General features: G+C 37.9%; 2 protein-coding genes, 1 long non-coding RNA gene and 1 pseudogene across 3 annotated transcripts in view; 2 read left to right on the top strand and 2 right to left on the bottom strand.

Annotated features, from left to right (window-relative positions):
* Positions 1-5421: 5421 nt before the first annotated feature.
* On the top strand, positions 5422-22448 carry ANKRD10 (ankyrin repeat domain 10). The gene is made up of 6 exons (XM_072412051.1): positions 5422-5700; positions 7273-7425; positions 9914-10005; positions 17028-17263; positions 17886-17969; positions 19595-22448. Exons 1-6 carry the CDS (start codon positions 5470-5472, stop codon positions 20029-20031), a joined length of 1233 nt encoding a protein of 410 aa, XP_072268152.1. The 5' UTR covers positions 5422-5469; the 3' UTR covers positions 20032-22448.
* A 19013-nt stretch (positions 22449-41461) lies between these two features.
* LOC140321926 (U2 spliceosomal RNA) lies at positions 41462-41574 on the bottom strand (annotated as a pseudogene).
* A 9514-nt stretch (positions 41575-51088) lies between these two features.
* On the bottom strand, positions 51089-58675 carry ING1 (inhibitor of growth family member 1). Its single transcript, XM_072412029.1, has 2 exons — positions 58167-58675; positions 51089-52676 (listed from the first exon to the last, which is right to left on the bottom strand). Exons 1-2 carry the CDS (start codon positions 58300-58302, stop codon positions 51973-51975), a joined length of 840 nt encoding a protein of 279 aa, XP_072268130.1. The 5' UTR covers positions 58303-58675; the 3' UTR covers positions 51089-51972.
* A 602-nt stretch (positions 58676-59277) lies between these two features.
* LOC140331215 (uncharacterized) overlaps positions 59278-60948 on the top strand; it is a 6186-nt gene continuing 4515 nt past the window's right edge. Inside the window, exon 1 of the long non-coding RNA XR_011920892.1 lies at positions 59278-60457. This is a non-coding gene — a long non-coding RNA (uncharacterized lncRNA). The remainder of the gene's footprint in view (positions 60458-60948) is intronic.

The raw sequence follows: 60948 nt of genomic DNA, 5'->3' as shown, positions 1-60948 counted from the left end.
GCTTACATTTTTGGAACACTGGCATACACATACTTTTGTATACAACAAATATGCACATTGTAATTATAGATTCCTTGTAGTTCACAGGCTCAGTAGTCAACTAGCATTAATCAGAGTGTCAATGTATCTCCATTTACTCAGCCACAGAAAAGATAACTCAGAGTAGCAAGCATGTTCTGTAGCTCCAGGATGCACAATTGTAATTTAAATTCTTTATACCTTGCTGGTGGACACCTTGCTTGGCCTTGAAGAAGAGAAAGCTAAAGAGCAAAAAGGTGCTTTTTTTCTTTTTGATAAACAATACATTTTCAGTGGGCTGCCCTTAGGTAAAAGTTGCTTTTTAAGGTGGCTTAATACAATACAATCTAATTGTATAAATATATTTTAAATTTGCCAACACCTATGTAGTGTATAGGAAAATTATACAATTGGATTGTAAAGTATGTATCAAAGTTAATGACAACACACTTGATAATCTTGTGAATGCCAAAATATTGTTTAACTGTATTCATTGCTGCATAAAAGCAAAAGAAATGGGGTAGGCAAGAGGGAAATGATCAAACCCCACTCAATCTCATTCAGAAAGGTATTTCCATCACAATATTTATTATGGGTTTACTTGAAACCAGTTTACATTTTAGAAGGTTGAAAAGAACAAAGAACATTTGCTTATTTAGTCTGAGTTTAATTGAGCAACACCATGTTAAATAGACTGAAATGTTATTTTCGTCTTACCTCAAACACTAAACTTGTCATTTTTAAAGATTATGTTTACCAATAAACGGTATCACCTGCAGTGTACCTGAACGCAGAACTTTGTAAATAAAAGGTATATGTATGCATTTGCCTGAAGCAGGTTTATTTATAAACATCCCTTTTAGTTGTCCCTATTTTGAGAATTGTTTTAATTAAGTTGGAATTGACAAACCAGATTCATGATAAGATTCAACAATTCAAATTCATTAAAACTCTAAAAGGGAAGCCACAGCGCAGATCATGGCACATGTGCAGGGACATGATTGACCACCCTGTCATCCAGCCACAGTAGAAGGAAAGATGATGGCTCCTTCTCCATGGATTCATTGTTTTTGTTTTTTTTGAGTGGTCAGCAAATGCATCACCAGATGCTCCATTAAGTCTTGAAATTTCGGGTAAGTATGTGGGATGTAACAAATATTTTATTGTTTTACTTTTTCTTTAAAACCAAAAGTATGTCCACCTTTTGGGCTTGGTCACATTACCTTTAATTGTTAGTATTTACCAAGGTGTGCCCTACATTTGATGAGGAAGAAGAAAAGTTTATGGCTGCCCTCTCATTCACCCCTCATATTCAGAACATTTACAGGTCCTGTCACTTTCACCTGCGCAACATCTCCAAAATCCGCCCCTACCTGTCCCCTGAGACCACCAAACTCCTTGTACATGCTCTTATCATTTCTCGTCTGGACTACTGTCCCATCCTTCTCGCTGGTATTCCACGAACCCGACTCTCTCCTCTACAATCTATCATGAATGCTGCAGCCAGACTTATTCATCCTTCCCACCGCTCCTCTTCTGCTGCATCTCTTTATATTTCCCTCCATTGGCTTCCATTTCACCTTAGAATCAAATTCAAGCTCCTGTGCTTTGCCTCCACAGCTCTTGTCCAACCTACCTTTCTGACCTGACCTAGCCTGAAAAATACTCCCCTAGCCACTCTCTTTGCTCCTCCAATGACCTACTAATGACTTCCTCACTCATAACCTCATCACACGCACAACTTCAAGGCTTTTCTAGAGCTGCCCCGACTCTCCGGAATGGTCTTCCTCATCCTATTTGGCTTGCTCCTACCTTCTGCTCATTTAAAGGAGCACTCAAATACACTTTTTCAGAGTTGCCTACTCGTCTTCTTCTGTCTCCTAAAACCCTTACTACTTTCCATCACTCCATATCTCCTCTCCTATTGTGTAAAACTTCCCTCACCCTCATAGATTGTAAGCTCTTCGGGGCAGGGTCCTCTTCTCCTCCTGTGTCACTGTCTGTAACTGTCTGTCATTTGCTACCCCTATTTAATGTACAGCGCTGCATAATATGTTGGCGCCATATAAATCCTGTTTATTAATAATATTACAATGATAATGGCTGGCCTACATAAACTGCCCTGCATATACCTAAATATAAACAAAATGGTACTTACTTTTACCTGGAAAAAACATGAAAACTACATTAACTCAAGTAAAGACCTAGGGCAAAAAATGTGACTGTGTCTGCTTATGATCAAAACTGTAATGAACAGAAATGCTAAAAGAATTTATGTGAATAAATACATCCATAGAGTGTTACTTTTAAAACATTTATTTAAAAAAGGGAAACAATTAAAATCACATGGGCTCAGTCTGTTTATTTTTCCCCCTTTTTTACAGTATTGAGGATCTTTTGTGCATTATTGTTGTTCACCAGTAGATGCTGATGTGGTCTCATGTAAAGTGAATAACAAACCCTAATAATGTCCCAAATGGCAGAGTTTATCACTTTACATGAGGACACAGTGCCATCTAGTGGTGTGATCCAATTATGAAGCAAAATTATTTTTTTCTGATCTACCGGTACTGTATTTTGAACTTGAATGAATATGATTGTGATCCATGTATGTGAGTATATGAAGATGAAATGGGTATGAAAGGAGTTTCTTTTTTTAATCTATTTTGAACTTGAATGAATATGTCAACGTGTAAACAGGGCCACAGTTCTTTAAGTCTGCTATGTACATTCAAAGTTTTTTTAGACATTAGTATGGATCCAAGCACACAGCTGTCCTCACAGTAATAGTTTTCTGCTAATAATATCTTCAGAGTAATTTCCCTTAAGCTGTGCTAAATGCTTCATAGATCAGTGTCATGTATGCAGAGGCTGAATGTAGGTAGTTATACAGTAAATTGGCCTTAGTGTATGTTGGTAATGCAGAAAAAATGTTGTATTTGTTCTGTACCTGCAGAGTTAGTTTGTGTAACTTTATATCCAGGGTTACCACAACATGGGATTGGCGTGGGTGCGGATCTGTAGATAGCAAACTATTTTAAGAGTTTCCTCATTGCTTTGATAAGTACACATTGTTACAATAAGTTAGTTTTGTTTTGTTCCATTTTCATGAAAAGTGCTAACACATTGAAAACCCCAGCATTTATTAACCTCCTTGCAGTTAAGCTCGACCTTCGCTCGGGCAAAAAAAAATTGCAAGGATGGTTAAGCCCGAGATTTTTCACTTACCTGGTCCCCCTGTGCTCATCCAGCGTCGTCCTCCATCGGTCATCGTCCGCCGATCTCTCCAGCGTCGGGTGCCTTCGTCGGGTGCCAGCGGGACCGATAAGAAGCCGGCCGGCATCTTGTGTTCCGCCGGCGGGCATCCTGTGATCCGCCGGGCCAGCAGATCACAAGATGCCGGCCGGCGGAACACAAGATGCCGGCCGGCTTCTTACCTGGTCCCGCTGATCGTCCGACGTCCTGCTCGTTCCAGCGCCGGATGATCTCTGCAGGGAGAAGCCGTCCGGCGGAGAAAAAAAAAAACGGACGGCTTCTCCCTGCGTGCGTGATGACGTCGGCGCGTGTGCGGGAAATTCAAACTGAAACTCATTCAAACATTTTGTATTGGATTCAATACAAACTCCTGTATCCAATCCAATACAAAATAATTCAAATAATTACAAAGTATATACCTGGTAAATTCAAACTGTCATTTTGTATTGGATTGGATACAAACTTGCGTATCCAATCCAATACAAAAAATAAAAAAAAAATAAAAGTAAATACCTTGGAAATTCAAACTTATATTTTGTATTTGATTGGATACAAACTTGCGTATCCAATCCAATACAAAATAATTCAAATAATTACAAAGTATATACCTGGTAAATTCAAACACTCATTTTGTATTGGATTGGATACAAACTCCAGCATCCAATCCAATACAAAAAAATAAAAAAAAAATAAAATAAAAGTAAATAACTTGGAAATTCAAATTCTTATTTTGTATTGGATTGGATACAAACTCCCGTATCCAATCAAATACAAAATAATTCAAATAATTACCCAATACACAATCAAAGTTTTAAAAATTGCCACACTAGGGAGGTGTTTTAGAATAATATAGTACTTTACAATATACAGAGTTATTGCTTTTTCAGTATTTTCAGTATTTATGATTTGTTTACATTGCTGATTTTTGTGCTGATTTTATTAAAAGTAATTTTTTTTTTACATGATTGTGTGTTTCAAACATTTTTTATATTCATATTATCTACTAGAACCCCTGTTCGGACATATTTCTGTAAGTTACAGGTCTACAATTTAAAAAAAAATTTCATGAAAAACAGTGGATCACTTTTGGTACAGAAATCTAGACCTCAGTGTAACGCTTAGGTGGTTAAAGTATAATTCTCTGTACTTTTGTTTTGTATTAGTTAAGAGACACTGCATGGTTTTTACAGCTGGGTGTACCTTTGTTGTGAATATTTACCCTGGCTTTCTATCCCCTAAACAACAGAAAGTCAGAGGAAATCTAACCCTAGGATGGGGAAGTCACACCTGTATGAGCTGTACTGAGAAAAATGTGTTTTCATTGGAACTTTATCACCATTTTTTTTTTGATGGTTGTAAAATGTTTACATCATTCCTGTGGCAGTTTTATGTTACATCATAAACCATCCAAAACCTACATTTGTAACACCAATTCTAAAAATGGTGTGAATAAATATATATTTGATATATTTCTATATATAAATATATAAAATATAAAGAATTGTTTGGTCTATAAGTGGTAATGAGTGTATTGGGACTGTGTAAGGTCTACAGGCAGGAATAAGTATACTGGGAGAGTGTAGTCCCTGCCATGGCAGTGTAAAGTCTATAGACATAAATGAGTATACTGGGACAGTGCAATTCCTGCCATGGTACTGTAAAGAATAGGGTGTCACTCAAAGGGAGAGAAACCTCCCCCATAGTGACGTCATGATGCAATAACCCCGCCCACTCCCCCATCGCAGATCTGAGCCTGGGATGGGAGAGTGGGCGGGTCCAGAGACAAGGCCCGCCCACTTCCCCAAGTCCGGAATATGTACGGGGGACGTGGTCCGCGGCTGTGGCCGGTGCGTACCGCCAGTGGGGTCCTTCTCCTGACCCCGCTCGGAGTGGGGCACCGACCAAAACCGCGGTCCACCGGTTCGCGACCGCTAGTAGAGAATATATAGGCGGTAATAACTATACTGAGAGTGTAGTCCGTGCCATGGCACAGAGTAAGGTCAATAGGCGGGAATAAGTATACTGGGATAGTGCAGTGCCTGCCATGGCACAGAGTAAGGTCAAAAGGCGGGAAGCAGCGTACGGTAGCAGTGTGTATACATTGCCATGCTGGGTGCGTCCCCGCCCCGGCAGTGAGCCAATAGGAGGCGGGCAAACCATAGCTCCGCCCCCAGCCCCGGTGTGTATGTGTGTTGTATGAGTGCGTGCTCGGCGCTTGTAGTCATGTCAGTGTGCTCGGAGCCCGGTTTCTCCAGCGAGGAGTTGCTCAATCTGCGCTTCCCTCTGCACCGAGCCTGCCGGGATGGAGACCTTCACTGCCTCCGCTCCCTACTGCAAGGCCCGCCAGGAGACACCGCTCAACAGCTCGGCACAGAAGACTCCTGTTACGGCTGGACGCCCATACACTGGGCGGCACACTTCGGAAAGGTGACCTAACGGGGCAGACGGGCGGCGGATCTGAGTACTTAGGGTCCTGGCACATCAATGAAGAGATGGAAAAGTGGGCGGAGCTGGCGCCATTTTATTCGGTTGCTGCACGATAGTGGACAGGGCGGGGCGAGCAGCTGTAGGATCAGAGACAAAGACAAGGGGCGGGGTATGCAAATTGCTAAGGAAGAAGGCGGGGCTTACATGCGCTTTGGCGAACAGGAGAGGTTGGGACGGACATGCTAATAACTGAGGGAGCGGCCGGGGTATGCAAATATTCGGGGAGGAGCTAGCATGAGCAACAGCTGCGGCGAGACTGGAGAACAAAGATGGCAAGAGCCATGCAGAGTTTATAGGAACTCCTGGGAGCCCAGTCAGCGCTTTATTTATAATACAGTGACTGGGCAGGACTGAGTAATGGAGTCTAGTCATAGGGACTTCCCATACCTGTGTCTGGGGATCTCACTTTTAGTCTCACAGGGATTGCAGTGACAGCCCTGTGTGATTGTTCCTTTGTGTGACGTCCAGAAGAGAATTTTGTATTTCATATTTTATCCTCAGACATCGAGACTGTGTAATGTCCATCACACCATAGAAATATCAGCAGAATATAATGTGTCAGCTTGTCTGAGAGGCCATGTATATAACACAAGCAGATGCACAGTAGTTCTGTCATATATTAGTGAATCATTATTTTTTTTGTTCATAGACCCCAATAGAACTACTGTGACCTGGTCGATGTGTCTCCTGTAGTTCTTTGTAAGTCAACACTCAGAGGAGGGCAGCTGTGGGAGCCAATCACAAATGCTTCATGTACTGAGAAATAAAAAAAGTGATAGGAGCAAAGATGGCAAGTGGGTGTGGTGTGTTCTTCCTCTGTCCAATCAGAAGAATGGGGGTGGAGCGCGGGCTCCCTCCATATCTCAGATGATAAGTGTGTCCTCCTCCTGGCAATGTGTGAAGCATAACCAGGAATGGATGAACAGAAATATAACATTTGTATGACTTTCTATTTTATGTACCCTTTCAATCTATTCTGGAAGTGTTGAGCTCCTGACTGAGAACATTCCCTTGCCAAAAGTTCATCTTTCTTATTCTGTGTTTTTGTATCAATTACAAAAGATAGGCAACAATGCAAACTGACGAGCAAATGAAGATGCACATGAAGGGGAATGTCATAGAAATAGAAAGAGTTTTACTATATGTTACATAAATGACTAACTTTTATTTGTGAAAGGTCCGAAAAACTAGTAATAAAACACTCGCAATACACAAAGGTGTTTCTTCAGCAGTTTTTTCTATTTATCTCACATTTTGCCAGTTTTATTCATTTTTTTTTTTTTTTTTTTTTTTTTAACAATTGGCTGTATATTTTTAAATCCAAATCGCGTAACTCAGCGTTGTGTATAAGTTCTTGTTAATTGCCATAAAACAAAATCCGTACAATCTCGGTGCACGCAGTCAGTGTAAAGTCTGTTTGAGCTTTGGCTTATGTCACAACAAACTTTTTTCTCCTGTAGCTTAGTGAAGTCAGGTTTCTTTGTGAATTAATGATGCTCTTTGTTTTCACAGTTGGATTGTCTCGTCCAGCTGGTTGGAGCAGGATGCTCTGTTAATGCCAGCACAACTCGGTTTGCTCAAACCCCAGTGCACATTGCTGCATTCGGAGGACATCCTCATTGCCTTGTGTGGCTTATTCAAGCAGGGGCTAATGTAAATAAACAGGTAAGACTATATGTGGTGTTTAGATTTTAAAAGTTTGCTCATTTGTTGGAAATACCCTTTCATGTATAAGTTTGTATGGAATGCCCAGTGCTCCTATGGCGACTGTCCTAGGTGTAATAGGATGATTTACATAACTATTTACATTCTAGTGATTTTTTTTTTTTATTAAAATCTGTGGAAATAATTTGTCAAGCTTCTGTAATGTGAACAGTAATTTAAAAAATAAAACTGATTTTTGTATTCTTACTCATATGATTTATTCTAGAAACAGGTTCTTTGCTTTTTCTGATATCTTAAGAGCTTGTGTGGCTCTAATCTGCAGCTTCATCCACTGACTTCCTCGGTTTCCTGCTTGCTTTACGATTACATGTAATTACATGTACTGCTGCCCTTTAGTATTTCTTGTACTGTATTTCCACTGGGTCACGTAACAGGACAACGATACACCATGTCTTACACTGTTTTGTTGAGTTTAGGGAATCAAGTCTGCCTGTGTGGTAGTGACATTGGTAACATCGGAATCCAGACAGATACCAACTAGATAACAGGCCGTGCTTTCTGAGAGATGGAAATGATCTGGCGCTGTCTATTATGGCTGTGTTTTCCAGCCTTCTCTTCTCACCGCTTTTTCTTTTTTGTGTTTTTCCCACTTTATTAGGAGATGAGAAGGGGCGGACTGGAACATGGCCCTTGAAGCTACAATGTTAGATAAGGATGAGGAACTGACCTCATCCATGTGTTGCTGCTCCTACTATGCCCAGACTGTCAGGGGGTTGGTAGTTGACCTAGGTGTGTTTACCTGCAGCAGAGCAAAGTCAGACCACCAGACCGAGAGGGCTATGTACATCTCAAGACAGGGTGGGCAGAATTGCAAATTCTTTAGCTACTAAGTCGACAACCATATATATGGCTATGTGTTTCTTAATTTTATTTTCATAGAAAAAAAAAACAACCTCTTAGGTTTGCAAAGCTGCATCTTAGCAAACCATAAGACTTCTGGAATAATGTTCTTTGGGCGGACAAGACCAAAGTGGAGATATCTGGCCTTAGTGCACTTTAAATGAAAACCAAACGCCTCATAACAACTGTCAAGCACCGTGGTAGAAGGGAGATGATTTAGTCTTGTTTTGAAGCCGCTGGACCTGGGCACCTTACAGTAATTGAGTTGGCCATAAACTCTTCTGTATTCCAGAGTCAAATGTGAGGCCATCTGTGTGACGCCTTAAGCTTGGCCAGAACTGGGTCATGTAATAGGACAATGATCTCAACCTTAGCAGCAAATTTGCTGAAAAGAAGGTGATAAAATGACCCTGTCGCCAGTCTCTACCTCAAGCCGATCAAAATGCTATGGTGGGACTTGAAGGGGGCTGTGCATAAACTATTGCCTGCAACCCTTAATGAATTTAAGCAATAATGTAAAGAAGAGCGAGGCAAAGTTCCTCCATGTCAACCAGAATGATAAAGTCCTACAAAAACTACATTAGTTTATTGCAGACGGTGGTTCTACGGACGATTGAATTGTGCGATATACTTAGTGTTTCACACATTTCTGATCCGTTTTGGCTATTTTTTATTTAAATAATAACAGTGGATTATGCCCCTGTTGTAGACTTGAGGTTAGCTTTAAATGTAAATGAAGGGAAAGAGTTCTAGAAATTGTCCAATCACCAGCACAGAATTGGAAAACATTTGTACCACAATAGGGAAAGATTTGTAAGTTCCTCCATTATTCCAATGTAGTCTTTTCTGAAACCTTACTTTAATTGTGTGGGCTGTAGGTGTAGGAATTAGAGAAGTCTTTCTCAACCTTGTTAACATGAGGGAACTCTTCAAAAAACCTTCATGTCTTCAGGGAACCCCTTCTGTAATTACTACCGTATATCTACAGCTCACGTTACATTAGCGTGGTAGTCAGTGAAAGGAATGCCTCTTACAATTGCTGGACATTGGGAAGGATGTGAATCTTACAGATAGCCAAACAATTCATTGGTGTTTCTTAACCTGACCTGAGTGGCACAAATTGCTCAAGAGACCCCTAGTTGACAAATGCTGAATTAGCGATTTAGCCACTTGCAGTAGATTGGTTAATATCACGGACTTGTATTGGCCAATAACAATGCTGTTTTATGAAATCTATTTGACTTAGAATGAAAATGAAGGGCTCACTCCCACGGGTGCGTTACACTTAAGGCATGTTATTCCATGTTGAATTATGCATTATTAAAACACACACTGCATGTCCCGTTGGGATGGGTTGACATTCATAAGCACCCCAGCAAACTTCTGACCTGTTTTTATGATCTGTAAAACAACAATTAGCTTTTTTTCCAGGATGGTAGGGGGAGAACTAGTGTAAGTTTGCACATGTCTTACCTCATCACTGGATTTAAAATGAAAATGTTTCTTTTGTACTTTATTATTTTGCCATTTTACAAAAGTAAATATTGACACTCAATACTGCTGGTGACATCTTCTGTTTGCTTTCTAGGACTACGTAGGTGAAACCCCTGTACACAAAGCAGCAAGGGCTGGTAGTATGGACTGCCTTAAGGCCCTTGTGTCAAGTGGAGCACAAATAGAGTATGTCAATTTTTTTGTTTTCTGTTGTGTCTTGCATAAAGCAGCTAAACATTTTTTTGTCACACACACAAATGAGAGGTCTCATAATGGAATATCCTAAGTCTAATTGACCTACACACACGCCTCACCTACACACACACCTTTATTTTATGCAGGATCCTTCTAACATTACCTATAAGAGGCACACATAGTATTTTATGCCAAGCAGTATTCGGTGACCTACACGCACACACAGCTAAACAGTGCACATACATTGTTTTGTCACACACACACACAAACAAATACAAATGAGAGCTCTCATAATAGAATATCTTAAGTCTAAACACACACACACACTTATTAAATAATGCATGATGCTTCTAATATTACCTATAAGAGGCACACATAGTCTTTTATGCCAAGCAATATTCAGTAACATATTGCTGTTTTTGTATACTCTGTGTAATATGTATAATCTGTTACAATCTGTTTAACCATTTTGTCTTAAAGGTTCAGAAAAAGTATTTTCTCTCTTCATACAATCTAAAACGTTGAAATTATAATTGAAAATTCATGTTTTCATTCTACCTAAGGCTGCAAAACATACAAATGAGAATGTAATGAGGATAGCTTCTGTTTGACCGTTTCAACAAAAACCCAATCTGTTATGAAGTGTAATGCACCTGACTGTGCCACACTCCCCTCCCAGACACTGCAGCTCACAGTCGGAAGGTTTAGTAACAAAGGGAATGTTGTAAAATCTGTAGGTGTGCTTGGGTGCTGAATGACAGTTGGCAGCAATGTCAATACTGATAGCCTTGATGCTTGCAACATTTGTTTATCCCTTTATAGTGCAAACAGAAACAGGTTACATGAGCGGCAGCTCTGTTCCAAATTCGGTATTGGTTCAGCATTATTGCCATTCCATCGCAAGTTTGCAGAACACTGAAAAATTTAAAGTGCAGATAAACCTATAATTATTTTCTGCTGCTCGTTTTAATTTAAAATTCTGCTTAATTTCTGCTTTTCTTTTAATTTAGGGCCATAGTTCTCTTTTTATACTACATATCACCATCTATTAAGTAAAGACCTATTAAGCACTGTTTTGTATTGTGTAAACCAGTTCCAATTTGAATACAACCATTGAATGCACATTTCTTCACATTTCTTCTGTGTAAAATTACAGCAAGAATGTGTTTTAAATGTCCAAAATTAAAATTAAATCCAAAATACCCAGGGCTCAGTGCTTTTTTGAGGTTAGTGGGAGCTACCATAGAAAGAATGCCTTTGTGACAAATTAGTCATCTGCATCTAGAGCCACTGGTTTATAACACAAAATGTAGCTGTCCAAAGGGTTGCAGTGAGTCAGTACTTGTGCTGCCGCTCTAGATAAACAGACAAAAGCACAGAGCTAGTTATCCAGTGTATGATTTTTTGCTCCTGCCTAACACAAATTGTTTAAAATGCAGGGCCATTTATTTACCAGTGTTTTGAAATTTATTAAAAAATGAAACATTTCACCTTGTATTACTGGTGAAGCATTGCAAAGAAATTATAGCTAAGTTTGCATTAAAATGAAAGTGATAAAATTACAGTATAGCATTGGCAATAATTACCATTTGTTTTTTTTTTTAGCTAAGGGAATTCTTTTAAAGCATTGGTCCTATTACCAACAGTTCCTAGGTCCCTCCCCTGCAAATAATATAAATAAAATATGTAGATTACTGATTATAATGTCAGTGATTGGTGCAACGGATAATTGCAGAGAAACTTGTTGAAAGAAGCATTGTTTGGCACCAATATTTCTCCCTCTAAAGCTTGCTGTAAATTTAAAATGTGAAAAACGGACACACATTTTAGTGTGTTTTGTGTTTCAGCAGTACCAAATACTCTGCATACCATTATATGCTCCACTCAATGCTCAATTTTTAGCAGGTGGATTAATACTATTCATTTTAAGCTCATTTTGGGAGCAGGGCTTACCTCCCTGACATTTACCTTGTACATATTGGTGCCTCATAGCTAAAAAAAAAAAAAAATTGCCATCTAATGAATACCCTACAGTCTGAGCCTTAAAGTTAAAGCCAGCATGTTAAATTCATTTTGAATCTTTCTGTCACACACTGTAGAGCAGAGAGGAAGGTTGATAAGCACATGTATGTGCTTTATTATATGAAGCCTAATAACCTCAGGTGAACACTTTCTGTCGGTAGCAGTTTAAGACCATTTGTAGATTGTGATATTTATCGTTGTGCTGAACTGCACGACTGTATAATAATAACCAATATGTAGTACAGCCAAAGAGCCCCTATTAGGTCATCCGTACATAGGGTTTTGAGGATTTGTGCTATGGCTGAACTTTAAAGTGTATAACCCTACCTAAATGCTGACTGACATTAAAAGCACCAGTACCTCCTCAACAGAAAGTATTATTTGGGGAAAAGGTATTTTTCACATTATCATTCTCCAGCAGTCCTCTCTACTTTTTTTTTTCAAGTTTGTCTTTTATAGACATATTTATATGTCCACTTATAGTTATAAGATACAGCTGGTCATCTTCCTTTATGCACCTGAGGAAAGTGCCTGCTTAAGTATTCTTATCAAGCACAGTTTTAGGCTAAGACGTGCTAAATAATAATGTTTCCCCATCTTCATTGTCCTCCATTAGGCAGATTGGAGTTCAAGACTACCATGGTTTATACTCGTACTCTACTCTACAATGTTCAATGATTTTGAACTTTGGCTGATATGCCTGTACATAACACTAGTTAGCAATAATCATCCATGTCCATGTGCTTGTCAATCGCACTAATCTTTTGTCCAGTTTCTAATCTTCTGTTAGATACGAGTCTGACCTCTTTTAGATGCTATCTTTGTTTCATTATTTTTGAAATCCTGTTTTATATAGGCTCTAATGTAATTGGAGCTTATCCCATTTCTGAAACAATTCTATTGTTTCCATCCAAGCTCCACTAAAGGGTTTCCTATTTCATATTGCCAATGCTATAGTGCATTGAGTTGTCTTTGATTCCCATGGAATTAATCTCTTTTTTAGTCTGGATATTGCTACATTTTCAAACATCTATTTTTCTTCAAAGTTTAGTGTTTATAAAAACTTCATAGATATTCAGTGTCCTAGGAATATAGTGACAGACATTGTATGATTTGCAGCATTGAATAGAATGAAAACATGTTCTCACGTGTGAAACTGATCGGCTCTCATACATACTGTATTCTGACAATGTGATTTATCTTCTTACAGTTACTTCTTGTTTCAGTTGCCATGCTCTACCCATTCCCTTTTAAAGATCATGTAAACATAGCTGATAGACAATTCTTCTGGAGCCAAGAGCCCTGTATTAAGGGTTATTAAACTAAACTTTGATACCAGTCCATTGACTTTAATATATATATATATTTATCATATAAGACATTTGGGCTCCAGCACACTTTTTGGGTGTATGTAGATGTAACTGAAATTTAATATGTTGGCTGTAAATATGTGATCCCTGATACATGATCAAGTTACCTGTTTATTTTTCTGTAATTTGCCATGTCCCTCTTTAAATTAATTAGACGTATTTTTAAAACTGTAAAAACTACACATGTCAATGTTTTACAGCTACGTAATTCGATTTGACTTGATTTTTTCAAGTAATCCTAGAAAGGGGAGCATCCCAAATAGAAACTGCTGAAACTGCCACAGGTGCTTCTCCGAAAACCTTACAGTTGTGGCAATGAGTGTTCAGTATCGCTTCCTTTCTGCACACAAGGCATACTGTTGAGGTATTTGTTGCGGTGATTGGTTTTAATGCTAATTTAGGAATTCAGTTATAGATTTTTGTTTTTTTAGATTTGCATGCATATGTTACCCTAATATAAAGACTCTGTGCCATACTTTTAACTAACAATAATAGCTAGGAGAAGGCTAGTTAATGTGTAAAAGGAGAGGTGTAGGATGTGACATTTAACAAGTTAAATTGTCTAGTGGCATTGTATATTATATTTGCAATGGTTTAACTATTCAATAAAGCTAAATCAGGGATCCAATTGTTCAATGCTTTTATTTTCCTTTTAATTTAAACTGTGATTTTCTGTTTAAAATGGGATGTTTAATTTTGCATTAAAAGCCGATTATGGGGAGTGCTCTTGTTAGAATAGTTAGTTCCCCTTATTATGTAATCCTACTGGCTTCATTCTTATCACAATTCCATCCACACAAGTCAGTTTGTTTCATTAGCACACTCTGTCACCTTATTTCTTTGTAGTTTTCGGCACTGTTGTCCATATCTTAGTCCCCGTCACCTTTTGCAGGATGCTCGTTTTTATTTTGCTTTCTTTTCGAGTGCTGCTTAAGACTGCAGTACAATTTGGGCACTTGTCTAATTCCTAATATATTTATACCATTTAGGCTTTAACACAATAATGTTTGACAGACAACAGCAGCGGTTTTTCTTTTCTCGTGGTTTTCAGAATTTATACCAAAAATAATTCCATGCCAGCTAAGTGCAGTTTACCTTGAGACATCAGGTGGTCATCAGATATAACATTCCACCTGTTGATCCCAGCATTGTTCCAAACTGTGCGGCCCACTATGAATACCAATTTATATTGGTCTGTAACCCATTTTCTTTTTCCAAAAGATTAAAAAAAAGTTAGCCTTTAAAAAGCTGTTAAAATGTTATAATAATCTGAGCCCAGTTCTTCACCACTATATTATTCAGAGTTTAAAACTTTTATTCCTGTCTCAAAAGTAGTACTACAATGCTTGGGGATAAATTGCACAAAAAGTTTGATGAATATGTTTGTCTAGTGACTGGAAAGGTTTTAAATTATTTTAAATTAGAACTTAATTTTTTGCAATATAGCACTTTTTTTTTTCATCTCCTGAACAGAGCTTATGTTTTGTTTTTTTTTTTGTTTTTTACTGAATTATTGCTGAGCACTGAAATCATATAGCATATAGCTTGTTCTGAAAAACTGTTTTATAAGCATTTGATACCCAGTTAAAATTTTTAGTATATAGAGATTACTAGCTTCCCCTAATGAAGTGGCCTACATGGAAGCTGAGGCAAGTGTAGCAAGATTCTCTGATTCCTTGTTCTTGACACTCCACATATCTGGTTTTGCACATAATTTGTTTTGAATGGAGACCTAGTGTTTAAGAACCTTTACAAAGTTCACAGATATCTACATCAGAAATCTCTTGTATCAGCAGCTTCCGATAAACCCCATCTCTCACATCAGTAGGAGACTTGTCCCTTTTTACAGAGTCTTGGTATAGGAGCCCATTTATAGTAAATTTAAGGAAGATATCATGTTCATTCATTCATAATCAATGTATAAATAGACAAAGTATTTGGTACATTCCTGAGCAGTCGTTTTGTTTTAACTGCATGTCATGTAAACCTACAAAATGCCATGGTCTTTATATGTTAGGAAACCATGTCATGCTTTTGTTGGGTAAAGCTAAATGATTTCATTGTCGTCAAGCTTCTAAATTGCTTTTTAAACAAAAATATCTATAAAATTCTTTATTCATGCAACTGGTAAGACTTAGAAGATGGTTGATAGGGTTTTTTTTCACAGCGATAGACATGTAAATCACTGCATTAGAGCATTTGATGGGAAGCTTTTTAGTCGTTAGGTATTACAAAAATAGTTTAAGGAAATAGAACCTGCAATAGGGTCATGCATGGGCTTGGATGTAAATGGCACATTGATGCCTATAGCGGATACAACTGTTCGCCTGTCTGGTCTGATCCCACAGGGATAGGGTTGTGCAATGCTATCTATTCTTTAAAACCGCCTTTCTCAGGATATTATCACAGGGAACCCCTTTAAAGACCTTTAAAAATTAATCAAAATTATTTCAAATAATTAATGCAATAGTCTTGGAGATAAATGTCCCCCTTACAGATAGCAAAAAGATTATTGGTGTCACTTAAACTGACCTGAGAGCCACAAATTGATCAAGGAACCCCTAGCAACCTCTGGAGGAAGGTTCCAGGTTAGGAAACCCTACTTTAGAACATTTACAAAAAACTTTAGCTTTCCATGGGGTCATGCTGACTTACAGGTTCTGCTACTTGCTTCTTGGAGCCAGATATTACACTACAGTACACTTTCCGGCTTCTTGAAAAGTCCATGTCTTGCCCAACCATAACTTTCATTTTGCAAGGCATACATTTAATAGGATATATTATTTGGTGTTTTACAAAACACTATTTTGTCCTGTTTGAAGTAGTTCAGTCAAACATTCATCCTTTAACTCACTAGACTGTGAACAAACTATCCTGACAGACATTTCCTTTTCATTTAACTTTGTTTTTGCCATGCTTTTAAAACCCTGTGAAGTTTATAATACTTAAATATGAACATTGATATTGTTGTTCTTGCATTCTAAGCTAAATAATGTAAGTAAACCTCATATCCTATTCTGTCCACTTGAAGTCATTTCACACTTAAAAATTTTTAGCCAGTGGGATTTACATTTTTTTATGCAGAACTAACTAGGACAAATTCCCTTTGTATACTTTTTACAGAGAACACAGTAACTAAGCAGAGACCTAAAATGCCACAGACAATCTCTATAAATAATGCATAACGATTTTTCATCATGATTTGTTTTCTTTTATTCATTTTCAAATTGAAACCAGAGAATTTTAGTTTTCAATCTTTGCTTTGGAGTTCACTGTAAAGTTAGGAACTTCAAGCATCTTGCAGATCTGTTGTTTACTATTATGTGATCAGAGAGACAGATATCTTTTTAATAAAGTACTATATCTTATACTATAATGTCTATATTTTTTGTAAGATAGTTAGAAATATTGATAATCATACAAAATGTGCATTTGTAAACAAGCACCACTCTTCTTTACTCCTGAGAAGGTCTACATACTTGCACTAAAAGGCCTCTCTGTAAGCAAAGAAGATTGTAGAAATTTGCAATCAATCTGTATAAATACTTGGCCTTCAGATTGGGAATTGAGGGCAGTTCTCTTTACATTATGGTGTGTCTAATTCAATTTTTTGTTACACAGCTTTAAGAATACCAGTGGCTTGACAGCGGCTGACCTTGCACACTCCCAGGGCTTTACAGAGTGTGCCCAATTCCTTCTTAACCTGCAGAACAGTCAGCTCAACGGTTTCTATTGCACTAACTCCTTAAATGGAGTTCATCACAACACATCTAATCACCTTAATGGAGGAATAAATAATCGCAAGAGGTCATTCCATGATTTGGAGGCAACTGTTGTCAAGAAGCTGAGAACTGAAGGTAAGCAGAATGTTTGTACAATATACCTGTAAGTAAGGAAGCTTTTGAAAACTAGTCAGAGCAAAGGTATTACACGGAAAACATGGTCACAGTCCAACTGTGATCAGTAAATGAGTATCGCATGTTGCAACTAAATAAGTGCCTTACTCCTATTTATGAATTGTGTAATATTAAATTATCCTTTAGTGAAAAATTGGTTTTAAACATGCCGTTTTATGATTCTAGTTGTGTTCCTTGGCCAGATGGTACAGGTGCACTTTCAAGTTAAAACATTTAAAAACATTTTGAGTGGAGAAGGTTTAGAACATTGGTCAAGTTTTTATTGCCCCCCTTTGGTGAGAGATCTCTTAACTTTTTATATTTCCCATACAAGGACAGGAAAGAACGGGATAATAGTCATAAATAAAATAGGCAGGGAGGGACAGAGACATGAATAAAAATGTGATGGGTATTCCAGCACTAGTTACAGAAAAATTGGCTTTAGTTGAGTTTTTTTTAATAGTAGAACATGCTGAATAAACCTGCTGAATAATGTACAGAGGAAAATAAAGTTGAAGTACATGAATATTTGCATAAATCAAAAGTAAGTTCTTTGTTTTTTTGTTTTGTTTTTCTGCTCTAGTGAACTGCTTTGGTACAGAGTATATGACTGGAGAAATGGAGGATGAAGAGAACATGCATGTAGAAAATCACACAGAAATATCAGGTGGGATTGGGCAGTTTTCTGACAGATGCTGCAACACACAGATGATTGAAGATCTGAAACCTCAGGAGAGCGCGTCTAATAGACCAACAGATAATTTTACAGTATCTGCAGCACAAACCTCTTTTCGTTGCATGAGTCATTATGCTTACTTTTAAGGGATATCCAGAATTTAGATATGGTGGAAATCCAGAGTCACACTACTGGCCCTGTTCTATCTTGTCATACCTAATAAAGACTATGGGATGGAGTATACATACATATTACATGGGATGAGAACAGGAATACCATTAAGCTCAATCTGTTTTCTGAAATGTGATATTCTAATATGTAATGTTCATTTTGCCATTTGTTTATTTGGTCTTAACTTTAGCTTGAATATATATTTTTTTTATGCCCCAATTAACCGCTTTTTAACTGACCTGTAACTTTTTAATATATATAATGAAAACTTGATTTTACTGCCATCAAAGTCTGAACTTGTTTTGGCTTTAGGAAGCATTAAACTATATAATATATAGTAAAAGCCTGGATTTATTTCTCTAATATAGGATCCAGCAGTTGAATATTTTACATACTGGCATTAAGTTAGATAACATATTTAAACTCTATGGTGGAGGTTTTCAAACATGGGTAACATGTAACACAAATAGAAGCATTGCAAATTAATGCAGCCCTAAACAGTGTGCAGATAGGCATTAAAAACAATCTTGAAAATGATTACTCCGTCATGCTCAGTTCAATTAAACTAAAACTGTGGCACACTAATCCGTTACAGCATTGCTGCATTTGTTTTCTTTTGTCTGAATTATCAGTGTTTAAAAAAAAAAAAATACAAAGATACTGTGCCTCTTGCACATGTGCTGTGCAGTCTATATTCCAATAAATAGATTGTACTTCCTGCAATGAACATTCTATTATTACAAATAGTTTTTTTTTTTTCCACCGTGCTGTCTTTTCTTGAAGTAGTGTGGTGAGCATATGGCTTGTCATTGATGCTGAAGGGGGGCAACTGGGTCCACTAAGGGTATCCATAGTACCTATCTTTTTTACCATAAACTAAATGTGAGCTAATATATTTTGCCAACTCACGAATAAAATTATTGTAAACAATTTTGTGTTGCACCCCTGTGACCAAACAGTACTGGGAATTTGTCACGCAATGAGCTGCTTTAGAACTACCTGGCTGAGAATGTAAATTCAGGTGCATTTACAGATTCCTTTGTTGATCAGGGTTAGTTGGGTTTGACCAGGTTTAAAGTAAGAACTATCCACAGAGGTAATGCTTTTAAAATGTAAATTGCAGTTATAGAACAGTCAATAAAACAAATGACGCATAATATCTGGTCATTGGCTTTATGAGCTGAAGACTTAATATAGGGGGGGGGGGGGGGATTGTGCCCTCTGTGTTCTTTAGTACAGAATATATATATATAATTTTTTTTTTTTTTTACACCGCAGTAAACAGAATAGTTCACATGTACTTGGTGTCCTTATTTACTCGTAAACCTATACTGCAGTTTAAAGCAGTCTGCTAGTTTGTACCTAAAGTAAAGGATTGAAAAATGTATTCAATGGTTGATAATCAGCTTTCCCAAGATTTTTGACAGGTTTGTTTCTTAATGCAGATGTGAATGGTAGCATGCACTTCAGTTCGTTAACAAATGGACAAGCAAGTAATGGACATTTTTCAACACTCAGTGAAATGGAACCCAACCCCGTCAAGTGCCTTGTGTCGACCAACGGCTACAGTAATGTCACAAATGGAAATAAAGAGAGTAATGGCAGTGGAACATTTCTTGAAAATAAGATTGAAGCTGTCAATTCATCTTCCTGTGGCTCTTTGCATATTAATGGGAGTCCAAGTAATTATGTGACTTCCAGACCTTCCTGGGGTGAGGGGATAGCTGACATCTTGCAGTATGGCTATTATCATGGTTTTGGAGACTCTGCAGAAGGTGTCCCTGAGCACAGTAGTCTTCTGGAGCATTCTGATTCAGTCCATGATGAACACAAGTATAAACATACATTCATAAGCACACTTCATCAATATCAAGGCTTCTGAGATGCCTTATCTTTGTTTTTTTATTTTGTTCAGTTCTATACTTACATTTCAGTTTTACCTAATTTTTTGTACATTTTAAAGGGATATAATATATCCACCAAATTATTTACTTTATACCTTACTCATCTAGAAGTTTCACTGCTAAAAGTTGGGCTGGTCCAAATGCGGTGCTCCAGAGACAGCACTGGATTAGTTAACATTGGATAAATAAACAAAAAGTAGAAATTGAGTTAAAGATTGATAGTGTGCACTTTCAAAAAAAACATTTCTTTTTTGAGCAGAGTAACAATTTAATTTACTTATCTAGTCATATACTTATTAAAGTGGTAAATATTGCCATCTTTATCCAGGGCAATAACACTGAATTCAAATAAACAGGCACACCAATCCGTTACAGCATTGTAAACATTTCCTTCACTGCTTTTTTTGAACTGCATGATTTATACCCTAATACAGACTAGTAAATGTCTTAAATAGAATATTATACAGGTTGTAAAAAGATAATTGTTTTTCACATCCAGCTCATAAAAGGATGCATCAGTTTTGTGTATAAGTTCATTATTGCAAATAGAACAGTTTTAGTGTAATTCCCATGGCAGCTTTAGCAGATCAGATAATTCAAAAAGAAAAGGGGCCACATGATGGAATGTTCCCATGAGGACATGCATCAATTGTGCAGCCTCGTCTGTTACACCCTCTATATCCAAACCTTAACGCATCCATCCAGAACTAGTTTCCAATGTCCATTTTCAGATGGCAAAAATTGGGTTTAAATATTAAAATGCAGAACTACTTTGGGAATTGCAGGGATCTTTTTTTTAAAGGTTAAGTTTAAAATGTTATCATTTGGGTGGACTACCAAATTGACCTTCATCTCTTAATATGTTTTTCTAACTTTCCCTTGCTATGCAATTTGTGAATTAATGTTGGTAAACAAGTTTTGTATATTTTTCTAATTGATATGTAGATTTTATTCTATTTTTTGCTAACTTAAAATGTACCTGTGCCCATTCTATGGACAACAAAAACTTTCCATGTTCTTAAGCAGTTCAATATAGATATTACACAAGGCTTAACTGGCCTCTGTAACTACAGCTACTGGGGACAAATTAGGCTTCAAGCATCAGAACAGAGGCACTTCAGTTGCTGCTGCTCTTCATCTGGCACCAAAAAGCAGATCCTATAGACTTTGATACTTACTGCAAATAAATGTGTCCATATTAGTATTATAAAATATGTCACCATATGTGAAAATGTACATTGATACACAACAATGTAGGCATGAATGAACCACCCAAATTATGGGCACAGATGCACTTTAAAAAGGCTCCCCTTCCCAGAAGCATAACTGTGTCCAGTTGATGCAAGCTGTTGCTGTGTTTGTTACACTTCTTTTTATGATTTGAATGTGCAGAAAATGTTAACATTGATATTTTTCAGGTTGGAAATTAGGTAGGCAATATATAAGGGTCAGCATGGTTCTGAAATTTGAAACACTTGTTTTGTTTTTTTAAATATAAAAAAAATCTGATTTTCATGTTTAGTGTATAGATGTTTGGACTGGGTACATTTAATTAACGCCTTCTCAGATTTTAGGTTTGGGGGGCTCCTTCTTTCATTGTAATGAATACAATGTTTTCTAGGAATCCTTTTATACTATTAGTTACAAATAGGAGTTGTTACTGACCTGCAATGTTGTAATGACTTGGAGTATATATGTTTAGTCTGTAGGAAAACACGTCATGATTACTTGGCATACCATATACAGGGACAGACAATAATCAAATATTTGGTAAACTACGGTTTCAATATTACGTTACTGAATGTAGTTTGTTTCATTTCTTTTATACCACAGGGCAAAATATGTGGATGTTTGTCCCCATAAAAAATTGTTAAAGCTTTATGCATTTTTTTGTTAAGCATAAAATCACTTGCATTTTGTATATTATGTATACATTGTTAATCAACATTGCAGCAGTGTTGCTATGTTAAGCTGAGTTTGCCACTTTCTCAGTAATGGGCTAGGCAGGTGTCACTTATTTGTTAAGTGACTTGTGCTTGTTTATGTGTATATATATTTTTATACATTTTGCTCTTGACAAGGAAATTTCTCAAAAATAACCTAAATAAAAAAAATGCATTGTCATGGCACGAAAGTCTTAAAACATTCCAGTATTTGCGCCTTTTGCTAGCACCTTTAGAACCATGACTTGTATACCTACGTTTATTTTTGTTTACCCTGCAATCCTCACTGAGATAGTGGCATAAGCAATTTACTTTGAAACTGACATGTATATCTGTTTTGAGTTTTTATTTTTTGTTGATTTTACAGTTCAGCATTGCAAAGGGAATGCATGTGCCCTAAGTTTATTTTTATTTTTTTTTGTGTGAAATAAAAATTCCGTGTCTAAGCATTATTGTTTGCTTTGCATGTTTTTAGTGTTTCATTGATCCAGTAATGATCACACTTAGAATATAAACCTACAACAATAACATTTTTTAATGTACACATATTTTACACATTTTCTTTTTTACACCACCTCCCTTTGTGCCTCATACAGTTTGCTGTTGTGTTTGGGCAGCAAACACATTGCTTGTGATTAAAGGTAAATTTAACGTTTAAGCTCTTAAAGTGTATTTGCTACAAAAGTGTTAAATGGTGAGTAACAGATTGCCTGACAAGTTTTTACTGCTAACCCAGGCATGATTAGAGAGACTTTCCAACCGTCACTCTGAAAGGGACCACGTTTTAGCAAACTAGAAGTGAGGGAAACTTTCAATTAAAAATAAATATGCTTTTCTTTCTTAGATCAAGAGAAGGTTTAGAATTCCTTTCAGACTTTTATTTCTGCCTTGGGGTTGTCTTGTAAAGTGTGGTCAGTTTCACAGGAAGTGTGGGGAAATCTGTTTAACCTTTGGATATCAGTAACACATGACATTTTGACCCTGCCCAAAAGAGCAGCATTACTATTGTCAGCAAATTGTGAAACCGTAACCCTTAGGTAGAATTGTATTAGATGGCTGGCCTCATGTCTCTGCAGACGTATCAACCCCAGTCTTTTTCTATTTTATTTATTCATTTAACATACCATTTTTAATGTTTCATGAAAGATGCAAGCCTTTTTTAAAGCTTTACCCCATTGTTTATTCCAATATATTATTTAAAAGCATAAAATAAATGCATTGTGCAGTGTCCCCCATTCCTCCATTTATTCTAATCTAAGAAGTGACCTCTCCACTGTGCTTTTTTTCCCAACTAGTAACCTAGTAAAGAATTTTTCCCAACTAGTAACCTGCCCCATGTTGGCGCTGTAAAAAATGTACACTTATGTGCACAGCAAACTGTAGACTGAGCACAATATCAAAATTATGCATGTAAGTAAGCAAATGTTTAATTGGATGCTGTATAAAGATTAGGTACCGCCAAAGCACAGAGCAAATTATGTAGCAATGTGTTGCAATTTATACCCAGCCACCTCAATTGCATAGTAATACAGTCATGGGGAAAAACACAGTACACCCCTTTATCAGTTCTAAGGTTTTTCTTATCGGGACATAAAAAAGTCTGGTTCTGATCAGGTTCTAAATCCTTTAGGTGTAACGTAGGGTGCAAAACAACACACCAAAGATTATACTGTGTCACTGCTTAACAGAAATAAAGCCAAAAGGAAGTAAACCCCATGATTTAGTAGCTTGTAGAACCACCTTTAGCAGCAATACCTTGAAGTAATCATTTTATCCATAGCTTTATCAGTCTCTCGCATCATTGTACAAAAATTTTGGTCTACTTTTCTTTACAACATTGCTTTAGCTCATTTGAGGTTTGGGGGCCTTGGGTTATTCACCAAATCATTTGGATTGAGTTGAGATTTGGACTTTGGGTCATTGTAGCACCTAGATACTTCTATTTTTTTTCAGTTCCATTGTCTATTCACTGGTGTGCTTGGTATCACTGTCCTGCTGTATGAGCCAGTTTTGACCAAGCTTTAGCTGTCGCACAGATGGCTTTGCATTTTACTTTGGAAAGCTTTGGTACACAAAGTGAATGGTCAACTCGGTGACTGTAGGGTGCCCAGGTCCTGTGGCTGCAAAACAACCCCAAATCATTCATCCCTTTACCACCCATGCTTGACAGTTGGTACAAGAAGTTTGTGTTGATATATTGTGCTTGTTTGTTTGTTTTTAGCCGAATAGTCCATTATGGCCAAACATCTAAACTTTGCTCTCATCTGTCCAAAGAACATTGTTTCAAAGCCCTTGAAAATGTGATTTGTTCAGATGCAACTTTGCAAACCTAAGTCATGCTGCCTTGTTCTTTTTAGAGAGAAGAATCTTACTCCTGGCAGCCTTTGTAAACAAGCCATACTTGTTCAGTCTTTTGGTAATTGTACTGCCATAAAAGTATACCCCTTCCCAGATTGATGGGAAGCAACAATTGCTGCTCTAAGATCAATGCTGACTTCTTTTTTTTTTAACACACACCTGAATGCTCTAGGCCAGAAAACTGCCAAAACTTCTACTTTTATAGAGATGGTCACACCTGATGATGATTATTTGTTCAAGTTCATTAGATTAGCAGCACCTGGCTGTTACCCTCTTGATTCCTATTGAAGTGATTGGGGTGCAATATTTTTTCACATACTGCTTGTGCATTTTATTTAATATATTTAATATATGCAATGTGTTGTTCATCTGAGATTGTGCTTACCAAATTTTAGGACCTGCTAAGGACAGATGATTTTTTTATTATGTTCTACTAGCCTTAGAATTGAATTAGTGTGTACTTTCTATTCCCCATGACTGTGTATCTTAGAAATTAGTTTAAGGCCTGCCTTCAAGAACTCATTTGTTAAATGACACTAAGGTGAAGTAATGTGTATATCATCACTGCCAAATACAAGCTCTGACTTTTTGTTTTTACTTTGTCCTTGATGCCAGCAATTTCTCATCTACTTTTTGATCGATGTTTATATACTTTTTGACAAATAATAACTCTTCACGGCATCTGGTGCCCACAGTGGCCCTTTTCCAGTCATGCTCCAGATCTGCCTCAGATGTGCTTTTTATAGACCTGGCTTTGCTGGTGATACATGATGACAACAACAGTTGAACATGACTTTTCAAAAATGTTAGAGTAAACATTGTATAGCAGTGTTTATGGAATTTGTCCAATAATAGGCCTGCATGATTGCTGCCACACTAAGATCACTGAAAATTTACTACATATACTTTATTATATGAAGTATAAACTAATAACATTTATTGGGTTAGCCATGCAAAGGAATATCTGATTATTTCTCATGAGGACCAGGCCTGATATCAATATCTAACATGCACAATCATCTTATGTTCACTTTACATTTTCTATTACAGCCCTATAAGATTTCCCCTCTGCTTAATTAGCCATGAGTAGAGAATTAAACTTACACATAATTCTGGCTGCAGATGTTTAGAATTTTTTTTACCTTAATGTTAGAATAATATTTGCAGATGTGTGCACAGCTGCATAACTGAATAAAGACTGAACGAGTGATGGACCGCATTTCGGACTACATGCACATGTGCTTGCAAGAAACATGATAACTTATCAATATTCTCCTACATCGTCCAATCATGGGTTAGGGGTACAGGAGATAACCAAGCTATATTGTTACCTGCATTGAAGAAAGGTCAGCCCACCATTCTTTGTGTTGTCTGCCAATGATGTGTTTGTCTCTGAACAGGCTGCACAAAACATATACTTTGGCAGGTAAAGCAAATTAAATATATGCATTTCATCTGTTTATTTCTCTTTGCCTTAGATTTAGCTATAATTGATCATATATCTTTCATTTAATATCTTAGCAGGTAAAGTATCATTCACCTATGCTGTTCTGTAGTGGCCCACAAATTGGTGACAGAGAAATAATAAACCAATTCTGTTACAGGTTTTAAAACATGATACATTTAACAGAAACACATTCAATCATATTCTTTTATAGCTTAATAAAATTATATTTGGCGAAGGGCTGAGATGCTAAATATTACAATGTCAGTAACAAGTTATGTCTGCTGTAACACCGCTGATAAGTATTCCTCTTTATAAATGTACCAGCATGCAGCTTTCACAGGGATTTTTGATTTAGGCTATATCTATTTTGAGCTGCCTAAAGTAAGATCATGTTTTGCATGACTATAGGTAAGGAAAAATTCCAATATCCAAATCTGGCTTGTAATATCTATGAGTGGATGAATGGTCATACCTGATTTGTTCCACACCAATTAATGCCTATAGTATTTACAAAATTAAAAAAATATATATCAGAGATTATTCTAGTAGATTGAACCCTCCACCAACTGCTGGTACTGTATTCTTCTGTCATATGTATGTCTTTTACTCTATATTTCTTTGTTTGATAACGTGTTATGTAATTGCTGTAATGTTGCCTCTCTATGATAGCAAATACATCTGCTAGCAGGAACACCAAGTACAATGAAAGAAATAAAAAAAGAAAAACTGCACACTATATCATCCAATGGAAAATAAACCCATATCATATATTAAATAATAATTTCCTAATACACAAGTAATAATAATTAATTGTAAAAAACTCCAACTTGTCAGTTCACTGAACTTCCAGCACTTTCTGATGGATTTCAGTTACAGCTTACTTATGATAAAGCTTTATTCATTGCTCGGTTTACCTTTTTCTTTTACAGTTTAATCACTTCATACCAAAGTGTAAAAAAAAATGATGTTGTAGGGAAGCCACCTACTAATGACTTCCTCACTCATAACCTCCTCACATGCACGGTGATATGCAATTATGCTATAATTTATCTGTTCCTTTTGTGTTATCTCAATAGACAAGGGCTGTTTGATAAGTAGAGAGCCTCAACCATAAAGACAAAAGCTAGGAACTTTATTTTCTATATATTTTCAATATAATCTCCATGAAGCAGAATGCACTTTTCAGATCTTTCTTTTAAGGCCTTTATTCCCTTTTATTAGAACCCAACATTTGGCCCTCAAGGAAGTCCTTAACAGCCTTGATGACATGATCATCAGATTTAAATTTCTTCCTTTTTAGGTATTTCTTTAAAATTCCAAATAGATAATAGTCCACTGGGGCCATATCTGGTGAATAAGGCGGGTCATGTTTAGATACACTGGTCTCCATGAACCAACATAAACATCCAATCTTTTTATTTAGTTCTCTATTTATTTTTTTAAATTGTATTATTATTGAGAACTTTTCAAGCAAAGTTACAGAAATATAAAAACAATTAGTAACAATAAAGTCCAATAACATAAAGAATAGAATCCTGAGCAAAACAGGTTTGGGGTAACTGTATAATGAAAGGCCTGGAAGTGATGGAGGGCAGTCAGCCTTAACCATAAGTAAAACAACATTTAAGATACAAAGTCAATAGTCAGCAAGGGAATTATCCATACATTTGTGAATAATTATACCAAACAGTCCTTATGCATAGTGTACATCAGGCTGTAACAGTAATGAATGAACATGTGTCAATTACTGTAAAGGTAACATTAAACAGTGGAAGAGGACACATATAATGAGACAAAAAGGACGTTGTGGGCCAGATTTGGCACCCAGGCCAGAGTTTGACACCCCTGTCCTAAGGAGAGCAGTGAGATACTCCATAGGACGTACCTCCTGAATCCGTTTGTACCAATCCTCCATGGAGGCGGGTAGAGTAGCTTTCCACTTACAGGGAACCAGTGTTCATGCTGCCACTAAAATATGCAACACCAGTTTACGAGAAAATTTGGACAATGTCTTAAAAGGTTGGCCTAGAAGGTGAGTGAGAGGGTCTAGGGATATCTGCAGTTTGACCACCTCTAAAAGCTATGTGTTAACTCGTGACCAGTATCCTTGATTAATGGGACAGAACCAGAAGATGTGCTCCAGGGTGCCTCGGGGGTCCCTACAATGCCAACAGGTCGGATCGGTGCCCGGGAATAACCGTTGGAGCACTTCCAGGGTGAGTTACCATCTGAAAATAATCTTGTACAGATTTCCTTTATATAGCGTACAGATAGAGTTTTTATTAGCTGCCTCCCAGATCTCCAACCACTCATCAAAATCCAGTGTCCGGCCTAACACCTCTTCCCATTTGTGCATTTATTTGAACTTGCCTGAGGTCTCATGAAGCGAGTTGTGTAGGAGGTGGTATATAAACCAAAAAAGGCCTTTAGAGTATGGGCCTCCTGCACACAGTCTCCCAAAAGGAGTTCTGAAAATTGGCCGAGGGTTGGAGGGTCAGGATAAAATGCCTAATTTGCAGGTGTGCATAAAAACATGTACGAGGGAACTCAGTAGTTCTCTATTTAATATAGCTTTATGATTGTAATCATTTTTTCATTTCAGACCTGAAAATTGTCACCATGGAAATAGAAGCATGTGCATAGGAATAATAAAAAACAAACAATTTTAGTATTTTTGTAACAATACATTGCCTGTTTGTGGATTAAAAACAAAACACACATTTCGAACATTTCAGTAGTGGAAATTCTTTGGACCCCCATAGTAGTTATTGCTTCTATTAGTTCCACTAACCCCAATGTTAAATTACATTAGTGATGTGGGTGTTGGTGGAATTAGCTACCAAGAGCAGGAACCTTGGAATCCAAAACACCCAGAAGTGTTGGTTTCTAAAGAAATAATGGGATGGTAAGCAACTAAGTCCTTTTTGCAGGGGCAGCTTTATTTTAACATTTTTGAAAAGTTGTGTTTAGTGTTTTTTTTTAAATTCTTAGAATATAAATGCTTAGAAATTACATAGACATATGGAATAGTTAACAGAGTAAAATAGGATGTGTATACAATTCCAAATATGCAACATATAATTACAATAATAACCTATATTATTAAACAGTATTTGTATAGCACCAACATATTATGCAGTGCTGTAAGTTAAAAAGGGATTGCAGATGACAGACAGATACAGACAGTGACACAGGAAGAAGTTTATAATCTAGGAGCTGAGGGTAATATCACACAATAGGAGAGGGGATTTGGAATGGTGGGATGTAGTGAGGGTTTTAAGAGACAGATGCATGTGAGGAGGTTATGAGTGAGGAAGACATTAGTAAGTGGCTTTTCTACAACTATAATTTCCTATAACTATAAAACCTAGTGTTTTATAGTTTTAAAGTCAATTCACACATTTTCTAATTGAATCCAAATTGAAAATTGTTTCAATTTGGGGGGAAAATTTGAGTGAATCTAGAAAACATTTATAAATAGACCCTAAAATGTACAGTATATATTTATGAATAACAAACCAATCTTTTATTATGAAATTGAAAAAGGACTACTTCATACTCATATGTAAAAAACTGTTGTATTTTTATGTTGTCTCTTTCAATGGATAACTGATGCTGTTTGAATAATTGCAATAAATAAACATAGGCACTGCAATTGGTGACCTGTGTAATGTCCAATGTATTTACAGTGTAGTAGAGAGAAATTCCAAATTTTACTATGCCGCCCCCTGCTGGCAAAACACAAAATGGTGACTGTTTCAGAATAAAATAAACACCTTTGTAAAATTTATCATTCAAACCCAATTTTATATTCCTAGATAGATTCATATGACATGCAACAGATTAGCTATTAAATAACCAATCAGTCAGTGAAATGGTTTCATTTTATTTTTCTTTGGTTGTGTAATCCATGTCAGAATGTGTAAATGACTCAAACTGGTTCAGTAAAATGTAAATTGCTTTACTGCCTTACTCCCCTTAGTTAGAGGTCATTTATAAACATGCCTGTTGGACTACCTTAAGTCCTGTAAGTGTGCAGGCTATATACAATGAGCTTTACTACCAGAGTTGGTAGGATTAAGGTGGTAGGGGGCAATTCAGGATTTACCAGGATGTGCAAGGGTTGTACACAATTAATATCTAGACTATCAACAAACCATTAATCAACTTTTTGGGATTATCTTTATGTGTAGAAATACACTTCTGTAATGCCTATTTATGAAAGATTCATCAACACATTCACTGCACATTTATTGAGTACCATTGATATTTTCTAACACAATGACCAGGTGTTAAAATAGTTAGAAATATCAGTTTTCAATGGGAAATTGGATGTCATATGGTATTGGGAATGTCAAAGTTTTGCTTTTTCAAAAAAAATCAGTAATGGTCCTCAGAGATCCCTTGTAGTAGACATAGTTCATGCAGATTCATTACTTAGAGCGGTGCTGATAGGGCAATCGCCTTCACTACCAGGAGGTGCCAGTATTGGTGGGGATATTGGTGCCAATAACTCAAATAACATACTGTCAAAGGTTAACCAATATCCCAGAGTGGCCCACTCCAGATCTTCTTTTCTGCCAGGATTCTAGAATGTAGAACAAATGCCCCCTTCCTTCCTTTTTGTTATGGGGAGCAAAAGTGAGGAAGATTCTGTCATTGCAAAGGCTTTAGGGTGCAGGAGATTTCCTGAATTTTCTTGTAATATCACTGCAGTGGCACCATGTTGGAAATCGGCTTAAATGATGTAAAATACTAATTATGGTGTTAGTCCAGAATTTCCAAAGCCCTTCAAACTGGTATGCTGGTAGAATCCTTGAAATCTTTTTTTTTTTTTTCAGCTTTATTTGGAGAAGGGAATTAAGTTACCTTTGTCCTGTGATGTCAATAAAACAGGAAATTTGAGGCAATTTCACAAAAACAAACTGAGTTGCTGTGTTACAAATTGTTACATGAGCAGTCGTCCCTAGTAGATGATTTTGTCTCACCTATTGCTCATAATTTTAGGATTTCACTTTCTTTACAGGGGCTTTGATAATCAGGACTAATGCAGTGGGTGAATCAAGGGCCTCATCATGGGATCCAACACATATGAAGGGACCTGACAACAGAATGTTAATTTAACTTACGGTCCGATGTGCAGAATATGGGCCTGAGTTTAGGACCACAAAGAGATTGGTAGCTGACCACCCAAATGTTGGTATTCACCTTTTCATTCTGTATAGCTTTCCTCTCTATCAGTGCTTTTATATCTTCTTACTGGACCCCCTCTGTACTGGCTTCAGGACTAGGTATTCCCATCATGCAGCCGACTAAAGGGGAGAAATATATATCCTTTTCTATTATGTTCTTAGGTTTAGGGGTTTAGGCTATTTTTTTTTTTGTTTAAATAAAGAGGAATTACGTTTTGTATATATAATTATATTAATATGAATTATAGCTTTCCTGGCATAAGTGATGCCGTGACTTGTTCCATATAAAGTGGCTGATTTTTCAAAATCATCATTATGTAATCATAAAAATCAACAAAGCCACCCAACTAAACCAAAAACCCCTGTGATTTCATGCATTATAGCTGAAAGGTAGCTGGTATGTAGATTTTTTTTTGTTTTTTAAAATAGAAGGAGGTATCCAGTTTCAATGCCCAGTTTAGAGGAGATTTTTTTTTTGCCTACCAGTCTTCTTTTGTCTTTTATGTATAATCAGTTTTTATTGAATTTTTCATAACAAACATAGGGAGGAGTACAGAAAGAGAAAAGGGGAGGGGGGAGTTACCACCAAATATAACAAATAGACAGCCACATTAATATTGAATAAACCCAAGTACATATGCAGTATAATAAAAAAGAAAATAAGACACATATAGAAACAGTATTGAGACCATTGCATTTCCTTTACATTCAATATCCTCTATTCAATATTAACAAAAAGCGCTGATCTAAGCCACGCTTATACACATAATAATGCTCATTCCATTATCCATGTTTTAAACACATTCAAAAGAGAATCAAAGCATCAATGATAGCCCTTATCTTATATTAATATAGGGATTCTATGACAGGTAGGAGCGGATTACCTGCGAACCTTTAAAATGAACCCATATGTCCCATGAGGTATGTGTAGTTTCTCAATTTTCTTCTCATGCTATTTGGGATTCCATGGCTTCAATGTCGTTGACTTCACATACCCATTCTGTCATTAAAGGGGATAGAGTAGTACCCCAGTGCCTAGTAATTATCCTTTGTCCAGCTGTGATGAAATAAGGCAGTAGATCCTTCTTAAAACTTTTAAAGGACCCGGGTAAAATATGTAAGAGAGTAATAGCAGGGTAGGGGTGTATATCAGAGTCTGTAATTCTGTTATAAAGGTCAAAGATTTTCTGCCATAAAATACGGAAAGGAGGACATGAGTCCCAAATATGAAGCATGGATACCGGTGCCTGTCCACAACTTCAACATGTAGGCGAATACCTTTGATCAAATCTATGTATGTCTATTGGGCATCTGTACCATCTACTAAGGATCTTATAAGACCTTTCTTGTTTTTTTTTCTGGATCTGGACATCTTATGAGTCAGGATAAATGCCTTAGAGATTTGTTCCTGATCCAGGGAAAAGTCTATATCTCTTTTCCAAAATTTAATAAAGTGTGGTAAACCTGGTTTTTAAAACATGTAATAATAGTTGATATATACAGTATATGCCTCCTCATGTGGCACTCGTTCCTTCTGTAAAATAAGCCGCTCAAATTCTGAGGGTGTTCCAAGGATAAAAGAAATTGGGTGCAAAGTCAGACTATATGCCCGTATTTGATTATACAGCAGCCATGTAGAGCCATACATTTCACAGGGGATCTGTAGTTCCCTTAATGGAGGTATCTTTCCATTATGTAAAATGTCTCTTATATAAGGTTGTCTTGTTTATTCCAGGATCAGAATTTAGTTACATCACAGGCTGGGGGAAATTCAGGGTTATCAAAGAGGGGTGTTAAGGGACCCGGTCTGGAGGATAATAAATTCCTTTTAAGTAAGGAATCCCACAGAGAAAGCACCGTATGTACTGTAGGTGGGGTAAGCTCTGACGGAGCAAAACAATGGTTGTACCTAGGGTAGGGTAGATAAATCACAAGAGGTCAAAGCCTCATCTAAAACCACCCACAGTTTTTCCTCTTTATTTTTAGCCCAGTCAATCACTCTATGAAGTACTGCTACCATGTAATATAACTTAGGATCCGGGATAGCCAGTCCACTTTCGAATTTTCTCCTAGAGAGAATTTGTTTATTTATACATTCCCAAATAAATGTGTGTAATAGACTAGGGAGGCCAGGGAAAACATTTTTTGGGGTGGAACCGCCACTGTGTAAAAAGAGTATAGGACTTTCGGTAGTATATCCATCTTTACAGTAGCAACTCGGCCCAACCAGGACAGTCTGAGATCATTGTATAAACGAAGAGCTGTGATAACATTTGTGATTAGAGGCCTATAGTTTATTTTAGCCATTGACGCAATATTGGAAGGTATTTTGATGCCCAGATATTTGACAGAGTTATCCTCCCATCTAAAAGGAAAATTATTCCATAATTGGGATACTTGGTTAGAGGATAGTAAAATGTTAAAGGGCTTCTGTTTTATCATAATTCATTTTAAAGTTACTTAAAGCTTCAAATCGGTCAAATTCCTTCAGAAGCACTGAGATAGAAATATGTGGAGATGTAACATAAAGTAGGAGATCATCCGCAAATAAGGCTAATTTACACTGAAGTTCCCGAACCTGTAAACCTTTGATATCTATATTACTCCTAATTGCATTAGCCAAATGTTCTATTACCAAAATATATAGTATGGGCGAAAGAGGACAGCCCTGTCTAGTACCGTTCCTTATAAGGAAAGGGATCCGATAGAAGTCCATTAGTTTGGACTTTTGCATACGGCTCGGTATAGAGAGCTTGTATTTTATTAAACATAGATGGACCTATCCCCATCTGTAAGAGTGTCTCCTGTAGGAATATCCAATTTACACGATTAAACACTTTTTCAGCGTCAACAGATAATAGACACATGGAGACTGATGTTTTCTGAGCGTAGCTGATAAGAGAATCTGTTTTTAGGGTGTTATCTCTAGCTTCTCTCCCAAGTGTAAACCCCACTTGATCATAGTGTATATTATCAGGAATCAAGGTTTTCAATCTATTAGCTAGAAGCTTAGAATATATTCTGATGTCCAAATTAGTCAGTGAATTGGGCCTATAATTGCCGCACAACGAGGCATCCTTACCCGGTTTTGGTATAACCGTAATGTGTGCTTTAAGAGATTGGGTAGGGAAACCACAATTCTTAGAGATACTATTAAGTGTGTATAGTAGAGGAGACAAAATAATATCCTGAAAAGTCTTAAAGAACCTGGGCGTAATGCCATTAGGTCTGGGGCTTTTTCCAGCCTTCAAGGAAGTAATACATGAACTTAGTTCTATTTATGTAAATGGTTTCTCCAACCGTTGTATATAAACTCTAACCTTATTGCGGAATGCTTCCGGTGACATACCTGCGTGTTTTCCCTTGAGACTATATAGATCTCAATAAAAATCTTGAAAAGAAGATCGAATATCAGTGGGATTTTACAGTTTCCCATTTCTGGTGGATCTAATATATGGGATAGAAGTAGTAGCCACACATGGGTGGAGAGCTCTAGCAAGCCATTTACCAGACCTATCCCCAAATTGGTAGAAAGTTTTCCTCATCCTATCTCTGAGCTTCAAAGAATACTCATCCAACATTGCCCTTAGTTGTTTGCGGTGTTGGGACAAGATAATTAACCACCTAACCGATAACCCTGACCTTGGTACGGGGTAAAAAAAGTTACTATTTTCGATAGTACTTTTAGAAGAAAAAGCCCGCCGGTTTAGAAGAAAAAGCCGGCCGGCTTCTTCTCCCTCCGTTCTGTCCAGCGTGATCGCAAAAAAAAAAAAAAAATACTCACCTTCTCCCTCCGCTCCTCTGGACACGTCCACGTCGGTGCAGGAGGGAGGCGGGGCGGGAAATTCAAAATTTTGTATTGAGTTCCTTTGCAATGAACTATATATATATGTAGGCTACTGTACATTACATTATACACTATTTTTTTTTAAACTTTTTTTTAGTTTTTTTTTTTAAAGGTTTTTTTTTATGTTTTATAAAAAAAAAATTTATAATTAAATTTATAAAATTTTGGACATATTTCGGTGAGTTATGCGGTAATTCGGTGAATTATAAGTAATTATTGAGTAATTCGGTGAATTATAGCCTACAATCTAAAATATATTTCCATGCAAAAAATGTAACACTTTTTGCATGGAAGTTTGGAAAGAATTAGAATACCCGGCGTTCGTGTACGCGTCCCTCGGCGATTCCTGATGATGTCCGTGCATGCGCCCGTCGATGAGGGTCGTAGCGGGAAATTCAAATATTTTGTATTGGATTCAATACAAAGTTCTGTATCCAGTCCAATACAAAATAATACAAAATATATTTATGTGGTTTTGTCTATAGGTATGTGACGTTGGATGGTTGGACACTAGGGAGGTGTTTTAGGAAAATATATTATTATACAGTATACCGAATTATCGCATTTTCAGTATTTTTCATTTATTTATGTATTCTTGTTTAAGCTGATTTTTGTGTATTTTAATTTTATTAAAAGTATTTTTTTTTTACATGATTGTGTGTTTCAAACATTTGGTATATTCATGATATCTACTAGAACCCTGTTCGGACAAATTTCTGTAAGTTACAGGTCTACAATTTAAAAAAAAAAAAATTCATGAAAACCTGTAACGCTTTTGGAACAGAAATGTAGACCTCAGTGTAACGCCCAGGTGGTTAAGGTATCCGGATCAGGGTTTTGTTTGTGTTTGGTTTCCAATAGTGAAATGGATTCAAGTAGCTGTTTAACTTTTGCTGCCTTTTCTTTTTTCAACCGAGAAGCATGTTTGATAAACTGACCTCTTAAAACACATTTAAATGCTTCCCATTGAAATAGCATGGGTGTCAAATCAGCCTCATGAATATCCAGGAAATCCTTACAGTTTTAGTTAAGTCATTAATACATGTTGGATCCTTAAGAAGGTTAACATTCGATTTCCAACTATTTCTGGATATACTGGTGATGTGGCATAGTCAGTAAGTATTTGGATACTAAAAAGGCGTCCAGTCTATGGTATGAGGCGTGCGCCAGTGAATAGTAAGAGTAATATCTTTCATCTGGGTGGGTCACTCTACTCACAACTACCAATGAAAAGTGTTTAAGTAATTTCCTGAATTTAGATAGTTTTGCATTGGGGCATGTCGTGGATTTCGATGAGAAATCCACCATTGGGTCAAAAACAAAATTAAAGTCTCTGCCCACTATCACCACTCCCTCTTGGAAGTGCATAAGGTCAAGTAATATTTAAGAACGACAGGTAATGGGGTTTTGATTAGGCAGATAAATATTAGCAATGGTATATTTCCTCCCCTCAACTAAAAGTTTCAGGAATAGAGATCTACCATTAGAAACTGATTGTTGTGCCAATAGTACACATGGCAATGATTTATGGATTCCTATGGATACCCCTTTGGAATTGGACTCTGTAAACGTACTGTGATACCAGGTGGGAAAGTATCTGTTCCGCATAGATGGAATGTTATCTGTACAAAAATGTGTCTCTTGAAGCATACTTATTTGCACTTTCTGTTTGTGAAGATGGTATAGGATTTGGGATAGCTTATTAGGGGTATTAAAGCTCTGTACAAATATAGGTGCATAATTTCAATGATGCCATTGATACTGTGTCTGTAAGGCTCTATCAATTATAATGATAAGAAGGAGGGGATGAGAACTCTCAAGAAGGTCAGGGAGAGGGGTTCTAAAAGAGACAAAAAATAGGGGATAAAGGTAAAGAAAAAAAACGAGTATTATAGATACTCGCACTTGCACTAAAAGTACAAGGGACTTGGGAGCGAGTCCCGAAGTAAGAGCCCTACTTGGGGGAATGGAGGGCTATGTACCAAAGAGAGTAACAGATTATTGAAAGGCTGAGTGTAACCTTAAACATTTATAAGTGCCTCAGCATAAAGTGCATGTGACATCTTTGTAGAAAACCAATAGTGCAACCTCTTCTAGAGTCAACAAGTACACATATACCATCCAAAAACAAATTACAGTTTAGTCAAAAAAGCAAACATTGAAAAACCCTCTTAATAACATAGAAATTGCATAGCGCCTAGCCCTCTAAAAAAGATATGGTGGAGGCTTCATTCAGCAAAATCACAATCGTTCCATTGTGAAGCAGGTAGTCCCTATGTCTCTGGAGAACATGAGACAGGGGGTATCAACCATGGGATGTCCAACCAATTTTCTAGTGTACTTCGTGACGACCAAAAAAGTCCTCTGTCCAGATAAGTATTGAAAGACGCATGCATAGATTATTTCAGTCCCGACTGAGCTTGAGACCATAGAGGTAAAGCAGTTGGCGGGTGGTTCAGGGTGGATATCTTTATAGGGAGGTCTTCTTCATCTTTAAATATCAAGATTTGCTGGTTAAAGCGGACCTGTTATTGGAAGGGGAAGCCCCAGCGGTATGGTATGTCCCTTGATTTAAGCACATCTAAAAGGTGTTTGAGGGCCCTAAGAAGGGCCTTGATAAAACCAGAAGGAATTGCAATTCGGCCCCATCAAAGTCCAAGAAACGTTTTTGCTGCAACAATTTCCGCCCTTGGATGAGTGGGATCAGATGGTTTTGGACCTAAGGCTCTATGTGCTCCATCAATAAGGATATCTGTGTCCACAGGATGGCCCAGTAGCATATTAAATACAACTTTAGTGGTAGCCATCAGGTCAGAAGCGGTGGTAGACTCTGGTAATCCCTGGGTTTGCACAATATTTCACCTGTTGTGATTTTCCAAATCATCAATAGAACCAAAAAGCGTATTAAATTTGCGAGTGTGTTCATGGAGCAGGGTTTTAGTAGTGGTCAGCCTGGTAGACAATGTAGCATGGTCTGCCCGCAGTACAGTGATGGCTTCTTGTGTAGCTTTAAGGTTCTTTTTCAGTTCTGCCACTTCTTGTTTAAAGGAAGCCTCAAGGTGGGGGGTATGGGCTTCTAAATCTGCTCTATTAGGTAAAGAGCTTGAAAAGGGTTTCATTTCAGCAAAAGTAGAAGAGGATAGAAGCTCACCTGATGGAACAGTGCTATCTTCGCTTGTACTGCATGGTGCTGAGAGGAAGGAGCCTCATGGCTGTGTACGGAGCCTGCTGCTGCGATGGCCATCTTGGGATCTCCTGGTGATTGCTGTGAGTGCGGTAAATAGACTAATAGGTGAATATCACCTCCCGAATGTCCTTTGGGGCCGAAGTGGCCACCGGGTGTTTCCTCCTTCTTTCCTTTGCCAGACTGCTCGGGTTTTGAAGGCATAGTGGGGGACATATCAGGCACAGAGCTCAGTCTGTCTGCTTCCTCACTCGGCCATGCGGAAGCCACGCTCCCTTCTTTTGTCTTTTAATCCATCACTACTTCCCACAATTCCATATACCCCCTTCTATTATGTGATACCTCCCCCACCTCCTAGATTGTAAGCTTTTCTGGGCAGGGTCCTCTCCTCCTGTGTCACTGTCTGTAACTGTCTGTCATTTGCAACCCCTATTTAATGTACAGAGCTGCGTAATATGTTGGCGATATATAAATCCTGTTTATTAATAGCACAGCTCAACAAAAAAAAAACTTTTCACTTGCCAGGGATTTTTGTCTGTATTTGAGGTCTGCTGAATCCAGAAATGACATCAGTTTCATTGAATTGGCTCTAGTTCTTGTGATACAAGAATCATAATAGACAATTTTACCAACAACAAATGTTAACACAGCATATTATTATCATACTTTATTTACACCCATGTTTTGCATTTTATATATTAAATGTAGCACTATTTTCATGAAACTTTTATTTGCCTTCCTTTTATTCATACATTTTCTTTTTTTACAGAAATATGAGTTCCTCAAGAAGAAGTTGTTTAAATGACCCTAATGTATTTTGCTACATTTGTGGTGAATATTCTCAGCAAAAACAGAGAATAAACATTACAGAATTTTTGAAACAAGCATATCTTGCATATTTTAATATTAAACTGGGGGACCAAGATAAGTATTGGGCTTCACATCCAGGCTAAAAGATTATTAGATTAAGTCATTTTAGGTTATGTTTGATGCACAGATTCCAACAATGGAATTGGTTTTCCCAGATTGGCTCTAGTTTTTGAAATAATGACCTCAATAATAACCTTATGGAAAACTAATGAAACATGAAAATTAAGCAAAATTAAACTAGATATGCCTACATATACAAAATTAAATTTTGAAATACTTAATGTCAATATATTCTGTATTCAGTATATTTACAGAACTAATCACAAAGAAGTCATTGAAAAACTCAGTTTGTATGATTTCCTTTTATTCTGATGATCAGGACAATCACATTGAAGGCTTCAGGAGTAGTTTGCCATCATGTGTCTATCCCATCTGCCCTGATACCTTTCTTCTATTACCTTTATATCTTGATGGAACCTCTCCCCCTGTTCCTCACTGAAATCACCAAGGTTTTCTGGAAATTTTTGCAAATGGCTGTGGAGATAATGTACCTTTATGCTCAGAGTAGCACCCAAATTTACCCAGTTCCTCATAATTTTGTGCTTTATGGTTACCCAAGAAGTTCTTGACAACCATGACATAGCTGGGCCAGGCAGAAGCTTCAGTATCAGTCATGTAACTTGTGAAATTTGAATAATTTATCAGTTTCTGAATCTGGGGTCTATCAAAGATTCCTGTTTTTTTTTTCAGTACTCAATCTACAAATGTATCAGGAAAGACTCTACAAATGTATTTGAAGGAATCACCGTCCTTGTTCAGAGCTCTAACAAATCACTTTATGTGTAGTGGAGGGAGAAATATTTTTTTCTTTGTCAACCATTGGCTCATTAATGATGTTCGCTGCACCTTTTTTCATGTTTTCCCTTGGAGGCCATGTCACTTTTTTTCCAGTGATCCTGCTTTGTTCTACTATCCCACAATCAGATGAAACACGGGTACTTTGTGTATCCACTTTGCTGTCCAAATGGGAAGTTCACCATTTTTAAATCAAAACATATGGACCATTTGTGTTCATGATAGCAAAGCTTTTTTTTAAGAACATTTTGATATTTTCATATTCTTATTTATGTTTTGTTGAGTGACCAATTGGAATTGATGCATAGCAGCTGACATTATGCAGTAAAACAGATTTCAAACTTCGAGTGGAACTGTCTATGAAAGGCCGCCAGTCTTCTGCTCGTTATTCTGGTACTCCCATATGGGCTAGTAGTCAAGGGATGTTACAACAGTACACGGGAAGTCTCCACCTTCACTGAATTACGGTAGAAGTGTCACCTCTCTTGTCCTATAAACTGTTATTTTAACTTCCGGTCTCAGACAGTGCTTTTCTTTTAGCCTGGATGCTAAAAGTTCAGAGGCTTTTTTGACACACTTAGGTCACATATTAAATCATTGAGCTCTTCTTGGGAGAACTGGTGGTTTGATGAAACACTTCATATTCACTTCCACTGCTAACTCCTGGATTACATGGATTACAATTCAAACCCTGTATATCCTCCGTATATTCCTTGGATACAGGAATATAAGGGAGTGCACTTAACACTGGTATGGGAACATCAGCACCATGGAGCACAGGTCGTCTTGCTGATTCCAAATCAGGGTACTCCCACTTGTTTTTCTTTTAATGATTGAAACCTTTTACATTCACAGCACAAAAAAAAAATCATTATGATGAATTTTGGGCTCTTTTTTTTTTTTTTAATGAATTACGCGAAACGTGATCCACTAAACAAAAACCCTGTGCTCGAAAAAAAAGTGTAAGTGCAAAAACACCACACAAAAAACATGCACTGGAGTACTATTGTGATCCCCAGTTTCCCAAGACCCCCCGGGGCAAGGCTACTGACGGGGGCTGGGTATTAAGGCCATCCAGCCGAAGCTGGAATGGGCCTACTTGCTCGCCTGACCGAAGTCAGACTGGGTCCTTTCTCTATGGGACTGCATAGGCAGTCCCAACAGATACTAGGCTGGGGGCTCTCCTGAAGAGAGACTCCCAGTAAGGGAGAGTACCTGACCCCAAGGCCAAAGTACTCCCCGAAACTTCAGGGCTAGCCCATAAGGGAATAGCACCCTCCATCAAAAAGTGGCACACAATTACCACATCAGTGATAGTGACAACAGAAAAAAACATAAATAATAGTGCTCAGTGCATAACACAGAGTAAAAAATTGCCCATCTGTACTAGCCGCAGCTAGTGCAGAATGAAGGCGATGTGCTTAATCAGAATGTGAAGTGCCTGTGTACCAAAAATAAACTGTGGGTTCACCACTCCCAAGTGATTTTAGGGTACCCCTGGTACACCACTCCAGGAGGACGACACTAAGCAAGATTCGGCCCGCTCTCAAGACCTGAGGGCCAGTCCAAGGGTTCTCTGCTCCAACCAGTGGGACAGACCACTATCTGGGAGTTCCTTATCAGGGCAGGCCCCATGCCTCTCTCTGGCGCTAACTAGAGGAATTAGCATAGGGTGGCCCCTTACAGAGCATCACCATCTAGTTGTCCATCCTAGCAGGTGTACTAGTGCATTGCATTCTTGCCAGGAATACAGCACCAATCCTCCCCTGCACACTGGAAGGATTAGGTACTACACTTGATCTTAGCCAAAAGGCTGAGAAGCAATTTTTGGGCTCTTGCCATACCATAGGTACACCAAATTTCAAACTTTTCAGTTTTCCATTTTTCAATTGACGTGAACACTTGTGACGTGCACAAGTTTTGCATACCATATGGGGAGACCAATACTTATCTTGGTCCCCCAATTTAATACCAAAAAATGCAAGATATGCTTGTTTCACAAATTCTGTAATGTTTTTTCTTTTTGTTAGCTAAGAATATTCACCACAAATGTAGCAAAATACTTTAGGGTCATTTACCCTCCTGGGCTGTTCATTTCTGTCCGGATTTAAATTTCTAAAAGTGGTACATTATCTGTCATGAAAATGTAATTTACATTGTAGGCCTGTAATTTTTAGGCATAACTCACCAAATTATGTCCAATATTTAATAAATGTAATAAATTTAAAAATAACCCTAAATAAAAAAACACAAAAATCTGTTAACACAAGGGCGCATGAATAAATCAAAAATACTGAAACCTGTAATATAACTGTACAGCAGCATATAATATATTATATATACAATAGATTACTTTGTATTGAATTCAATACAAATATTTTGTATTGAATCCAATACAAAATAATTTAAACACACTCGGGATTACCGCTCAGAAGGTTAAACAACTTCTTCTTGAATAACTCCTATTTCTGTAAAAAAAGAAAATGTATGAATAAAAAAGAAGGCAAATGAAAGTCTATTGAAAATAATTCTACATTTAATATATAAAATGCAAAACATCTGTGTACATAAAGATTGATAATATTTTGCTGTGTTAATATTTGTTGTTGGTAAAGTAATCTATTCCGATTCCTGTATCACTAGAGCCAATTTAATGAAACTGATGACATTTCTGGATTTAGCAGACCTGAAATACACTAAATATATTGAAAAATCATTATTATTTCTATAAAGTCTACTGTATATGCATAAAATTAATTAAAAATTAAATCTGGGTAAAGTGAAAATGTTTTTTTTTTATCTTTTGAAGAGTAGGTGAGGTTTTGAATCCTTGCTGGGTTATTTTATTGCTCTCTGTATCCCCACTGGCCAGATTTTCCTCTACATTTGCCTTGGTGACCATTATCAATAGTACTCAAAATTATGGGAAATCCAGAATTCTAGGTTATCACCAGAAAAGGGATAGATTGAAAATTGTCCCCAAATGGGCACAGCTTGCAAATAAAAAAGGTCACAATCAGTCACTGTTTACTTCTTTCCCTACTCCATCCCAAAATTAAAAAAAATATGATTTAGCATATATACACTTCATATTCAGAGAAAACCATGCACTAGTGATTTTGCACTAGAGTTTTTTTATGAACAGTACAAGGTTATATTTCCAGTCCAGAGGTTTTTAATGGCTCAAAACAAACTAAAATTTACTCTCTTATAGCTGTATATATACATATAATAAAACCCACCAAATTAAAACATATGATCATATGACATTGAAATTACCTTAAACCCCACTCAAAACATGCATGATTATGGCTATATCCAGTTCCAAAGCACCATTCATGATACAGAGTACATTTGTACTACGAGGACATCGTCCCACCATTATGGCTAATCCTAAAATAGTTACCAAACATAAGGTGGGATAGACAAGAATAGATCCTATTACAATTAACTAAGGAAGAACTTTTCCTACTGTAATCACTGCAGCATGACAGTTCAATTAAGAAAGCTGACAAGGAGGGTAGTTTATTTATTATGGACTATTAATTAAGATTATAGAAATAGCATGTTGGATATTTTAATGGCTAGGGAAAGTTATGCCAAAACGAATAAATGATTCAATAACGAAAAACTAAATGTTTTTTTGTTTGAATATCTACAAAACATTGTTATATATGGCTTAAGGTTTATAGGGGGTTACTTTATTTCAATAGTCTCTAGAATAGGGTCTGCTACCTAAACTCCAACCCAAGTACACTGACTCTCAATAACAGTCTTTGACTTATGTGATAGCCAATTATATGCATAATACTTTGTATTGTTTTTTAAATTGGCTTTTATAAATTGATCCAGTATGAATGTTGCTAACTATAGACATATCTTCTCTTTATACCTGTTTTCCTCCAGACATTGTTTTTTTTTTTTTTTGGAGGATCTGACTATGACTTGTCTCTTATTTCTTGATGGAGAATCCCTGGTCCTTGACAATAATTATTTCTGTATTTATGTCTTCCATTTATGTAATGTCATGATGTATTGCAATAGGTAGTTCTATTACTTTCCTATACTAACTTATTCATGGTATTGTTGTAAGAAAATTGTTCCATTCTATTTATTTTACATTAAAAGTTTATAGGAAGTCTTTTGAATGAAAACACATATCCTGGTGACTTCGCTCACTCCTCCACTTTTAGTTTGTTTATTAGACAGTAAAGTATATTTATATTCTCTGTCCAATTAGAAAACAGTTGATCCAGAATTATTACAGATGAACAAAAAAACTAGATGAGTGATCTTCCTGAGATTTGTACAAAGTGACAGATGTCTACAAATCACAATTTTTGCTTCTTAGAATTAAAATTAATTTAATAGGCAAAACGGTTGACACAATTCAGCTCTGTATTTAGCTGTTTTCCTGCAATTAAACAATATTTAGGTGCTGATGCATTAAAATTGCATTAACACATATTACAAACGGAAAGTGTAATTGCAAGTGTTAATAAATGTGTTTTATTAACACCTGAAATCTTCCTTTGCAATGTACACAAAGCTTTATTAGGAAAAGCAAAATGTACTGTTGGTCTTAAAGCTGGGATTATTAGCTGGGAAAATAATTTGACTCTCTCTTAGAAGTCTCTTTGCCCACATGGATTTAGGGACCATTTAGACCAGGGGTCGCCACCTGAGAGAAAATTTTGGTGGTCCGCATAAAAAATTACTCTTACCGTTACCTTTTCCTGACCTCGCTGATAATGTCTCCTGTATGGACAACTTTTGTTTTGTCCACAGCCCTGCCCTACTGTCCCCCCAGGATGTTTAGCAAGCAGATCTAAGCCTGCGATGGGAGAATGGGCGGGTTCTGGAATCATGACGTCACTCTGGGGGAAGTTTCTTCCCCTTTGAGTGACACATGGCTCCCCATGCATACAGTGGATTTAAAATTTTGAATTTAGTGGTCTGTGAGGTCCGAAAGGATGGCGACGAGTGATTTAGACTATTGTGTTGGGGTAACACATAATACCAAACATGCTTCCAATGCTGCCATATTTTTAGGTATGAAAATACAAACTCCTACCACCGTCAGAGGTTAGTGAGTCGCGCAACTTTGCCTTGAGTCTGACCTAAGTCACCTAATAAACAATTGGCGACTCGACTTAGGGGTTTCTTCCAGCGACTTGCAACTCAACTTGCAGTGAATTTTTTGTAACACCGCCTTTCTCCCCGCCTTCTTTGCATTCTAAGTCCACAGCTTTCTCTTCTGACAGCTGAAGGGGGCGGGGAGGAAGGCGGTGTTACTGAAGCCTCACTGCCTTCCTCCCCGTCCCCTTCAGCTGTCAGCGGAGAAAGCCAAACTTAGTGCACTTAGAATGCAAGGAATGTGGGGAGGAAAGCATTATAACAGACTAAGTATGACTTCCAAATGACTTGATAAATTAAGTGACTTGACCTGGAACTTGGAAAAATTCTTGGTGACTTGAGACTTGACACGGGACTTGGTGTCAATGATTTGAGACTCAACTTGGACTTGAAGGGTGACGACTTAATCCAACCTCTGGCCACCGTACCCTGTGGATGCTGATACTGGCTCATATGTTGCAACACCTAGTGCTGAATACCTACAGCTACCAAAAAGCATCAAAATGGTTGTTTTAACACTTGTTTCCCATATTGTGTAGATTTAATTTAATCTTACAGTGAAATTTCAGTTCAAGGAATAAATACACCTTCACTCTATTTTATTTTTACTTTACTTGCCCCTGCAGTTTGATCGCAAAAAGTCAGCTCCAGCAGGTACCTGGCTTTTAGGAGAAACATGAGTTTTCACCAGATCATTGGGACATGCGACACAAAATAGTGCTAAAATCATCTCTTCCTGCAGCAGCTGCTTGCTGTCACCACTAGCAGGTGCTAAAGAGGACAGATGCTCAGTTTTGTCTCTTATCTACCCTTCAGCTCCTTACAGGTCTTGTTCTGTCATTGAATATGAAGAGTCTGCTCCATTCCTTCCGCCATTGCCTAGTTGTAATTTATTGCACATTCTTCTCCTGCAAATTGACAAGTGAATTGACATAAAAAAATGGCAATGCACACCTTGTTTGGCTGATATCTTAACATACCAGCAATTTAAAGGAAACCTATACTGCCAAAAAACGTTGGCCTTCCATAGCTGACTTCTCTTCAAGAATGTTATTTGTTTTTCTGCCCCTAGTTTCCATAATTTTTAGGTTGCAGAAATTCTGACTTACACACTTGTTATGGGATCACACTCAGCAATGGCTTGTAATCATTTGAGATACTCCTTGTATAATTCAGAATTAATTCAAATAGGAAATCAAATAGGTACAAAGTGACATAAATATTAAGAAAGGGTCAGTCAGCCCGTTTCTTCAAAAATGCTTACACAGCATGGAACAGCGTCCAGCAGTAGCCATCATACTATTATTCCATAAACCTTGGTAGAGATGATCCATTGACTGAATGTCCTGGGGAAAATGTTCCCACTGCTCATCACTCACCACGGTAAGATTTTCTGGAAGGAACTCTAGATGGGAGTGAAGAAAGTTGTCAAGTTATGTTTTGTGTTCTGTAAAGCGTTACATTAACACCCTTTGCAATCAAGTTCTACTTTATCTTTGGATGGATTTAGATCACAAATGAGATCATTCAGTTCTGTTTGTGAAAAAATCTCTGGTTCTGAATCTTCCTCACCAACGTATTAGGGTTTGAATAATTCCTATCAATTTACAGCTTCATCAGGTATTCCTCATCACCCTCTACGGAAGTCCATCATGTGGTAGTACAGGATCAGGCAATGAATCATTATGAGGAACATTTCCAATTGCAGAATCCAGACTGTAATGTACAATCTTGTGCTTAGTTTAAGATGAGAATCCACTTGTGTTCAAGCAACAAAAATAGCAACCGTTTAGATGATCACATGGTTCCCTTCACACCATCAGAATTGCAAATGGCACCACTGCCTTTCGCAAATTTAGCCAGTCATGCAATCCATTGGAACAACTGGCACAGATTTATCCCGGTCACCAAGTGAACAGCTGGTACGATTTCTATGTCTTTTTTCAGATCTGTGGTAATTGGCCGGTGTTGTGCTTTCATTGTGAAGGAACCACACACATATCAACTGTCTGGATGAATAATACAATTTCTAGGCATGATAGCAACTTAAATCAATATCCGATAAAATGTCAGTAACATGAAAAAAGAAAGATAATTGTCATTAGATCTTGCAATATATATAGGATAATTATATCAAATATCATAAATATATATTTACTTTCATTCAGAAAAACTAGAAGTACTAAAAAAGTTAATAAATAAACGCATATTTAAAAATCAGCATAAAAATACTAAACCCACATAAAATTATCGCTGATGAAAATGGCCTTTTGACTTACGCTGATATCACAGTATATATTTTTAAATATTTCTCGTGGTTATGGGATATGAGGATTAACCTTTACTTTTAGGCTAGTATAAAAGAAATGTATGACACTGTACATGTTAACCTATAATTTTCCTTATAGGGAACTTATTGGATCCTATGTTTACAACTTGGTTTATCATAATCTTCATGCTGAATTACCACTGCAAAACAAAAACCAGTGGATCAAATACATTATTGCTGGTCCTTTGCAGCTTTGGTGCGAAGTGCAAGATCCGTGACGGAGCAAGAAGACTGGAAGAGAAGAGAAGACAGAAGTTGAATCTTGTTTTTTACTCTGGTTACACCAAGTTGCCTGTCCTGGAGTTGCATTTGTCTCTGATTTAACAGATCAGAGCTGTCAAACACAAGGGGCCTGATTTATTAAAGCTCTCCAAAGCTGGAAAGAATACACTTTCATCAGTCAACCTGGGTGATTCAGCAAACCTGGAATGGATCTGGTCCAGGATTAAAAATATTTACTAACAAATAGCAATTCCATTCAAAATCCATTCCAGGTTTTCTGTATCACCCAGCTTCACTGATGAAAGTGTATTCTCTCCAGCCTTGGAGAACTTTCATAAATCAGGCCTTATGTGTTTGTAACAGACTTTACATGATTACAAAAGATCATGACCCATAATAAACAACTCAAAAGGTAAACATACTTTAACCTGTAAAAAGGTGGAAAAAAAGATATGTTGAGATGAGATGTACTATGACTTTAAATGTTCACCCCTTCAAAATAAATGTAAAACTAATACACCATAGATCAAGTGCGTCACGTATTTACCCATATTTATTTTATTGGCATTTCTGTTTTTATTGTTTTAACTGTTAGCAGTGACAGACACATATTATGCCCTAGATTTTTCTTGAGTCAATGTGGTTTTCCTGTTTTTTAAGGTAAAAGTAGCTCCCTTGTTTTCTATTGGATTGGTTTATATTTAGGTATATATGGTATGTTAATTTAAACTTTTATACCATTGACATGTTACAAAAATACTGGGACAGGGGGACAGCTCACTTATGTGCTAGTCCTCCTTTTACACTTGTAAACATTTGGGAAATGGGGAAACACTTTGCTTTAGTTCAGATGGTGAAATAATGATCTTGTATTTCAAAAGGTTTTATTGAAATTTTTCAGAAATAAATTACAGCAGTTACATTGTAGACATATAAAAATATAAGTAATAAATACGTAATAATAAGTAATATAAGTATAAACAAGTATTCCACATATATATGGATTATTATTATTAATATTAACACTGCTTACATATGATTTTGGCATAAAAAAACATGAGAAAAATAGTGTTACAATTTAAACAAAAAGAGCGACATTAATTATATCAATATCAAGTGTGCAGAAAAAGAAAAAAAGTCAAAACATAGTCACACTTTAAAGTAGCATACAACAAATAGAAGTGAGTACCTCACATACCTAGGAGGATATCCACCGGTTCCAAGTTTTATAAAATGTCTCCATGTTGTTCTGCAAGGTACAGGTTAATTTATCATTTGTCATGATCCAGTTTAGTTTGTGTTTAGTAAAATCAAGTGGAATGGTAGAGGCTTTCCAATAGCAAACAATCGTGATGCGAACTGCTAAGAGAATATATTTGACTAATCTGCATTGAAGTTTAGGAGCCTGGTAGTTTAGAGAACAAAGCACTCGCCACTTTTCTCGGAATATTGATATATTGATTTGTGTGACAGAAAACAGCAAGTTAAAAATGCGAATCCAGACCCTTTGGACTTTAAGACAAGTCCACCAAGCATGAAACATGGTGCCCATCTGTCCACAGCCTCTGTAACACAGAGGGGGGATAGTAGGATTTATTTTATGAATCTGGGTGGGCACCATATACCATCTCAGCAAGACCTTGTAGTTAGCTTCAATAAGGGATGTGTTTAAAGAAATTGAAGATATAGAGGCAGCCAAAGCTTGCCAATCGGGACCCACCCACTCCTCTGTCAGATTTGCGTCCCCTTGAGACATATGGAACAATCTTTTATCATTGGGAAAAAGGCTGCATAAACCACTAAAATTCTCCCCTTAGCATCAGTAATGGAATGGCATGACTTCTCAAATGCTGTGCTCTGGTTAGGGGTAGAAAGACCTTTAAGTTTAGATTGGATAAATGATCTGATTTGATAATAGTGAAACATTTCTGTGGGTGGGAGGGAAAATTTATCCTGTAGGTGGGAGCTACAAATGATATTTTTACCATCCAAAAATTGCCTATATGGAAAAATCCCTTATTGCTCCACCATACATAATGCCCCTGTTCATTCGGGGGAAATCTGGGTTTTGCCATAATGGCGACAAAGTGAGATACTTACCAGGTCAGGATCTACTTGTTTTTTTTTTTTATTTCATAATGGGCCAAATCTTTTCAATGGAATGACAGGCATGGACTGTAGGCAGGCCAGATTAGCAACCAAACTTTTGCAGGCCTTCCCTGTGAATACCTTGTCTGGATGACAGCATATGATGCAGTACTGCACTCCCATACCATCAACAATGTTGGCTTTTGAACAGTGCACAGATTACAGGTCCCTCTTCTCAGCACAGTGAATACAGCCAATGTTAAATTTTATTTTCTTCCACATTACTTCAATCCTTCTTCAGTGAGCTCAGTCACAGAGAAGACAGTGGAATTACTAGATCATGTGTATTTATGATCTGAGGGCCAAAAGATTAAGGCCATCCAATGCAGTAATGGTTTTTGGCCTCATCCCTAACATTCCGATTTCTCTAAAATTTTTATGAAATTATGTACTACAGATAATGCAGTTTCCATATTCTCAAATGTTTATATTTCTTGCCTAGCATGGCCTTACAGAGTGGCGTACCCCTACCCATATTAACTTCTGAAAGATTCAGCCTCTCTGGGATAAGCTTTATATACCCAATTATGTTACGGACATGTTGCCAACTATCCCAATATTTGGAAATTACCTGTTCCACTAGGTGTTTATTTTACTTTGCATGTCCATTGTTTCCGTTGATTCTTTTGAAATGTGTTGCTGTGAAATTTAAAATGAGCATATTTTTTTAGAAAACAGGAAGAAGTCTAATTTTCTAATATTTATTAATAAATAGAAATTATCCAAATCCAATATCCAATAAAATACTTTTTTAATTATTTGTTAAAATATGGTTTAAAATACATGATCACATTCTGTTTCAATTCACAATTATATATGGGCTGAGCCCAGGAGATCTTTTACTTTTAAATAATTGTTTTAGCAAAATATAGATATATTATTCACATTATTTTGAAGGCATTTCTATTTATTATCATTTTGAATGTTAGCAGTGACGGAAGTAATTTGGTAATTTGTGCTATAGGGTTTATATTTGAGCATATACGTATCTTAGTAAATGTTGTGAACATTTTCTTTGCAAAAATACCCAATCATTTGCAAATAAATAAATAAATATGCACATGATCAGATAGATGGATGAAGTCAGTAAAAATTCAACCTTTTCACAAAACTAAGCAAATTATTTTTTGAAGATTGAAAATTTTTGCTAGGTAAACAGCTCAACTCTTTGAGTAAGTAACCCCTATCTGTCCTAGCATACACCTGTCCCTGCTTTTTTTATAAATTCTGCAGCAGCAAGCTACTCCATTAAAATTCTTTTTTTTTTGTCTATAAACTTAGATGCCTACATGTCAAAAATAGGTAATGCAAATGGGGGAAAGATCTGCTTTAGGACCATCTCACCTGGTCTGCAAATCCATGCACCTAGTAAAGAACAATATAGCTGAACCCATAAAATATGACGAATATAAAATTACCATTCCCCCTATAAGGATAGAATTTAAAGATTATATCCATGAGAGTTGAGTAGGATCTACAGTAAAACAGACAAACACACACAATGTTCTATAGAGCTTTCTTTTATTTTACGTATCACAGCTGTACAATCTTCATACATACATAAGGAAATGCACAATGCTTATACAGTGGCATTTGTCAGCATTTCCCATTATAATACATCAAGTGCAAATCCACTTATGAAATGTACATTTATACAAATTAGGATTGCTTCACTATTACCTGTGACTGTATAAAGCTTGAATTGTGTGTTGAAATTACTAAACCACTGTCCGGATAAATAAAAAAATGTTTTAAAATGGTCCCTCCATTAAGACCAAGATACTGTATAAAACATCTGCCATGTAAAACGCAATCATTTGCATCGCTATAAAATAAGCTACAAAATTTAAATTGCTGGAATAATAATGATATGGGCAAAAAGGTTGTTCTCTTTATCCAATGTCAATGTGATGTTTGAACTGAAAGACATAGCAGTGGTAATTAGGTGTTATGCATTGTGTAAAATAATCTGACATAACAATATGCCATGAAGAGAAAAAAAATAGAATGTGTTCAAAGTGACAAACTGCCTGGAAATTAGTGGGTGGACACAGTGCTTTAAGAAGTTTAGAAGTGCATTAGATATCCACCACAACTGCTAGATTTTTAATCCTATTCTCCATTTGGGGAAAGTGAAACACTGAGCTTTAGAAGACATACATGGCATGAATGTTTAACCAGCTCACTAGGTAGGGTTATAAACAATCAACTATATAAAAAGTGATGTTATTGCTGTCTCTATAAAGGAAATGGATACATTCCTAAACTCACTGAAAAATATACAAATTGCAATCCTTATTACCTTCATTAAGTGTGCCGAGACAATAAATACAACATATTAGCCATCACCCCCCCCCCCCCCACCCACCCAAAGAAAGCTTTTGAAAACTACCTATTATATGCTCTTTCTTTTTTAGATTTCTCAAGTGCTTTGCCCATGGTTTTTTCATTTTCACCTCTGCATTCAGGACAGTACCATTTGCCCTTTGGTTTATGATTGAGTCCCACACAAGAAAAGTGAAACCATTCTATAGGGCATTCTTCATTATCACAGCCAATCATTTCCCCGTAGGACACTTGATTACATAGGCAATAGGTGGGTTCATTGGGGTCTATAGGAAGATCTGCAGGAGAGGCTTCTCTCTCAGCTTTAGCTTTGGATCGCTTTTTCTTCTTTGACGTTTTTGGCTTTTTCTCTTTGGGGATTCCTGTAGTAAGGTCATCGTGGTCATGATTAATAGTTGAATTTTCTCGGTTCTCATTGTTTCTCTGCCTCCTCGATCTCTTATTGCTGGATTTTTCAGTCTGAGAGATTGCTTCACTTTTAGACTTATCCTGGTTATTTTTACTGCTATTACTTGTACTGTCATTTAAATCCGGACATGTTTCAAACAGTTCTACGTGACTGTCTACCTGCCTTGTTCTGTTTTCAACCTGCTCCACCATCTGACTAACTATTTGGATCTTGTCGTCGCCCAGTTCTTGACTCCGAATAAGAGCTCTCTGAATGAACTGCAAAAGGCGCCTCTTTTGTATTGCATCAGACTCACGTCGGAACTTTTCATAATAATCATCCAGTTCCTTCAGGATCTCTGAAATAATATCAGAAGGATAAGTCAAAGGGGAAAATGTTTTTGTATTATTAATCAAGAAATGAACTTTAACTTCAAACAAAAAATTCTTAGCGTTACAGCTATGGTAGTGGCACAACATTAGGAAGACATTATAACGATGACACTGATTTTTGTACTAGGTTCTGAGAGCTGACCTAAGAATAGTGAGTGAAATGAGAGTGACCAATGAAAGCAGTGGATTAATGAAGAAGCTTAAGGAAAAGGTGGTAAAATGGGGGAAAGCAAGCCTATACAGGCATAGTTTATTAGTAAATCTCTGGTTTCAATACTTTATAAGTGAGGCAAAATCAATAGCATATGTAAATACCTAAAATAATAACAAAAAGAACGGTAATGAAAAAGCCAAAACAGTCAAAACCAGCTTATAGCAAACCTTTTGTGCCACCATATCGCTACTTCTAATTGCCATACCAATGCAGCAGAAGGACTTTGTATTTCAAACTTTTTTCCTAAAGTGTTCCTTTCCTATTATAGTTCAAGAAGGAATAGAGTGTGGACAAGTTGTGACAAACATTTAAAGTATCAACATATTTGTATTATCAATACACATCAGTTGAGCTCTTATGTTTAATGATGCCATTTTGCACAGGGATTTGGAAGCCTTACTACAAAATAGAATCTAGAAGTAGTCCACTGGATGCTAAGAATCTGCCCTTTGGTAGAAAGACTTGGAACACTGTTTTTTCATTTGCCAGGCCACCAAAGACAAAATATAACAAAAACAATAATTACCACGGTCCGCAAACCTAAATAAAATATTCCACAATTTTAAATTAACTTTTTTACCCAAAAATTTTAACCCAAAAATCATGATTATGGGCTTGAGCATAGTAGACACAAAGGCCCTGTTTTAATAGAAAGCTCTCCAAGGCTGAGATAAGGTACACATGTATCAGTGAAGCTGGGTGATCCAGCAAACCCGAAATGGATCTGGTCCAGGATTGAAAACATTTGCTAGAAAATTTCTTTGAGGAAATCCATTCCAGGTTTGCTGGATCACCCAGCTTCACTGATGAGAGTGTATCCTCTCCAGTCTTGGAGAGCTTTATTCAATCGGGCCCAAAGTGAACAAAGGTCTAACCTTGTGATCTATATGCTCCAGTTACTTTGCATTTTTTTTAAAAAGATAAGTCTTCAGTGCAGTGCAAAAAAAGTGCATCTGATTCCTAGTTATGGGCAATGTAAGATTTTCTTCCTCCACAAGGAAAATCCCTGTTAGTTTGAAGAAAACAAGTACAACTGCATTAATTACATTTTCTCAGCACTTTTAATTTTGCACCATTCTAGAGGTGAGGTAAATGCTAAAGGCATGATGAGCCACAGCATAAATTCTGCTCTCTCAGCTAATTTGCAGAGCATCAGCCTTTCAATAATCCAAGTGTGGATCAGAGTTGTAGTACAAGTTCCAACATACAATAGCAATGGGGATCTTTTGTACAATGGCTATGATGTCACTGTATGCAGCCTGTACATCTGAAAAATGAATGAAAAAAAGGTTGCTCTGTCCTAAATTTAAAAAATCTAGAAATTTGGAAATCCATACCAAACATTTTGTTTGTACTGTAAGGGTTTAGCTTCTGTTAGCTAAAGAGCTAATTGTAGGAAATTTATATTAGCCTTCATGCTTCCCACATATTGGCCATTTTTTGATTATATAGATTTGTATGCCGAATTCAGACATTGTCTCCAGGAAGAGGGGCTTCTAAAGCTACGTACACACTTCCAATTATTATCGTTGGAAAACGAACGACGAACGATCCTGCACGATATCTACGAACGATCGTATAGCACCGATCCTGCACATAGAGATAACGACACGATCGTTCGTAGATATTGTACACACAATAGATACGATCGTTTGAGCGATAGAGGAACTATGTGCACGACAGGAAAGTGAACGAACGTTCGTTCATTACGCATGCTCAGCCTATGGACGATCAACGAACGACCGTACACACAAACGATGTTCGAGTTTCCTCGTTCGTCGGCGTCGTTGGTTACTTTTTTACGAACGATTTTTTGCCCAATCGATCGTTCGTGGTTCGATTGGAACGATAAAAATTGGAAGTGTGTACGCACCTTAACACTGCTTTTATTATAGTATTACAGATATTAGCAGATAAAAGTCTGCACACCATGATCACCCCCTCACCGAGAAATAATTGTGATCTGTACAGAATTGTTAACTGTTTATATGCAAGATTCACACAGCTGACAACCAAACTTCCTGGCTCAGCTTTGCAGCCTTCTCGGTCACCTCTCTGCCTTTAGCTTCCTCATTAGATGACAAATAAGCATCATCAAATTCAAATCATCGCTGATTCACTTTCCAGCCAGGGTTGTCTCCCTTTTATGTAGGGTAAAAATTTTAGTTTAGGTAGCTTAAGCAAAACCAACACCTACAAGTCAGTGTGGGCACCTTATGAAGCCATTGTCTTTCTACCGAGCCCTGAAAACCTTAAAGTGTAATACAAGTTAGCTTTGGGAAGCAGGAACAAATCTTGCTACATAATGTCAGGATCTGCAAAACTTGGTGCAATTGCAGCATTTATTCATTAAGGTTTCTTATTGTCCTAACATGTGGATAGGTAGCACAATGGCTCTGTGATTAGGACTCTGCCCTTTGCAGCGTTAGGTCCCAGGTTCAAATCTGGGCCAGGACACTATCTGCATGGAGTTGGTAGGTTCCCCCCTCTGTGTCTGCGAGGGTTTCCTCCCACATTCCAAAAACATGCAGTTAGGTTAATTGGCTTCCCCCAAAGTGTCCTTAGCCTGTGTTAATGACATATGACTATGGTAGGACATTAGATTGTGAGTCCCTTTGATAAACTGTTAGTGACATGACTATGGGCTTTGTACAGCGCTGCGTAATATGTCAGCACTGTATACTGTGTAATATAATTAATAAAAGTCTACAATCTCCATGTTTTTCTTACCAAGTATTATTAAGCTTCATTTAAAAATCTCCTAACATTTTATGCACTGCTGAACAATAAATAAGACTGAGAATATGGCATAGCAAGCAAGAAAATAAAAAAACTATTATCCAGTCTAATAAATTCCAAATGAATACATAATGAAAACATAAGAGCTGCATTGTTACTCTCTTTGCATGAAATACCTTGCAGGACAGCTCTGTTTAGTTGATTTTGTCTACACTTGACTGGCTGTACACATTAATGAATGAAATAGCAATCAGTGGCAGTGGTGTGTACCAGTTGCCAAGAGCAACCAATAAATCCCCTGCACCTGATAGGATGCTGCACTTTGATGACAGGTGCTCTTTATGGGAATAGTCTGTGCCTAGAACAATGGTCAGTACACATTGTAATGCTATAGATTGGCCGATAATGTGGCTAAATCAGCTTTTTATTAGACACATTGTATGGAAAGGAAACAAAGCACATCTATAAAGGGATGGATTGGAGGATTCGCGATTTACTTTATGAACTTCGGCCGACAGATCGTTGCAGATGTTATTTTCATTTATTTTTCTATATCACATCAGCAGGGCAACCTGGGCATACATAGGCCGATACAATGTGTGACACCCCGTGTGATTGCACACAGGGACCACAAAAGATGTCATCGCTGAGTGCTCAGCAATCATTCAATCTTTAATACTGAGAAACTAATGTACTACATCCAACCTCAGACGGCACTACGGACATGATCGCCACATGCCGCGCGAAGAAATATAATGCAGCATGAATGTCACAAAACGTTCTCCGAATCCTCAGTAGCAGTTCGCTATAAAATAACATTTACGGTGAATGGCACTTAGTGACTTGCCCACACTAAAGATGGCCGCCCGGCACTTGCCTACGTTCCTTCTATTTGTGTCTAGAATAGATCAGTTTGTCTTTTAGGAAAGCAAAAGGACTGAACACGCCCATCTGTCCAATGACAGCCAATAGTGTCAAAGTGGGCAGACAGAAACATTTAAATGATCCTAGAGGTGTCAAGCTAGATTGCGAAAATTAGGGCGGGGCTTCTAGACAAAGGGCGGGACTTATGATCAGCAAATTACATGATAGGCAGGCCCCGGGATGTTCTAAACTAGAAAATTAAAGCCAATCAGCCGAAGGGGGTGGAGCAGACAGACCGACGTTTACGAGGCCCCCATTATAAAAACCCTGTGTGCAGGCTAGCTAGGTTAAAGCGCGGCTGGCGCTAAGAAGGGAAGTGGATGTGTGCTTTATGTTGAAACTTACTCGGCAAATCATTTTATTATTTCTGTTCCCGAAACACGTAATAATCAATACTTTTATACTTAGCACTATGTACTTTCACTTAACACACTTCAGCACGTTCTATAAACGCAGTACAAGTCGGTTCTCCGCACTCCCTATCCCTGACCGGTCCCCGGTAATATCGCCACATATGGCGTTACTGTGTAGACATAAAGCACAGGCGGAAAAGTGAGGAAGGAGGCGAAATGTGACGCATTTACACAAGCGAGGGCCGTCTCTTGAGAGCAGTGTGACCCGCTCCGGGTGTGCAGGGGAGGAGGGGGCAGCATTCGGCGCAGTGCGGCCCCGGCACAGTAAACACAGCCATAGATTTGTGTAAAGTGTCAGTCAGCCCGCCGCACGCATCAATGTCACACTTTTCCAGCAACACAATAAGTGTCTCTGCAGGCAGCGGACGTGTCCGTCACTAACTTCACCCCGCCGGGGACAATGCAGAGTGACAACAGGGTCACCCCGTGTTATTATACCGGCCAGCACACCGCTCGGTCACAGCCATGGAACCCAGATGGAAGAGACAAGAGGGAGGGCGAGCAACTGCAGTCAATCCAACACTGGCACTGCGGCCAGGGGCAATGGGGCTTGTTGTGCAGTTCAATAAAACAAGTGGCAATCATGATATTTACGATGTTGCTGCATGGCCGAACAATTGAAAAAAAGAATAATAATAATAATAATAATACAGAACTGGAAGAGGATTGCAAAGAACACAATGAACAAAATGAAGCAAAGGAAACCCTGCCCACCACTACAGCACAAGCTGCTTTTTTTTTACTAGCAGTTACTACTACAGCCATCCTGATGACTGTACATTCCTCAGTGTTGTTGTGCTGTAATCTCTGCCTAAATAATCCAGCTCACCAGGAAGCCTCATCTTTGTTCCCATCTCAGCAGCATTATACACTTGTCTGATGGGTGGGTAGCGGGTTTATTCGGGGGGACTCCAGCAGCAGCAGGTCTCCCTTCTAGATCCCTGTGATCTTACAATAGAAGACCTTTTGTTCCGCCCTATGACACAAGTGTTTGTAAAGTAACCTCTAAATAGAGACATTGAGGAGTGTAGAAGAAGCCATCAGAGGGATCACGTCTAGAAGGCACACAATGCAGGAGCACACACACACACAGCATGCATATGGACAGGGATCAAGGGGAGAAGGCAGGAAAAAAAGTTGACTGATAGACAGGATCTGGCACCTACCTTGGTATTTGGCATCGATTTCCCTCATAAGAGAGACATTTCTTTGTAGATCGAAGGGCAGAGATTCGATGGAATCTAAGTAGTCCTCTACATAGTTCACCATGTGGGTCTGGTCACCGTTGGTAGGGTTCAACATCCTGTGCTGCTCCAGTGTCCAGCACCAAGCCAGCAGCCTCCTGCCAGCTCCAGGATCTAACCTCTGAAGCCCCTTACCCAGCAATAGCCGGGACCCCCTCCCTCCCTTCCACCAGGAGAAGGAATCAGGGCAGGCTTCCCCCAGATCCAACTACTAGCAGAGTGCTAGGCGCACGGATGATGTGCAGGACAACAACAACACACAAAGGCGAAGCACTCCGAGCAGGGACAACCTGTGCCTGGCATCCAGCGGACACTGACCGCAAACACTGCTGCACCCGTGTTGGACGAATAAAAATAAAGAAATGAAGAAAAGTCCAGCGGTAAAAGCAGCTGATTGAACGGCTGTCTTTCCGAACAACTCGGGAACAAGACAGTGGAAGGAGGTTGTGGGGTGTGTGTGTGTAAAGGGGGTGGGGAAAGAGGTGGGGGCTGAGTACAGAATACAGCAGGAAGATGAAGCCTGCTAGCCGATGCTGCTAATACACATGAATAAAGTGTAGATGTGTGCCCCAGGTTGTGCAGGGTGATTATGCCTGCATGTGTGACTGGGACCTGCTGATCAGTGCTGCCAGGGGGGGGGGACCTCAGCCTGTCAATTCTCACCAATATGACAGAAGAGGATGCTGGCCCTGGAATGAATGCGGATCACATCCCCTGCACACTCTACATCATACACAAAACAGGTAGCAGCAGTTTTACACACTTGGGAAACATTCAGCCCCCTCTTCCTCCTGAAAAAGACGAGCATGCGCAGTGTGACGGGGAGCCCTCTGCTCGTTCACCATTCAAGCTGCTCTTTAGTTTGTATTGGGTGCAGCGCCATACTCCTAAGGAGCCCACACTTGGCACCCAGGGTGTAATGTATGATAGGCGAATACACAAAGTTACACTGGAGTCAATGGTGGTACTCGTGCACTGTCCCTTCATGGAGAACGAGCATGACATTATGACAGCGCAGCTTCTTGTGATTGGGAAAACTACAAATCCCATCAGCCACCTGTCACAGGTCATAAGCCAATCACTGCAGTTTTTTTCCGAACATGGGCGGGGTTTGTGGCGCGTTCCACTGCAAATCCCCAATGCATAGTCTTCAGGTATCGCGCAGCGCGTTCTCGTAGCGGGCGGGATGAAATGAGGACGGAAGTTGCTATAGTAAATCGGGGCGTGTACTTGCACAGTGGGCGGTGATTTTCCCCGACTTTAGTAACCATGACAACAACGCCAACAGCCCTGTCTGAATGCTTCTCTGGCGGGTTGAGAGGGCGCATGAAGTAGGAGAGGGAGGGGTGAAGTAAGACAAGGGGCGGGGTTTCAGCGTGAAAAGAGTATAGGTGGGGCCTAGAGAAACGGAAGAGAGCGGTGGGAGTCAGCGCGGCTCAGTGTATGGTCCTGGTCCCAACACTTATTCCATAGAACGCTGTTATATTGTGAGGGGAAGGTCATATTACAGTAATTGGTGACGAGGGGAAGTCTGTGGTGCTCTGTGTAGGCTGGTCGCCCTTGGCTTGCCTAATTTATATGCCTCTCACTAGCTGAGAGCGTGTGGTAATGTAATTGCCCCGGCTGTCTGGGTAAGACAGGATACGGGCAAGCATACTTTGTATCACTTTCTTTTTATAAACTTTTCAGTGCTCAACCCAGAAATATTTTTAAGCCGGATGGGAAGAAATTTTAGGCGGGTGGGAGCCCCTTTATTGTGACCAAACTCTTTGGTAACCACCCAAAAACAGCCGGGTGGGTGCTGAAAAGTGCCGGGTGGTGCACCCAGCTAAAAGTGCCTGGGGGGAACCCTGCTTTTACTTTTGCACATATATGTGCTGCTGTATCAGAAATGTCTCATTTAAATACATCTTGGAATAATTATATGTGCTTAAAACAGATCTAAACTGAAAATATTAATAAAAAAACAAAACACCTTTAATTCCTCAGATCCATCCATCCCGTTGGAGATTTCTTCAATTTGGTCCTGTGGTGTCCTGCTATATGTCTTTGTCCGCGACGGGCGCCACCATTTTCTTTCGTCCTCTGCTTATGTTACCCAGTCTCGCACTTAGCAGGCGTCAGATCGGGTGACGTAGCCTGCTGTAAAGGTGGAAAATAGCGCTTCGGGCATGTGCAGAAGGAGCAGCCAGGAACCTCCAGGGATACACGATGTGAGTATCCCATTGCTGCGCCGATGAAGACAAAAGGGGAGGAGCTTCACCTTTTCCTAAATTTATTTGACATAAAATGGTTTTCTACCTTTTTATGTATAATTACACAGTATTTATATAGGGCCAACATATTAGGCAGCACTACAATGTCCATGGTTGTGTCACTAGCTGTCCCTTAAAGGGGCTCACAATCCAATGCCCCTACCTCAGTCATATGTTAATGTCTTTAGTCCGGAACGGGCTATGAAGCCCCTTACAGTGTTAGGAATGGTTTAATTCAACATTTATACAGGAAAGATAGGAATTTGAGATCTATAATGTAACTACTACTTCATTGCTTACTGAGTCAGTGACCAGGAACAAACTTGGTTGGTGGTAACCAAGGACAACTGACCTGCATAGGTGTTAGTGACGCAATAAAAAGTGATGATAGGATAATGGTAACTAATACAGAGGTTGGACCCTCTAGTTATTGGCCACCGATACAGAGT

This window comes from Pyxicephalus adspersus, chromosome 1 (genome assembly GCF_032062135.1).
Source record: "Pyxicephalus adspersus chromosome 1, UCB_Pads_2.0, whole genome shotgun sequence".
In the NCBI taxonomy this organism is placed as follows: Eukaryota; Metazoa; Chordata; class Amphibia; order Anura; family Pyxicephalidae; genus Pyxicephalus; species Pyxicephalus adspersus.
This window is presented reverse-complemented; position numbering and strand designations above follow the sequence as displayed.

Excerpts from the sequence above, each read along its gene's own strand:
- ANKRD10 (XM_072412051.1), top strand. The coding sequence starts at position 5,470 with ATGAGTGCGTGCTCGGCGCTTGTAGTCATGTCAGTGTGCTCGGAGCCC. Across the intron at positions 17,264-17,885 it reads CAAGAAGCTGAGAACTGAAG|TGAACTGCTTTGGTACAGAG; the intron begins GTAAGCAGAATG and ends TTTCTGCTCTAG. Across the intron at positions 17,970-19,594 it reads AAATCACACAGAAATATCAG|ATGTGAATGGTAGCATGCAC; the intron begins GTGGGATTGGGC and ends TTCTTAATGCAG.
- ING1 (XM_072412029.1), bottom strand. The coding sequence starts at position 58,302 with ATGTTGAACCCTACCAACGGTGACCAGACCCACATGGTGAACTATGTA. Across the intron at positions 52,677-58,166 it reads AATCGATGCCAAATACCAAG|AGATCCTGAAGGAACTGGAT; the intron begins GTAGGTGCCAGA and ends ATATTATTTCAG.